The 72,089-nt window shown below is 32.1% G+C and overlaps 4 protein-coding genes across 7 annotated transcripts; all 4 read left to right on the forward strand.

Annotated features, from left to right (window-relative positions):
• The first annotated feature begins 433 nt into the window (after positions 1 to 433).
• Positions 434 to 23,841, forward strand: LOC134699018 (uncharacterized). The gene is made up of 16 exons (XM_063560710.1): positions 434 to 562; positions 5,794 to 6,064; positions 7,212 to 8,486; positions 8,888 to 9,061; positions 9,717 to 9,859; positions 10,755 to 10,859; positions 12,360 to 12,492; positions 13,488 to 13,681; positions 14,480 to 14,653; positions 15,368 to 15,448; positions 16,220 to 16,340; positions 18,083 to 18,198; positions 20,564 to 20,660; positions 21,388 to 21,563; positions 22,565 to 22,678; positions 23,803 to 23,841. The coding sequence occupies exons 2-16, from the start codon at positions 5,911 to 5,913 to the stop codon at positions 23,839 to 23,841; spliced, it is 3,096 nt and encodes a 1,031-aa protein (XP_063416780.1). The 5' UTR covers positions 434 to 562; positions 5,794 to 5,910.
• Positions 23,842 to 24,614: 773 nt separating this feature from the next.
• On the forward strand, positions 24,615 to 45,732 carry LOC134698870 (TPR repeat-containing protein DDB_G0287407-like). The gene is made up of 18 exons (XM_063560544.1): positions 24,615 to 24,781; positions 25,075 to 25,185; positions 26,591 to 26,719; positions 27,182 to 27,377; positions 27,765 to 27,894; positions 28,757 to 28,926; positions 30,203 to 30,285; positions 31,345 to 31,539; positions 31,922 to 32,055; positions 36,338 to 36,422; positions 36,670 to 36,867; positions 37,443 to 37,580; positions 38,028 to 38,131; positions 40,288 to 40,459; positions 41,195 to 41,314; positions 42,264 to 42,410; positions 42,824 to 43,065; positions 44,521 to 45,732. The coding sequence occupies exons 1-18, from the start codon at positions 24,644 to 24,646 to the stop codon at positions 44,684 to 44,686; spliced, it is 2,658 nt and encodes an 885-aa protein (XP_063416614.1). The 5' UTR covers positions 24,615 to 24,643; the 3' UTR covers positions 44,687 to 45,732.
• A 6,942-nt stretch (positions 45,733 to 52,674) lies between these two features.
• Positions 52,675 to 54,694, forward strand: LOC134698955 (uncharacterized). Its single transcript, XM_063560637.1, has one exon. The coding sequence runs from the start codon at positions 52,749 to 52,751 to the stop codon at positions 54,546 to 54,548; it is 1,800 nt and encodes a 599-aa protein (XP_063416707.1). The 5' UTR covers positions 52,675 to 52,748; the 3' UTR covers positions 54,549 to 54,694.
• A 2,393-nt stretch (positions 54,695 to 57,087) lies between these two features.
• LOC134698961 (cocaine esterase-like) lies at positions 57,088 to 68,270 on the forward strand. 4 transcript variants are annotated; one of them, XM_063560644.1, is made up of 5 exons: positions 57,088 to 57,130; positions 59,493 to 59,539; positions 63,013 to 64,553; positions 66,892 to 67,073; positions 67,887 to 68,270. In XM_063560644.1, exons 3-5 carry the CDS (start codon positions 63,034 to 63,036, stop codon positions 67,982 to 67,984), a joined length of 1,800 nt encoding a protein of 599 aa, XP_063416714.1. In that variant the 5' UTR covers positions 57,088 to 57,130; positions 59,493 to 59,539; positions 63,013 to 63,033; the 3' UTR covers positions 67,985 to 68,270. The 4 variants fall into 4 exon arrangements, with proteins under 4 accessions (XP_063416714.1, XP_063416713.1, XP_063416716.1 ...); XM_063560643.1 differs by lacking the exons at positions 57,088 to 57,130; positions 59,493 to 59,539 and adding an exon at positions 59,238 to 59,373; XM_063560646.1 differs by lacking the exons at positions 57,088 to 57,130; positions 59,493 to 59,539 and adding an exon at positions 59,238 to 59,373 and having other exon boundaries at positions 66,892 to 67,061.
• Positions 68,271 to 72,089: the final 3,819 nt, after the last annotated feature.

Genomic DNA, 72,089 nt, shown 5'->3' on the forward strand with positions numbered 1-72,089 from the left:
AAGTAGAAATTAAGAACGCATATTATAAAACAGGAACATAAATTAATAAAAAATGCAAAACAAATAATACAATCTAATTAAGTTTTACAAAAATTGTATTGTCTAAATGGCTTGTGTTGAAGTATATGGTAAAAAGAACATAGTTTGTCATTTTTCATAATTGGTTATTTTTCATACCAGACCGCTTATCAGCCCATGATCTCCGATGGAATAATATTTTAAATAAATCAATAAATAACTACCTATATACCACTGTAGGCTAGTACACTTTCTTAATAGTAAAACAATAGACGCTAGTTTGCAATTAAAAATAAATACATAAGTAAAGGTAATAAGGCAACATTTAAACCTAGAGCTATATTATAATACCTTCATTGTCAATACAGAAGTCATTAAAAAAATAATTGTTAACCAGTTCCTATAAATGTCCTAGGTCAAAATGTAAACACATCTATTTATAACGTGTGGATACAACGACATATCATCGAACACCATACAAGCATAAGGAATTACAGTTTCTACGGGGATTTAAGGGACTTATCTTTGAAAGAATAATGGACATGTATGTATACTTTATTAGTCATTGTCGTATTGATTATGTTATGGGCCCCATTTTTTTTGTAATTTTGGTATTTTTACCTCTGTCTGTACATTATCGTATAAATTTTGTAACGTATCGTATACACTCGCTTTTTTATGTTTTCCTTTTGTCAGGTTACCAATGTGTGTAATAGTCCATTCGTTGTCAAGGCATTTGAAACTATAGCTATAAGTACTAAAGTTGATACTCTTTTGATTCTGCATTATTTTGAGATTTCATGATTTGACTGATCTCAATCAAAACATCATATAGTTATATTTTCCTTACATGTTTATTTATGTTCAAAACTGTTTGATTAATAATCTTAATTTAGTTCTGATCTGTTCTTTAGACATTGAAAATCTTGGGAATTCACCTTTTTAATTTGGTTGTCGGTAAGCCAACAGTTTTATTTTATTTATTTTTTATATTTCAACTTAACGATTTAACTTTCGCTTGAATACATATATACCTACTGCAGATCAAGAATTATAATTAACAAAGTATCTATTAAGCGTGTACACTTATTGGTAAAAGTGTTTTGATAATACATTGAGGTTTAAATTGATTTTCTATAATCCGCTTACAGAAAATATTCATTTAAACCTATAAATAAATCTATTTTCATTGTGACTTCCCTTTTTCAACTTTTAAGATAGTCTATTCATATATGAAAACACAAATTCGACGTATAATGACAATGAAATCAGACACTGTGTAAAGGACATTTCAATGTCCGCGCTAGAAATAATTATTGATATTAGAATGAGGAGATGTGGTATGACTGCTAATGAGACAACAATCCAACAAAGTTCAAATGAAGTGGTGCAAATACCGCCTTATAAATTGCCTTGTTAAAAATTGACACCATTTGCAAGTATGGTCTTAAGGAAACGATGATAGTCCGTCGGAAGGGGACGATAAATGGCTGAAACGTGTTAATAAAAGCCATATATCTGGCACGTTAAAGACACCCTTGTAGATTTCGAAAAAGAGTAGGCTAATGCCACTACAAGGCAGCACTCGCACCCGCAAAGTGAAAAGGGATTATTATAAGTTGCAAAACTTGTTTCCCAATCCACTGTAAATACATTTGTTTAAACTAAACTCGATATGAAAAATTTGAAGCAACCCAATTGAGAAAACTAACGGCCTTATTTGTAACAAAATAATATACTAGAGAAAAAATGACAGACTTGAACCAACCACAACAATGCACTAATCCTTAACTACAGTCTCCCGTCTTTGGACAGGCTCATACAGGATGTGGTTGGGTTTAACGTATTTATGAGCGCCCAACCCTTCCCAAAGATGGGACAATAGTGTAACAGCAGAACACAAAACATATTTTGACATCAGTTGAAGAGCCTTAACTCATTAGATCGATACAAGGCAGACAAAACACACAAAGACCGGACGTAACAGTGTATATATTCATCCTCTATCCATAATCAAATTAAAAAAAGACACTAAGTATATATATAACATGTATAAAAGTACACGCTTTTACTTTTAGCTAGTAAAAAGCTAATAACAACTGAAAAAAAGGAATCTAACAGAAATATCTCGGAAAAGATTAACCTCGATGTATTTGAAAAAACTTTTAGGAATTCTGGGTCCTCAATGCTCTTCAACTTCGTAATTTATTTGGCCTTTTTAACATTTTTTATTCGAGCGTAACTGAAGAGTCGACGAAAATATGAAATTTAAATCCTAGTATCTATGATGAGGTTTTTTATGCAAGGACTCGTTTGACTATACGCCATCTAATACATATAACCATCAATATGACATCCGAAGACTGTCGATGGTCAGTGACTAGATGTACTAAAGATGAATACGACAAACACATGCAATCGTATAATGAGGAGTTTTCTATGTCTGTTTGATTTCTTGTTAAATCATTTCAACTATCGGGTTTACCTGAATGACAATAATCCTAGTCTGCTATGGTTAAAATTAGTCAACGAAATGATTTCTTCCGATAAGGCCAGTGTTTTACTTTATAACGTTCCAATACATTTCCGATAACAAAGAACAAAAGCTAATAATAGTAATAACTAAACATGCTAAGATGGTCCGGCACCCATCTCAAACTATGGGACCATTATATGGTCACATTAATAAGGATTCAAATGTCCAATATACATTGGTGATATTTTGCGCGAATTTGACAAAATTGATCTAAACTGACTGTTAATTACGTTACGGTATTTCAACATGCAGCTTTTCTAAATTGTTGTAATGCTCCCTTTTGAAATGACAAAACTCTTATATGATCTTAGCAAAGACCTCACTCACAACAGAATGCACACTACCACAAGAGATAGACTGCTAAAGCAGTCAGCATGTTAACGTGAAACGTAAAAATAATCATAGGGAAATGAGGAAATGTTCATGGCCAAAAGTTGACATTAAGATTTAATGAAACATAGGAACTCGATGATAGATTGGAGAAATAGTGTTATCAAGGAGCAGGATTGTCAATTTTTAAAATGTTGAAAATACGAAATGAACAAGATCAATTTAAAAAAAATAGCTTTCATGCCCAAACAAAACTTAAGATGTATCGCACGATAAAAACATGTGAAACAAACTTGTCATGCCAGCTTCCCAAGGAGATTTAGTTTTCAAATCAAGTGCCAATCTACGGAATTGCACGTTCCGATCGGTAAACTAAAATTATAAAGCAAAACATTCAGTCAAGGCATCACATGATCACATAATGGATCGACATGAAATACGGATACCAACATAAGATGGCATATATAATAGATCAACGTAAAATACTGATGTCAACATAAGAGGATACACAATGAATCGACATGAAATACTGATGCCAACATAAGAGGGCATTTAATGGATCGACATGAAATACTAATGCCAACATAAGAGGGCATTTAATGGATCGACATGAAATACTAATGCCAACAAAAGAGGGTATTTAATGGATCGATATGAAATACTGATGCCAACATAAGAGGGCATTTAATGGATAGCAAGAAACACTGATGCCAACATTAGAGGGCATTAAATGAATCGACATGAAATACTGATGCCAACAAAAGAGGGCATTTAATGGATCGACATAAAACACTGATGCCAACATAAGAGGGCATTTAATGGATCGACATGAAATACTGATGCCAACATAAGAGAGCTTATAATGGATCGACATAAAATATTGATGCCAACATAAGAGAGCTTATAATGGATCGACATGAAACACTGATGCCAACATAAGAGGGCATTTAATGGATCAACGTAAAATACTGATGCCAACATAAGAGAGCTTATAATGGATCGACATAAAATACTGATGCCAACATCAATTGGCATTTAATGGATCGATGTGAAATACTGATGCCAACATAAGAGGGCATGTAATGGATCGACATGAAATACTGATGCCAACATAAGAGGGCATTTAATGGATCGACATGAAATACTGATGAAAACATAAGAGGGCATTTAATGGATGGACACGAAATACTGATGCCAACATAAGAGGGCATTTAATGGATCGACATGAAATACTGATGCCAACATAAGAGGGCATTTAATGGATCGACATGAAACACTGATGCCAACATAAGAGGGCATTACAATGGATCGACGTGAAATACTTATGCCAACATAAGAGGGATTACAATGGATCGACATGAAATACTGATGCATCCGTAGGCTAGCAATCGAATAACTGATGCTTTTTTGTTTCATTTTCTCCACATGATTGCAACAAATTCTGATGCATGTTTCCAATATGTTTCCAATATCTTTATTCTCATAACCTTCTGACAAAATTAAAAGTAATTGTATAACCTGTCAATAGTGTGACTGAAATATGTTTTGAACAAACGGACTTACAGGGGACAAGATGAATCCAACCAAGCTGATTTGGTATAAGAAGAAACCATTCCATTAGTCAAACAAAAAAATATATGTTGACAAACACATATTTACCCAAAAAATGTGAACCTTACCGTTACTCTTGTGAAGTGTTCTTTCTTTATTCATGTTATATGTCTTTGCTTAGATCACCGACAGGTTCAAACCAACAATTCCTTTTCTGCTAAAAAAACAGTTCTAAATAAACAAGCAGGTATGGTGAAATTGCTTTTAAATGAGCATGCTAATCGGATTTTTCACCATGCTGGGTATATTTGTTCCACACCATGTAATAATTTGGACCATATGCAACATGGAACATCAAATTTCTTTCATTTACCTATTCTGTTCCTGCATTTTTTTTTTTTGCATTTTGCATCTTTTGCTGGCAAGAGACAATCTTGCTTGTTTTGCGACCACATACAATATAATTCCTTCTGTTTTCCAATGTGCAGTTTCAATTTTGCGTGTCAAAGGTTCTATATCAAACATAAATAACGAGAGATCAATATGCAAAATTCACATGATTGTTTGTACAAACTTGCATCTTTACCAATTATATCCTCAACCCTTCTTTACCGATACTTTTCTCACAGTAACACATCTACCCTTTTCAATCTTTGCATGACTTAAACGAGACATTTTTATTTAATTTTCTCATTGTATTTTAAACAGATTTTTTATAATTTATGTCCAGTATCTTCCGTATTCTGTCGTGATATACAAGTCAGAGATAAACTTTTAATTAGTTAAACTTTAAATTTTCATTCCAATTACAATTCAACTTTTTATATTAATTCGAGATTTCAGTTATGTTGATCTGTAATATACATTTGTATCTTATTAACTTGACAAAAATTATATAATCTGGTAGGCCGTTTGCGTACAGTCCGATCGACCGTATACGTATCTTAAAAAAGTACGCATACGGCCTAGACCGTAGGTATACGGTCCAAATACTCATATGATCTGGAGCATAATCATGTAACATTGACATATTTACAATGTATTAAATTCACTCCTTAATCATGAGTCGTAAAGAGACTGTTGTTGAATTCTGAAATAATTAATTTCTTTTTTATTTAGGTATAATCTTAAAAGCCTATAATTTGAAAAAAATATTTGTTGTAAAACTTCAATTAAATACATTATTTTTTTATACATTTATATATATATATATTCAAAAGTTTTGCGAAAAAGTTTTGTATTATGCTTTTTTCAACTGTTAAAATAATAATTTGTATTTTCTTCATTGAGAATGTTTCTTAAATTGATTTCAGCCTGTAATAAAACATCAAAAATATTTAATATTGTAAATTATTTAGGCTACACCAACAGTTTTAAAGGGATATAGACGAGAGATAAGCAATGCATCGTTGAGATTAACACAGAAAAGGGTTGTACGTATCGATGAGAGTGGAATAGGGACAACATCTAATATAATGGCAACCAACTCAGATGTAACCGTATCTTCCTGCAAGATGGAAAACAATCTCTCAAATAATTCAGAGGTTAAAACTGAAAATGTAAATATGGACGCTTTAGAAATCGTGGAGAAGATAAAAGAAGTGGAACCAATGACGGTAAATGACTCAGGTACAGTTATAGAAAAGTTAAATTTGATATCAGTTCATTTCCTGTTCTTTTCACTTGATCTCCATCGTCAGTCGTCCGTAGTCGTCGTTAACCTTTACAAAACTGTTCTCTTAAACTACTGGACCAAACTTTTTCGTAGATTTAAAACTGTGTCCGATGAGCGAGCCTGCCAACCAACATGTCTTACATTGTTGAAAAAAGGGTAAAATGTAAGTTTTTTTATTGACTTAAAAGCTTATAGATAAAGAAATCTGACATGGTTGAAACTATATTCTGAATGATGTGATCTACCCATTGTACATTAACTGTCAGAAAATTTTTCTTTGGCGCTGCTGGTATTAAATGATCAACAATCTTTTTTTTTAATTTTAATTTTGAAAACAGTAAAAGATGAGAGAAACTTCGAACAGCTACATGGTACTTTCCATGAAACTAAGGTAAAGTTCAAGTTTCATTGCAGCAGTTCCTTCGCTCCGATTGCTATTTTGACAAATGTCATTTGCGCTAAATTTTATTGTTGAAATGTACCAAATTACTATATGAGTCTTTGACAAAGAAACTTTTATTTAACCGTAACACACATAATTCATTAATAAATCATAATATCATAGTAAATTGAAACATGAAATTAACAAAATCTTTTATCATACAAAGATAATTGCATAAATAAAAGTGTGTACTTCTATCGATTATGAAGACTAATTTCATCACGGTTTTCCCTTTGCGCTTGTACGCGCTGTGCAATTGCCAAAGTAATAACAACGTGAGGGGTTATCGTGCTTTAGTTCACTGCAAACGAAAACTATTAGGAAATTATAGTACGGGAAGGCAATAGTTCAATTTCAGTAAATGTCTGAAGTATTGATCAGTCAAAGTCCATGTACACGTGTTTTTTAAGACAACATAGCCATTAATTTTATTTAACATACTCACTTTTAAAAAAAACTTGAAGTATCATATGACTAACTCTCCAATTTGAATATCTTAGACTGGCGCGATCGCCATTTGATTTTTTTTATTCTAAACGCTTTACCTGAAATCTATTTGTATTAAAATAGACGATCAAAGAAAATTCTGATAGTTCTAAAACAAGGACAATTTAGTAACTGCATATAGTTGTAGAACAATTATTTTTTTCGTTTTTCAGATTTCATAAAAACTATATTTTGTTCTACCACGTCAGAGCACCCGATACATAATTTTGGAAAACTTGATTACAATGTAAATGCATATCACGGAGGACGTACTTGTCTGTACTTCGTCTCGACTACGTCTATCTATTACAATACGGAATTGTTTTTGGTACGATCAGGATATGATGGTAATCATGTACAATTTAAATTGCTTTCAAAAATAATCCCACTTCCTGACGTATATTATAACGACCAAAGGAATAATTACAAAGTAGATGAAGAAGGCATGCTTGTTGCTGATTGCTACCATGACAAAAATCACATCATGATGTTAACAAACGACAGTAACTATGGCAATCTAAGGAATGGGGTGTTTGTAGAAATGCAGGGTAATAAGTCTTCTGTAGAGTTTCCTTTGAATGTAAATGGAGGGAGAAATGAACGAGGAGGTGGGATAACATTGATACTTTGTAGTGGCGGGAAAGGAGACGATTCTATAAATACTTTGTATTTGATTCTCTCTGAGACAGAAGGGAACAAATTCAGCGCTAAAGCCATTTCTGGGGAGGATAAATACGAGTTTTCAGTTAATGACGATGGCATTCTTTGTGTCAGTGGACCAGCCGGAAGTCGATTTGGATTATGGCATAATAGAGATAATATGATAGAAACATCAACGGTAACGTCACACGCTTTTGTCAGTCAGACACAGTGCTTGGATGGAAACGAAGCAATACAACTAATGGGAAACGTCAGAGAGCATGCTGCCATAATGATCCTATGCTCAAACAGTAGCGGAATGGAAGACTCTACGGTTTCCAGTGTTTATCATTTAGTGATAAAAGAGGGAAATCTTGTTACGACAAATGAGATATCTGGTTGTCATGGTACCAATTACAAAAAATCGGACTTATGGAATTTTGAAGTTGTTGGTGCTCGTTTGTTGGCTTCTGGACCTGCAGGACCTTGTAAATATGGGATTTTATCCAATATAATGGCATCTAAGGAAGAATTAAAGACATCATGCAAACAAGATTTCTGTCTCGCAACAGGCGAATCAACAAAAACACAAGGGGATATAGAAGTGACTTTAGGAGAAATAAAAGGGCATGTCAATAAACCTTCAGAGATTTGTATAATGTTAGACCACAAGATAATTCAACTTATTCCCATTGATGAACTTTCACAGCAAAACGGATCTTATGCATTTAAGTATATATGGAAAGAAGATGAGAGAGACGTAGGGCATTATCTTGTACGAGTATTTGCTATAAGGAAACATATCAGAAGTATGTATATTTACAGTTATGTCTATCTAAATTTACTTTTAATAATACTGAATGTATCGGTACGTAGTTCATCAACTCATTTTTGTTTCAATTCCGTTATAGATTTTTAATTCTATCCAAGTCTCTAAGGAATGGTAATTTTTTATAAATTATAAAAGATTAACTTTGACTCATTTTTCCCAATGTTTTTAGTTTTACATCAGAGGTTCTTTTATTATCCACCTGCTGGATAGTTTTCTTTTTTGGAAACGTATCAAACCTGTAGGATTACACATGTAAAAACGGTTCCCTAAATATCTAAGTGCTGCAAGTTTTCACATAACGACTTAAAAATATGGGCAAGAAAGGAGACACACATAATCTTTCGAGATTTCAACACATTTTGCGATATTTTGTTTCAGGTGACGAGGATGTTTACATAGAATTAACAAATTCTCCACGTTCGTTGATAAGACAGAAACCAGGAGTTATTTACGCAGTGAACGTCGGAAGCCCAGTTTACCAAGACATGAATGGCATTGTATATTCAAGTGAATTTTCATTGTTTGCCAATTTCGACCCGACTTTTGAAAATGGTGAGAAATCATATTCCACTTTTACTTTTCAGAACGTATCTTATTGATGACTAATGTGTGTCAATTTTACCTAATATGTATAGTAAGATGTGGTATGAGTGCCAATGAGACAACTCTCTATCCAAATAACAATTTATAAAAGTAAACCATTATAGGTCAAGGTACGGCCTTCAACACGGATCCTTGTACTAAAAAAAATTGCTGAACAAGATATATAAGTGTTCAATAGGATGCCGTTGCCTATGTATATTTTTTTGTAATCTGGGTAAATGCTTGATACTACACGTATTCATCAATGATAGGTAAGTCATTGGTTATGAACAAGTGATTATAAATTAAAAAATATCATCAAAATGCTGTCAAATGACTAGAGGATATACAATAGCATACACATCTTTACACACTGTACCTATGATATGTAAGAAGGTGTTATAATTTACAAACAAGAGTAAGTGTATAATTTCTTTGATCAGTCAGACACTTCGGAGAGAATTGCATCAATGCATGATACGAATCAAGACATTGATAAGAAAAATAAAAACAATTATCAAAAGTATAAGGTAATTATTCTAGCTATTAACATTGACAGACTAAATTACCATTAGTTGTTCGTATATCCTATATTGTCATAATCCGATCTACTTTATTTTGCAAGGTACCCAATGTAAAGCCGCAGGGATGTTAAAGCGTATGGCAAACCTGCCTGGTTCTCTATTAAAAACAAATGATGGTTTTCTTTACACTAAAGCAAGAAGGGCTGAAACATATAATGAGTTTGACAACAGGTTTACTTATAGGGTAAATATAATAAAACTTACAGGTTAACTTATAATATGTGTTTCATAAATCAAAGAGGAACCTGACCACAGGTTTATTTACAATATATGTATGATACAAAAGAGGAATTTTAACACATTTTAATTTCAATATATGTTTTACAAAGCGATGAGTGACTTGATGATACTGTTTTATAGTCAAACTGTGTATGATAATTACAAAAAAATAGATTTGAAAATAGATTGTCTTACAAGGTTTGTGTAATAAGTTATCAAAGATACCTGGATTATAATTGAATACGCCAGACGCGCGTTTCGTCTACATAAGACTCATTAGTGACGCTCTTATCAAAATATTTATAAAGCCAAACAAGTACAAAATTCAAGAGGATTAAGGATCCAAAATTCTAAAATGTTGTGCCAAATACGATTAAGGTAATCTGTGCCTGGGATAGGAAAAACCTTTGTTTTTCGAAAAATTTCAAAGTTGTATCATGTATTGACACAAATCAAATGATTTCAGAAGCAATTGAAGAGAAATTGCGAAATATCTGATATATGGTTGCTAAGTAAATATTCTTAATATAATTTTAAAAGTCTTTTTTTCTTATGAAAACCCCTGCAATATATTACATAAGATGAATTTGATAGAAAAAGAATAGATTTTTTGGTCATAAATGATCCAATTTGGCATAAATTACAATGTTTTATTCGACCCTCTTCAAGTAGTCTTCTGTATACGTGTGTCATACACAATGTTAAATCTAGTTTCTAAGACTGCTGAGGTTTTTTTTTATATGACTGTTATACAGTCAGATCAGATCATACTACCTACCAAAAGTCTCTGTTTTATTGAGATCTGTATAGAACTTTATATTATAAAATCGATTCTGTAATTTTTTTAATGAAAACTTCAGATAAATGACTTACCAAATGGGAAATTCAGACTTAGATTACACCTGACACAACCAACGATTCATTTACTAATAAATGGGAAAGATGTTAATGATGAAGTCAACCAGGTGAGTAACCAGGTTGTGTTAATCAGTTCGTTCAATAAGACATCTTAATTAATAGCCTTTATTCTCTCCAGATGCTCATGTGTACCAAGTCAGAAATATGACAGTTGATATCCATTCGTTTGATGTTTTTGAACTTTTGAGTTTGCTATTTGCTTAGTGACTTTTCGTTTTGATTTTTTTACGGAGTTCGATATTTTTTGTTTTGATTTTTGTACGGAGTTCGGTATTTTTGTGATTTTACGTTTTTGTACCTTATAACGGCATGAATTTTTCTTCGTAGGCTACTTGTCCTTCTGTAGAAACATAACTATGCCTGAAATAAATACTAGTTTTGCTTGGGGTGACCTTTACTTCGATTTGTGATGAATACAGAAATTTGGAGACATAAATCAAATTTCAGTTTGGATCCATTCTTAAGAATTCATATCTTGGTTGCATGTTTAGAAAAGCAATTAGTTATTGTTAATCTATCAGCTGAATACACACATTACATTGTGATTAAAGACATTCAAAAATGACTCTATACAGACATGTTTGTCCTCTACCATTAATTTGTCTTATGATGTACTGTTACAGTTAACTATCATGTAATGGAAGAGAATTAAGATCATTTTTTTCTCTTGAATCCCATTTCGTTTTACCTTAGCTTTTTTTGCAGATTACTGTTCCTTATAGGTTCATTGTTCAATCTGTAGGATTACACATAGCTATTCTATGTTATTGTTCTTTGGATTTTGGTTGACAGTTGTCTCCTTGGCAAACATATCTCGTCTCCTAAGTTTTAAAACGATGGGAAATACTGATCATACAATTATTATTTATAACTAAAATGTTGATCACTAATGATATTCTTCTGTTTTCGATCTATAAGCAGTTGAGGGAGAAAACATTGGATTTTAACCTATATCAAATCAAAGTAATGCATAAAACATAGTAAAGCAGTGTCGACAGTTCTTACGATATATGTATTATGTTTTGTTTAGCCCTAATTTATCTAAATAACCCTCCCTCTCTCAAACTAAACAAAATAATATAGTATATAGCTAACACATCTTTAGGAGTAATTAGATTATTGTATCAAATTAAAGACACAAATTTCTAGATTCATTTAAACATAGCTAGACATAGTATACAGTAGAGATATTGTATATTTGAATTTGTTGTACTGTTTTCTTGTCACGTAATGTTTTAATTTTATCGGTATTATCAAAATTGTAATATTAAAGGGACGTTAAGCTAGTCATAAAATTATGTTTAACCCTGCATTTTTTTCTTTAAAATGTGCTGTACTATATCAGGATTAAGGCAGTTATCAAGTAGTCCGTTTCTCGGTACTTATGCGTTGTTTTTATTACAGTTCAAAGTTTCTTTTGTTCCGTTATTTTCATCTTATAGTTTATGTGTTTCTCTCCGTGTGTATTTGTGACCAAAATTTATTTTCGCTTTATCTACCAATGACTATTAAACAGGGGTATACTACAGTTGCCTTTATATTAACAGAAAATTCAAGACAAGATGGAAGTAGGAGACTTGAAAAGTACTACAGCTTATTATGTCGACATTAACGTGGAAATAACAGACAACAGTCTACTAATGCATAGTCAGAGTGGATCAGATGTCTATACAAATGCCGGTAGGTGTCTCCTTAACCATGTTTACTTTAAAAGTAAAATAAAAAGAAAAGAGAAAAATACGAGTAGAAATTCAAATCATGGAAGAGAAAATGATAACCTCATCGCTAATATATACTAAAGACTACGAACAGACAAATAAATCCACAATCAGTTTATTGTAACTAAAGACTGACGATTAAGATACTAAAAGGAAGACCTTAAAAGTCTTGATTACCATAAAAGGGGGAGGTTTGGCATGCAACAAAACCAGGTTCAACAAACCATTGTTTTTTTCTTAAAATGTCATGTACCAAGTAAGAAAAATAGCCATTGTTATATTATATTTGGTTTCTGTGTGTGTGTGACATTTTAATGTTGTGTTTCTGTTGTGCCGTAGTTCTCTTATATATGATGCGTATCCGTCAGGTTTAGTTTGTTACCCGGATCTGTTTTTTTATCAATCGATTTTTGCGGTAAACTACTGTTGCCTTTATGTTTGGCTATATCACATGATCATGAAGTGTTAACAAATACTGGTCCACTTAAAACAACGATTCGAATATTTCACGTTTTTATTATTCGGTTCTGTTTGAACTCTATTCCATCCATTAAAAAGGATTAAATCAATTAAAATATACCGTGCAAGAGGAAGATATAAGTTTAAAAATTCTCAATTGCAGAATTATGATCGCAATCAGTTCAATAATTCATAACACGTTTGACCTTTCCAGATAATGGAAAGATGTATTATAATTTGAGGTTTTAAATGTTGATTGTTGCAGTAAACCGTTAACAATGTATAGTGCTCTTATGTATTCCACAATGTTAATCATGTCTTCATTGCATCTTAATATAAATGACATGCATTTATAAACTATAACGATACACAAAACAAACATTTTGCATGCTTTTTAAATCTTCTCTTGGAATATTTATAATTGCAATGTCTTGCAAAACATCTTAAACCGTAAACGAATAATACAAAATAAAACGGCCATATGCTTATTTGTTGCAGATTACTTATGTGCTTTTGCATTACTTGACAATTCCTATAAAGATAAAGCAATTCCTGAGAGTCAGCTTCAAGAAGAAGAGCAAGAAAAACATAAATTGGCAAATAAAGCACTTCCAATGAATATTGCCGTTACCAGAAAAGAGATGACAGTTGTTGGATGGTCTCCAAATCTTCTCAAGAATGCAAGTGGCGAGGTATAGTATAATTGATGAGTTTTCACAACCATTTGGTCAAATCCACTGCTCGTGAATTATTGTGGTGACCAGAAATATAATTCATACATTCATTTTCTGTAAATTTGCTGTGCATGAAATCTTGTATCATTTCGAAATACTAAGTTATACAAAGCCGTAGTTGCGGATCGTCTACGGTTCAGGTTTTTAGAATAATTGATCTTCAATATGACAGTTGTTATTAATTCGTTTGATGTCTTTGATCTTTTGATTTTACCTTCAACTTCATAATCAACTGTTTAGATTCGAGCACCAGTATTAATTTTAGGTTTTAGTTTGTTACACCGATTTATTTTTTTGTCCATGGATTTATGAGTTTTGAACAGCGGTATACTACTGTTGCCTTTATTTAGTATTTTGCACAGATTTAAATGCGGGTAAAAATATTTTGCTGGGCAAGGATATATAACTAATGTTGCCTAAATACTATGTATTTACGGAACCATATCCATCTTAAAACAATAATATAAACACACTTTTATAAAATGTTATGCATCAGGAACACACAAAGCCTAATATTTTTAAGCCAATGATGTTAAAGGCATGGACCAAATAAAAAGCTTTGTGACCAAAAACAAACTCATTACATGAAATCAAACCACTCACTTCTAATGGAAGTCTGGGTTACAGGAGGACTACTTCCATGCTTTTCCGTTCCTTTCGAAATGTGCCTTGCTACTGAAATAAATCTACAGAATTCACAGAGAGATGTTTGAATGTATATAAAGCTACCGAATCACTTATAATTGTTTTGTATAGAACAAAGATATGAAACACTGGAACACATCTGGAGACATAAGAGTATGCGATGCATCGGGATATGGGACTGAGGCTTGCTTTAAAACGTCGCACATGTGGTCTTGCAAATATCAAGAAGTAAATCTACTTGATCACTTCACAGCAGAATACTTAGATACTGCTCCTGAAATACAGGTAGGGTGTTTACATTTGGTAGATATGTTTTGATTGCTGTTTCATTATTATTCCTTCTCCGATAGAAATGTCAATGGTATACCCCCTTTCTATTTGAAATTGAACTTTTGATTTGTGATTTTCTTTGACCAGTTTTATGCACAAAATGAAAAATGTAAAGTCTGTTGGAACTGCTTAACAGTTATGATGAAAGAATGTAGGGTAAAAACACTTGATTTTTTTTTACTTTGGATTTTTTTTCCCGTGTATACTAATTTTCGTGCATTGGTTATAATTTTTATTTTAGTTGATATTTGATTTCGTGGTTTCTGTAAATATAACGAAATTTGATGAGACTGTCATTAAAGTGAGAGGGTTAGCGCTATAGAACCAGGTTTAATCTACCATTTTCTCTACATGGGAAAATACCTGTACCAAGTCAGGAATATGACAGTTCTTGTCCATAAGTTTTTGATACGTTTTGTTATTTGATTTTGCCATGTGATTATTGACATTCCGAATTGAAGTTCAGTATTTTTGTGATTTTACTATCAAAGTCTGCATACATTTCTGTATAACATTTGTAATTCATAAGTCATTGGAATTCGCTGTTCCCAGGGCATAAAAAAATCCAAGAAAATTGATATCCAACGAATAATAATGAATTCACAATATTGTTGGTTATCAAAAAATAATTATAACTTTAATTTGTTTTAACATAATGTCTGTGTACAGGTGTCTGAGTGGTATAAACAAGGGCATTGCTTTGGAGGATTCTACTGCTTTACAGCCCAGCTCATGTCAGACGATGGCCAGGTGAGAGAATAGGTTTAACAAATACACTATTTTAAAATTTGACAGAAAACGGTCAGTTTAGATGAATAATGCAATGTTTCATCGTTCAATTCATGCACAGGAAATGTTAACTATTAAAGTTAGAAACATAAGTCTAGCAAACTGTTACATAGCGAATCAGGTTAAACATTTATACTGAATAACTTTATTTAATTTTTTTTAGATAACTAAAATGTTGTCAATCCAGATTTTACATAACATGCGCGCGCAGATCGGGAAATAGGATGTAATTGATGAAATATTCCTTATATATGCAATCAATTCTTACATTATTACGTTACGTCTAGCCAACAGCGAATTTACCCAAGCAAGAGATACCGGTTAATTTTCTGTGATGGCGTCTTCAAACACACATTAATTTTGATTGTCTAATAGTTGGTACTCGGTTATAACCGCATAAATGCATCTCAGTGACCTGCAGCATAAATTGCAACGCATCCTTGCTTATTAACGGTGTCTTTAAAACTTTATCTTTATTAGATGGAGAAAATGGTTTACATTATATAGATATTCTTAAAGTGTCATTTACCTCGTGAGAAAAAAGAAATTAATAATTAGAGGTTAAAATTAAAATATAAAATATACCGAACTGCAAGGAAAATTCAATCAGAAATGACGGATTTTGTTTTCGAAACATTCGTCGACAAAATGTTACAATAGGGAATACAAATCTATCAGTACCTGTAATTTTAAGGGGTATGATATTTAACATTGTCAATTCAAATATTATAGGTAATAAAAGAATATACAACAGGAGAATTAGGTACATTAACAAATAAAGATTGGTTACAAGCTTCTGTGACTTTCTCTGATTATGGATCTGGAGCTAGGATAGTCACCTTTTCGTCTAAAGGTATATTATCTTAAAATTGTGATATGACGCTTTGTTGATAATTCCTCAAACAATATCAGAAGTCCTTTAGGTCCGTGTATAGTTTATCTTTTACCGTGGCTTAATCGTGTCGGGTACAGCTTTCGAAACTTTCGGTTTTCTCAGGACTACATTTTCATATTCTACTTTGTCATTCAAATGTTTTGATATAAATGACACTGATGAGTCTAATGAAAACAATCAATAACTGTCAGATTCCTTCAATATTCTTGGTTAATATGATTAATAACATATATATATTAACCGTCAAAAAATCATTCAGAATCAGAGATTCCTAATGCCTAGGTGGAGTTGACCTTCCAAGACCGTTGCAATTATTTTATGTTCCTTTTTGATCATACAGCTCCTAATGTGTTTTCATGTTTTCAAAACCCTTGGCCTTCATTTGTTTGGATAAGCTACTTCCTGATAAAGACAGATCCATAAAAACGTCTGTCCTTTCAACTCCCTTCGTGCATAATTTCCTTATCTTCAAACTTAAGGTAGCCAAAGCTGGTATCATTTGTTTGGGTATGTCACGTGTCAAAGTCCGGTCAGTCTCTTTGAGCTTTTGGCCTCTATAAGAGTTTAATCTTGTCTGTTGTTTTTTTCATTCGCGTATAAAACAAATGTTGACCAAACTGACTAAACTGACCAAACTGACTAAACTGACCAAACTGACAAAACTTTGTTATCTTGATACATCATGGGATAAGATGTGTCATTTATCAGTCAGGTCAATCTCACCTTGATTTTGACCTTTGACCCCATTGATAGTAAAACTCTGTTGTTGCCATCACATTTGAACTTGAGCACTGCAATATACAAAACGTTATCATTTTGACCCGGATTATTTACTTTCTATATCTAAATTTATAGTTAACCTCAGGCATTTGTATTGTGATTTTAACGTTTTTGATCAAGGCAAAAGTGAGAAAAGCGTTTCGGACACTCATAATGTATATGTATACAATTATTTTTTTTTTAATGTATCGGTAAACCAATAGTTTTCTTTATATTGATAAACATATGTTTGTGATACCCGTGTATTTATTTGTGTTTGAAAATTTGCGTTTACAACATACATTTTACTACTGTTGGTTAGAAGAAAAAAAAATCTGCCAAAAACATCTATCAAAATATTGTTGCTACTATACTTATCATTATCACTATTTTGATCGTTTCCAATAACTATGTTTTTGTGATAATTCATTATATCGTGCTACTCGCTTGCGATAGAAAATTATAGTCAGAAACTTAGGGCGCATGTGCCATTGTCAATGTAAATATAAACGTCTTCATAATCTTTATAGAGATAAAAAAATAATCTATGGTTTTTCAAATACTATGATAATTTTCTGCCATTTCTCATCTCGGGGCTGTCGACATTCGATGAGATTGTAGCTGATAAACACCCTCTCGTTAAAAAAAATCGATAATCTACAATTATGTATTTTTGTATAAAATAATGACGTCAAAAACTGGACAAGGTATTTCATTCCCTGCATTGCTAAAAATAAGAACACACGTGCCATTGTCTAGGTAAACATCAACGACGTCATAATCAAAATAGCGATAAACAAATTATCAATGGCCTTTCAAACTATAGGATGCGTCTCGGCCATATCACATCCCAGGACCGTCGGCATTCAATTACATTGTAGCTGCTAAACACCTTTTCGTATAAAAGTAAACTCTATAAACCATTATGGTTTTTTTATTAGGTAAAGACGACAAATACTGGACAGGGTATTTTGGTCCTTATATATCAGCTGCTGAAGTTCGTGTGAAGAAAGAAAGTAAACCAGCCAAAGATGACAGCTTTTCAGATATTGATCAGGTATATCAGAGTTTGAATATATAAAAAAAAATCATCATTAGTTGTAAACGATAATGAAGTAAAGACAAACAAATTAAAAACAATTACAAACAGACAAAATATAAGATAAAATCCCATACAAATACAACGATTGAAAAAATAGCATTTCTCTAAGGACAAAAAAATAAGAAGTAATCACGATCAGTACCTATCTTATAAGTGTTATGATGTTGAATCAATCAAATTTGTCGACTTTAGAGATATGACCCATGGCAGTTGGTAAAACCACAATGCAAACTTGTAATGCATTTAATGGAAAACAGCAATAATCATGCGATCAGATATTTAACTGGTTCCATAATACATTTTAGATGAATGCGACGTTATAATTTCAGATATAAAATATCAACAATAAATGTAACAGGTAAAAAACAACAATACAAAACTACAGGCTGTTGTAAGTCATGCATAATTAGTTTGGGACAACATATGCATAAGTATGCAATGATCTTTTTACCTAAGAACAATGTGACGTTTGCTAGTGAACAAATCTCCTGTTCAACAGGTCAATGAGCTTTAAACAGAAATTTGAAGGAAGTTTTACCAATAAATGATACTTAGGGCAAGATCATGTGTCGAAGTAACAAGTAACGTGAATAACTCACATATAACCTTTTCGAAACGTTTATCTCTATCTTAATGTAAAATAAATTAATTAGTACATTCAAGTTATTATTCCAAAACTTCATAACACGAAATGTTGCTAAACGATTATTTCTTTTATTGCAACTTAATATTATGACGTCGTCGGTAATATTAAGCTGTTAACCATCATTATCTATGTACACTTGAAAAAAATATGTTTTAAATTCTAATATATGGGGTACATCTATCTGCATTTAGCGGAAATGCTATAATTACAAGTCTTATTTTTATATATTTTTCATTATAAATTTACTCGAAAAGCTTTTTCCTATAAAATGTACCAAAGATAAAAAAAAAAAAAAAAAAAAAAAAAAAAAAAAAGAATAACTCACATGTTGCTCAATGCTTTAACATAAGCCTATTATGTCTGTTTGTGTTGCTCATCCAATTTTGTCAATACAATGTTAACGGAACTACAAACAACTGTCATTCAAGCGGGGGTTAAGTTAGCTTAAAATTGAGGTTTAACTCATAATTTTCTTCGAAATGCATATACTAAGTCAGGAATATGACATTAATTTTTCACCTGTTCAGTTGATTGATTGAGTTCCATTTTGATAGATTTTATGAACTGTTTTTGAATTTGTTCTAGAGTTTGATATTTTTTCCTACTCTTTTCTAGTAACAATTTATTTAAGAATTACGTTTTCCTAGGCCATGATATAAATCTGCTTACTTTCGACCAGATTGGTTTTTTTACGCATGAAAACCATAGATTTATGTAAGGCCGAATATTGAGTATTTATCAGATGCAGCAGGACAACAAACTAGACAGCATACTATGTTTTAAAAAAGAAATCAACCTGAAAAAGTATCCTTGTGACACATTATGTAAATATTCAGACGTCATTTAAAGTCGTTTTGAATTTCAAGAATTCAATTTCTTATATACTCAATTTGAATTCCTTTTCCCATAATGGAAATAAAGAAGTAATGATAGTTTAAGTAGATCTACGGAATTGAATTCATGAAAGGTAAATATCATTCATAATTTCTGCAAATCTTTTTGAGGGTTTCACAAGCCCTGTAGTCAGCACTTCTTTGACTTGAGTTATCATTGATATGTTCATAATTATGAATAAACTGTAAACAAAATTTAGATTTTTTGAAATACTAAGGCATTTCTACCTGAGGAAAAGATTGTCTATCCCAAATTCATGTATTTGGTTTTCATGTTATATTTGTTATTCTCGTGGTGTTTTGTCTGATGCTTGGGTCGTTTCTGTGTGTGTTACGTTTCGGTGTTATGTCGTTGTTCTCCTCTTATATTTAATGCGTTTCCCTCGGTTTTAGTTTGATACCCCGATTTTGTGTTTTGTCCATGGATTTGTGAGTTTTGAACAGCGGTATACTACTGTTGCTTTTATTTACCTTCGCTTTTTTGTCAAAACTTTTAGGAAATTTTTGTCCTCAATGCTCTTCAACTTCTTACTTTATTATGGCCTTTTAAACCATTTTTGAATCGAGCGTCACTAATGAGACTTTTGTAAACGAAACCCGTGTCTGGCGGTAATATGAAATTTTAATCCTGGTATCTATGATGTGTTTATTTGATAATAACGTAAATCTACAATGGCAAGTAAATAATAAACTAACTATGTTGCTATAATTTGATGAACATTCCTAAATCCAAAAAAAAACTTATATAAATATCAATTCTTTGAATATTGAACATTTACAGACTGACGACAGTGCTAAAAGATCAAGTTTAGAAAAAATGGTGACGAATATTCTAACCAGCAATCAAAGTATGTTTGAAGATCTCGTTGACGACAAACGTAAGTCTTCAGGATAAAATGACCAATCAAATCAGAGAGAAAAATTACAAAAAGCCAATCCAATACCCTTTATCTTAGAATGATGTAAAGTAATATACATGTATATATATTATAGTTTGCTGTTCGGTGTGAGCCAAGGCTCCGTGTTGACGACCGTACCTTGACCTATAATGATTTACTTTTATAAATTAATTGGATGAAGAGTTGGCTCATTGACATTCCTACCACATCTTCCTATATCAAAGTAAATGTTATTGGCATGTTATCTTCGATGAGTGAACACATTGCCATTCTTATACATTTTATCGGATGAGATAGGACTATCTACTGATTTTAGGAACTATACAGAAAAATATATGTATTTTGTAGTATGTTTGAGAAAAGTGTCGGTGATGTTATGCCTCATTTAATTCATGTTCTTATTTATACCTTCGAAAAAAGCAGTAATAAACTTCGTTCTAAATAAATTAGTGAAGTTCATTCTAGAAGCATACGTTACACATTAAAACAACCTGCATGTATTTTTTAGTTTTCAGTACATAACGACATTTAAACGATATCTAATTTCGTGGATGTGCCATCGTCTGCATACAAGATCATTGAAAAAGTGTACTGCTTTGAATATTTAAGTTCTAAATCCACTTCTTTCGGCAAAATTCACTAGCATTGGTATCCATAGGAATGATAGTGAATCTATAGTATGAAATTTTAAATGGGCATTTTGTAGATTTACCAGTTGATCAGGATTTCGAAAAGCAAACAGATATGTCTAATGAGTTGCATGGCTGGAAGGGAGGCAAAAAACAAACTCACAAAAAGAGGGAAATCAGAGTATTTGTTTCAAGCACATTTCGAGATTTTACTATGGAGAGGGAAACAATTATCAAAAAGGCTTTTAGAGACGTAAGTAAAAAAATGTGCAAAGATACCAACAAAACAACGAAAATATCAAGATTGAACAAATAAAAAAGAATGGTAAAAACTTACCAGCAGAGTAGTAAATACAGTTAATTTGCTGGGGCATGTCTGATATTTTTAATTATACTAAATTATGAAAATTGGGAAATATTTCATTTTATATATTCTTACGAGGAGTATACTTGGACATTGTCTTATTCATCTGTATTTTTTTTATTTTCCTTTTTGTTCTTAATATCAACAGAATATTTGAGTAACAATAAAAAAGTAAATATTATGATAGAAATATAATCTTCTAGGTATTAGTCTATTAAGATGAATGATATGTCATTCAAGAACAGGCAGACTCATTAAATAGTTTATGACATTATAACATTGACTGTACATCCATACCAAGGCAAAAGAAGTTATATATATGTCAATATAATAAGAGAGAAAACTCATCAAGGAAAAGAAACAAAAAGCAGTGAACAATAAAAAAGTATTACACAGAAAAACTTGAGATTGGTGGTAATATCAGGTGCTTCATATAAAATACCTGGTCCTCATATAATTACACGTATGGTTCTGATTTATGGCTGCACGATATGTGTTTCTTGGTAAATTTTTCAGATGTCGTTTAAACTTAAATATTAAAAAAGAACAATCCCTCAAATGTATTTCAAAATTTACCCACAACTTGCCTGGATTGCGACTTATGTTGAGGTCAGGTTATGTTTACATGTTTCCACAAAGTTTTGCATCAAAAGCAACATAGAATTCTTCTAATTCATAAAATTCGTGTTGTTGATTCTCCAATGCTCACCAAAGATTAGATTGAGTTGTTACTGCTATTCAACGTTTGTTATAAAAGGATATTGAGTTATGAAATATTATTAGGCGCGCTTGAAATGTTAATGCACTACTTATTACTTATTAACTAAAGCGTAGTGGTATACTGGGAGATATTAATATGAAATACGAATTGTTGCATACATTTATTTCAGATAAATCGTCTTTGTGTAGACAGAGGTGTATTCTTTACTTATGTCGACCTAAGATGGGGGATAACAACAGAACAAACAAATGATGGCAAAACTATTGCTATATGTTTACAAGAGGCAAGTATAAACTATTGCTATATGTTTACAAGAGGCAAGTATAAACTATTGCTATATGTTTACAAGAGGCAAGTATAAACTATTGCTATATGTTTACAAGAGGCAAGTACAAACTATTGCTATATGTTTACAAAAGGCAAGTATAAACTATTGCTTTATGTTTACAAGAGGCAAGTATAAACTATTGCTATATGTTTACAAGAGGCAAGTATAAACTATTGCTATATGTTTACAAGAGAAAGTATAAACTATTGCTATATGTTTACAAGAGAAAGTATAAACTATTGCTATATGTTTACAAGAGGCAAGTTAAAACTATTGCTATATGTTTACAAGAGAAAGTATAAACTATTGCTATATGTTTACAAGAGAAAGTATAAACTATTGCTATATGTTTACAAGAGGCAAGTTAAAACTTTTGCTATATGTTTACAAGAGGCAAGTATAAACTATTGCTATATGTTTACAAGAGGCAAGTATAAACTATTGATATATGTTAACAAGAGGCAAGTATAAACTATTGCTATATGTTTACAAGAGAAAGTATAAACTATTGCTATATGTTTACAAGAGGCAAGTACAAACTATTGCTATATGTTTACAAGAGGCAAGTATAAACTATTGCTATATGTTTACAAGAGGCAAGTATAAACTATTGCTATATGTTTACAAGAGGCAAGTATAAACTATTGCTATATGTTTACAAGAGGCAAGTATAAACTATTGCTATATGTTTACAAGAGGCAAGTATAAACTATTGCTATATGTTTACAAGAGGCAAGTATAAACTATTGCTATATGTTTACAAGAGGCAAGTATAAACTATTGCTATATGTTTACAAGAGGCAAGTATAAACTTTTGATATATGTTTACAAGAGGCAAGTATAAACTATTGCTTTATGTTTACAAGAGGCAAGTATAAACTGTTGTTATATGTTTACAAGAGGCAAGTTTAAACTATTGCTATATGTTTACAAGAGGCAAGTATAAACTATTGCTATATGTTAACAAGAGACAAGTTTAAACTATTGCTATATGTTTACAAGAGGCAAGTATAAACTTTTGATATATGTTTACAAGAAGTAAGTATAAACTATTACTGTATGGTTACTATAATTTGCAGATACAACCAATGGCTATACTTTTACAAGAGGTATTTTGAAACTATTACTATAAGATTATAAAGAAATCAGAAGAAATATTTTCATAGTTCATTTAAAGTATTGACAAGTCAACTATTTAGAAATATAAACAAGAGGCAAGTATAAACTTTTGCTGCATAGTAACAAACAGCTGCAAGTAACCCAATTGTTAAACTTTTACAAGACGTTGGTAAAACTCTAACAATGTGTAAAAGACTATACCAGTATAAATATTTCCACGGCGTCTGTAGACTATTGATAAATGTAAGAAAAGGCAATACTGTTATTTGCAAGTAAAGAAAATGTCAACAAGAGGTATGAAAACAGTAACTGTCAACAAGAGGCATAAAACAGAAACTGTCGATATGAGTGTTTTATATTCAAACGGATGCCTTTTTTGTTATTTTGAAAGGCAAGTAAAATTAAGAGTCAAAGTAAATTCTTATCCTTGAATTTTAAATATTTGGCTCTGAACGTTCACGGTGGAAGCAAATTCTGAAACGCGCTTTGGGCGCATTAATCTATAAACGTGATGTCTTCATTCTATTTTCTTCAAATTATCAGATTATCAAATAGCTATAAGTTTTTCAAGAGACAAGTAAAAGAATTGAAACATGAAAAAGTCAAGTACTAGTAGTCACTATTGGTGTATATTCAGAAGAAGCATGTAAATTTAAAATTAAAATATGTCGTTTATAAACGTGTATTTTTTTATAACACAGTTACATATATATTCATCTGTGTCTTATGATTAAATCTTAGAAAAGTATAAAGTTAATGTTATTTCAGATAGAAAGATGCCGGCCATACTTCATCTGCTTGATGGGGGGTAGATTTGGCTGGAGCCAAACAGAAGTAAAAAAGGACGAAATTCTCAATATGACTTATGACTATGCAATAGAAAATAATCCAAATCTGAAGTGGATTGATAATTATAGATACAATACAAGTGTAACACAGGTCAGTTACTAGATAATAATTTGGCCTTTTACCATTTATTTATTGGAGCGACACTGATGAGTCTTTTGTAGCCGTTATGTCCGTCTGGAAGATAAAATTCTGATCCTTATATTTATAATGGTTTTTTTTAATATTTCTGCTGGATACTTTCTTAATCTTAATTATAATTCAAATTTAATTAATTAAAATGACCTATCAAAATAATCAATAACAAAATCATTCAGAAAGTATATGCAAACTAAAAATATGCATTCATCATTTACGTGTTATAAGCCTGTCATGTTTTATTTTAGCTTGAAATTTTCCATGGTGTTCTCAATAATCCAGATGATGTAAGAGACAAATGTTTCTTTTATCTCCGTGATCCACCATCCCAAGATGATGTGTCACCAGAACTATACAAGGTACATTTATATGATCTCGTCCTGAATATTCATACTTGTTTGCCAATTGGCGGTAATTAGCCATCCATCATCTTCCTTTTCATATCTACAACTAATTTCAATAAGATTTATTTCGTCAAAAATTTAATTGATTAAAAAAAACATAAATAAAGATTTATTAAATTGTTTTTTTCTCGTCCATGTTGATGCTGGAAGTTGAAATAATTTCTTTATTTTGACGTTACAGACATTAATGTAGATTGGTTAAGTTAGTATTGTATGTATGGTTGCAATGTTTGCTGATTCAGGCCATTTCAATGTTTTTGTCTTTTTAGACTCTTTGTTTATTCGGATTCAATCAGGTTTTTTTTCATATGATCTGAAAATTATATTTCATGGATTTAAACGTATCAAGATGTGTGTGTAATTTTCTATAAAAAATATATTGTACCATCAACAATAGAATTTGGACTGTATGACTATCGCATAACAACTAAGTACTAATAGACTGTACCAAAGGTGGCAACATTTTCCTCTTCTTTTTACTTGTTCCTTTATTATTATTAGGCAGACTTCACACAGGAACTTTTAAGGAAAAAAGATACGCAGTAAGCAATATCCATTAACTTTACATTCCGCTAAATGTTCTCTCACTAAATATTTGAAAATTTTGTGACTATGTTGAACGCATCTATCCCATCGAACTAGAGATAAAGATTACAACAGATACAGTTACGTCTGTCTCATTCTTTGACTTACATCTAGAAATTGACATGAGGGTCGGTTAAAATCAAAAGTTTACGCCAAATGAGATGATTTAAGCTCCCCTATTGTGACCTTTCCGTTTCTATGTAGCATCATACCAGCATCCCCTGCACATGGAGTATATATCTCCCAACTGATACGATATTTCACAAGGAGACTAATAAAGCAAGCGTTCCAAATGGTAAAATTGAAATTATCCCATCGTAAACTTCGCCATCACGACTTGGTTAACTGGTTTGGAATATTTGCTTCACAGATGATATCGGATATGTTCCGTGTCTCGTAACTACAATCACGTTCACTTTTCAAGAGTGTGAAATACCAAATGAATTGGACTATTTACCGGGTTTGTAATAACACGAGCAAAACGATGGTTCCCACATGTGGAGTAGGATCTGCTTACTCTTCCGGAGCACCTGATATCCCCCTAGTTTGTTTGTTTGTTTGTTTGTTTGTTTGTTTTTTTTTGGGGGGGGGGGTTCGTGTTACTTAGTCTTTAGTTTTCTATGTTGTGTCTTGTGTACTATTGTTTGTCTGTTTGTCTTTTTCTTTTTTAGCCATGACGTTGTCAGTTTATTTTCAATCTATGAGTTTGATTGTCCCTCTAGCATCTTTCGCTTCTCTTTCAATATTGTAACATCTTTTTTCTGTTTACGTATAGCGTCTTGTGAGTGAATCTGAATGGCACAAGAAACAACAGGACTATCTGAAGTCATTGGTACAACAGCACCCAAAAATCAGTGTAAAGAAATTCAAGCAAGCTGATGAAGTTTCTGAACTGATCAAGCAGGTGATGAATTATCTTAATATGTTTTATTAAGCAATGATGAAATAATTATCTTTTTGTTCCATTAGCCATTTAGTTTGGATGGCGAAAATACTAGCTGTGAATGAAAAAAAAAATTAGATTTATTGCCTTATTTGTTGTTTATTATCGATATTCTCCGAAAGTTTCCTACGATCTTGGTGACTGATAATTGTCTTTCTCAGCGAAATCGAATAATTTGAAAATTATCGTTATTAATTAAGGACACACGTGCCCGTTATCATGAAATTAACAACGTCGTCATAGGTAAACAGCAATAAACAGATCAGCATTGATCATCTCCACTCGAATTGTTTTCTTGCAAGCGAGCAAATCAACGATGATCTATAAATATAGTACATATATAGTCCAGACAAGGGACAGTTAAATTAATTAGCTTATTTAGCCTGAAGTGGCTATATTGACCAAATGTATATATTTTGATAGGATTTAAAAGGTTGTGTTGATCAAGAATTTCCAATTGGAAGTGAATTAACAAAACTAGAACAACAAGGTGAAGCACATGCAGCTTTTGCTTCACAGAGATGTCGAGTTTACATTGGAAATCAGAATTATTTTACAGAAATCAACAAACATAGAAGTCAGAATATATCACAACCTTTCATTATACTTGGAGAATCAGGTAACTAATGTAACAATTGTTTGAAGGGTGTATACATTTATCAGTATTCATGACAGAATGCATTAGGTGCATATTTTCTTATTTAATTGTAAACTATGAAAACATTACACAATTTAAGTTAAGAGTCCCTTATATTTTATTTTATAAATTTCATATATTATTTTTTTCTTCGGCCATCAATGACTTAATAAAAATATGTGTTAACCACTATCAATATGATTCAACATCTTTCACATTGCGAGCAAAAATGATACATATAATACTATTCTGGCAAAACTTAGTAATAAAGGACGCTAATACTGTTGAATGCATTTTTTTAAATAACAAGCACATTGAACAGACTCTTGTGTGCTATATTATGTTGATATTTTTTCAATATTTTGATAGGTTGTGGTAAGTCAGCGTTGGTTGCTAACTGGGCGAAACAGGTTGAGGATGCTGAGAAAGACACATTTATTTTTCTTCACTTTATTGGAAGTTCAGCTGATAGTGCCCACTATATTAAAATGATCAGAAGGTATACAGATATATATGATTATGAATAAAATTAATAAAAAAATCTTATCTGTTGATTTGTGGATATCATACGAATGGAGGCGTGTTTGCAGACCCAAAGATAAGCCTGTCCTTTGTAAAAAAAAAAAAAAACGTCGCCATTCTTTCAATTTCAATGTATTTTAATACATTGAAAATAGAATTCTAAGTTTTATAGTAAGCTCAAATAATTTTGTCTTTTCTCAGTCCATTTACAAACGAACACAAACTTCAGACTACATACTATATTTGTAGTTAGAGCAAACTCGTCTTTCATATGTACAAACTAGAAGATAACCAAATTTAATTTCTATAGCTTAAATATGTAAATGGAAATCTTCTTGATTTCTACAAAGTATCTTTCATATATGATAATCGAACTGAACAATCTTAGTTTGTTTTCTACGTTGTGTTTTGTAGACTTTTGTTTGTGGTCTGGTCGGGGTTTTTTTGGTTAGTTTTTTTTAGGCTAATTTTCTCTTCGACTTAGAATATTCTTTTGATATTTCCTGTCTATCTTATAATGTTCAAACTTGTGACTTAAACTTTGACGAAATGATTATGCTAAATAGAATTATTGAATATAATAAAGGTCGAAGAGAATATTGGCAAAAAATGAGAAACTTTTGATAACAATTTTCGTGGATTTCGTGGGTATTGATTAACCACGAAATTAATATTCGAAAAAAAACCATGAAATAATATATCCACAAAAAAAAAAAAAAAAATCCTTAATACACGAATATTGGTACCCATGTAAATGACTCCACAGTACATACACTATGAAGAAAAAAACTTATATTTATAATTAATATAATTAAAATATATTTTGTTTTGTATTACAGATTATTTGAAGAGATGAAAGTGTTCTTTAGTTTTGATATGCAGATTCCGTCATCAGATACCATACTAATTCATGAAATAGGGAAGTGGTTGCGAATGGCAGGATCTCTAACAAAATGTGTCATAGTTTTTGATGCTGTAAATCAACTGGATGATGGATCAGGAGCTGGCGGTTTGTTTTATTGAATTGAATCCATAAAGCGATTTTCTTACCTGAAAATTTTTCTTTGGTGTAACCAATTAAATTCGTCTCCCATGTTTTAAAAGCATTAAAAGATATCATTTGAGTTATTTGCATTAAGGATTTTCGCTTGTCTTGTTTTGGACCTTTTGTCAGATTTTCGGAATCCTCTGGTTTTATTCATTTGAATGCATGAAAAACATTTGCCCTATTTTTCTTTTAATAAATCTTTTACATTTATAAATATGAGCCATTTATAAAAGTTTTATTAAATCTTTGTTATTTTTAAATAGTTTTTGAAAACTTAAACTTGCCAATGATAAAGCTATACAAATTAAAGAGAGAATAATTATCCGCCAAAATTCCAATGGCTAAAATCTAGAAAACAAGCACATTGAACTATATTTTTGTCTCGCTCTTTTGGTTCCTTTAATAATCTCAAATCAAAATATATATTAGTGTTATGAAAAACTGATTATTTTGAAATTGAGTAGCGAACCTCCTTAAGTACTGAGTGTCTATAGTTATGTTTAAATTTCTTTGTCAGATGAATTAAGACAAATGAAAAACCCTTCTCTACAAGTTGATCATTATTCACCGTATTATTTATAGTATTAGTAATTATTCAATTAGATAACAATAGCTAATTCTTGTCCATATTTTTTTTGGTTATAACATATAAATGAAATTATAAATATTTACTGTCCACAGCCAGATGGAATGACGACTAAGTAAATATGAGAATAAAGATATGTTGTATGATTTCGAATGAGACAATTTTCCCGCGAAGATCGAGGAATAAACAACTACAAGTCACCATTTGGCCTTGCATAATGAATTAAAACCCATACATCTACCCACAGAAAGTATATGTGTATTGTCTCATTCTGTTTTAATATAACTACATTACAATGGACTGATATATTTATGTCTCAATCAAAGTATTGGCTGATAAAGTGTGTAAGGCTATAATCATAAACTTTTCTCAACCAAATTCAACGTGGAGCGGTTTATAAAAATACTTTGAAACCGTGTGCAAGAACATCAATCGTTCATGAATTTCAGTCTTCAGAGAGGTAGAATATAAGCTGAGTATATTCAAACCTCATCAGAAGAAGAAGATGTGATATAACTGACAAGCGACAACAATTGTTTAAATACTAAATGACACAGACGGAATACTAGTGGGCTTGAATATGTAAGATTATTACATATCCGATACCTTTTAAAAACGCTGAAATAATATCATCTAAAACTTTTTTTACAGAAAGTACTGAACATGATTTGTTGTGGATACCGTCAGAAATTCCTCCCAATGTTTTTCTATTGATATCAACGCTTCCTGGCAGGGTTAGTTAAATATCTATATGAGAAGTCCATAGAACTGGAGCTTAACTTTATTTGTTCATTGTACAGTTCTGTGGTAAACCATACCAGTGCTATGTAATGCTTTTAATGTTTTATTCAAAATATATTCATCATGGATATTAAAGCAAGAATACAGTCACGTATTTTTCTGAAATTAATTGAGACAGTTTTAGTTAACCGATATTTAATTCGTATTTATCGTTTAAGTAAAAAAATCAAGCTAATAAAAAATGCTTGTATCGCATGAACAAGACAATGTAGGCGTCTTCTACTATGAATGCACACATCATTTAAGCCTAAATAATATACAAAGTCAGATAAAAACACGAAATCAAGATGATAAATAACGAGCACATATAATATATACTTCAAGATCATCCTGTTTTGTTTGAAACGTTTAAACAGAATATTTATAAACAACCTGGTCGTTATGTTAACAAATGTATTCAAGTTAAGCAAAAAGTTGTTTTCTTTTCTTTAAGAATGATTAAATTGTTTTGATCGTTGATGTGAGCAGGCACAATTAAAGACGCTTACCTTGTCGCGTTTATGCAATTCACTTAATTTTTGTTTGTTATCTTCATCTATCGTGTTGCTGCTGTGCTTTTTGTATTAAAAGAATGTATTTATGCAATTTTGATTTTCCTTGTGTACAGCGTTCTTAATTTTTCAAGTGATTAAGATAATGACACAGTGTTGACTACTGAACCCTTATTTTTTACGTTTTTGCCTTTTATATCTGTTTGTTATGATCCCACATTGTTGTCAATATGAAGGAATTCTATGCAACTGTCATTTAAGTATGAAGTTAAGCATGATATATAAACAGATTCAATTATATGATTTTGTGTCCCGAATCAAGAATATGACAGTTTTATTCCGTTCGTTTAATGTGTTTGAGCTTTTGTTTTTGACATTTGATAAGGGACTTTCAGTTTTTAATTTATTTTATTTGGAATTCGTAATTTTTGGATATTTTATTTTTTTGAGTCAAAAAAAGGATGGAGGTAAGAATCATATGTAAAACTTATTATATTATAGGCAATGAACGCCTGTATTGAAGCTGGATTTCCAAGTATGAAAGTAAGTCCTCTACAAGAATCACAGAAAATGCAGATTATAACGGATTATTTGGAAGGCATTTACGGCAAATCATTGACCATGGAACAAAAAGAAATGATCATCAATGTAAAACAGACATCCAATCCACTTTACCTGAAATCACTTCTGGATGAGGTAGTATTCTGATATTTTAAAAACAAAATAACCATATGTTCCTACATGTAGCTTGTAGGTTTTTACTAATTTCAAATGTTTATAAAAAAAAAAGTATTACCGAAAATACCTAACACTGAGGTAAATTAAAAAATAAACCAACTAAGTTTTTATTCTAATTTACAAAATCATTTAGTCTTTACAAATATTTTCATTTAACAAACTTTACACAGAAATATGACTAATGATATCAAATTAGAATACTGTCATTTAAACAAAGTAAATTTCAAAATAGAATTGAAAAGTTAAAACTCTGCTTTTTTATTTAAAAACAAACGCTATTTGATACATTAAGAAATAATAAAATAAGTGCTGATATATCGAGCTTATTTTCGTTTTATAGGTCCGTATGTTTGGATCATTCAGAACCCTAACAAACAAAATCTCCGAGTATTTATCAGCTGAAAGTCCACAGGATCTATTTGCCAAAATCCTTGAAAGATTGGAAGAGGAATTCGAGAAAGGACAAACACCAAGGTATTGAACCTTTACATATAAACATGCATAATTTTTTCAGTAAGACAACATTAATGTTTTCAATTGATCCTTGATTTATCTTAATTTGTGATTTTATGAATACGTTTTGTAATTGTGAATATAACTTAGCTAGTATTGGCTTTCAACATGCATTCAGTAATTTCAAGTGCTGTACGCATTGTAAGTCTAGCCATTTCAAACTGATGCTGTCATTCTGTTTTGCTGATTTATTGTTTCACCACTGTCCCGAAACTCGTTAACGTTGGTTGCTGTTATTTTTTTTTGATGTTATTTGTTTTTTTTTTAAATTAGGCTGATATATTTTTCGTTTGATGCACTTTGTTAAAAATATTCCTTTTTTTATACATTATAATAAAATGTAAAGATGTGTGAATGTAGTATATTGACAAAATCTAGACTTTTTGTACATTCTCTGGACATTGTCCCGTATTATGTGTCTTTGATATTAACGTAAGCTTATATAGTATTACATTTCCTTCATTTACAGAAAAGATATTGTACGATCTTAAGCTCATTATTTGACACAGTAAATCTTTTCAAGTAATCGAGGAAAGGGTTACTTTAAAATGAATAATAGTATTTTAGCTGACTTTCAATATCAAGAAATAATAAATAAATTGATTGATAAGTATGAGAATAAATTTAATAATGAAAATCTTCTTACTCAGTGGGACTTGTTCAAAATTGATACCAGAGACACTACAATTAAATACTGTAAATCGAAAGCCAAAGAAAGAAAAAATAAAATCAATGTTTTGGAAAGCCAAATTAAAACTTTAAACGATAGGTTAGATACATTACCCACAGACACAAATAAAAATCTTTTTAATGAAATTAAACAATTAGAAAATGAACTAGACCATATATATTCATTAAAAGCAAAAGGGGCTCAAATTAGGTCAAGAATCAAATGGGTTGAAGAAGGTGAAAAAAATACAAAATTCTTTTTATCTTTAGAAAAAAACAGGCAATCCAAAAAATATATTAATAAGTTATTGTCCCAAAATGGGGAGGTAACTGTAGATCAAAGTGAAATTCTTAATATGAGTAAAGAGTACTACAAAGTCCTATACAAAAGCTCCAACCCAGATACTGAAATCTTAAAATCATATATTGAAGGAACAAAGATTAATCATTCTTTGACATCTTCTGAAAGTAAACAGGTAGATGGTAAGTTAACACTAGAAGAGTTAACATCCTCCATTTTTAAAATGAAACTAAATAAAACACCTGGGAAAGACGGTTTAACTGTGGAGTTTTACAGACAATTTTGGCCAAAACTGAAAAACATAGTTTTGAACGTTTCTAATACTTGTTATGATAAAGAATCTTTATCTAATACCCAAAAGATTGGGATAATATCATTAATTTATAAGAAAAATGACCATTTGTCCCTGGATAACTACCGTCCAATAACTTTATTAAATATAGATGTGAAATTAATAACATATACTTTAGCACAAAGACTTAAGAAAATCTTACCATTAATAATCCATAGGGATCAAAATGGATACATAAAAAATCGCTATATAGGATTCAATGTGCGTCAAATTCAAGACATCATAGATTATTCTGAAAATTTTAATATTGAAGGAGCTATATTATTTATTGACTTTTCTAAAGCATTTGATTCACTGGAATGGGATTTTATGCTGGAATCATTAAAGAAATTTGGGTTTAATGAATCATTTCAGAAGTGGGTTAAAACCCTATATTATGACATAAAAGGATGTATCTTAAATAACGGATGGATTTCAGAAACCTTTAATATTGAGCGCGGAATTCGACAAGGGTGTCCTTTAAGCGCTTTATTGTTTGTTTTATCAGTTGAATTACTTGCTTGCAGAATAAGAGACTCTAATGATATAAAAGGAATACAAATCAAAATTGATAAAAAAACTCATGGTCTAAAAATTTCACAATTAGCAGATGACACAACTCTTTTTTTAAAATCTAAAAATGAAATAAAGCATGCACGTAATATAATTGAAACCTTTGGATCGCTCTCAGGACTCAAACTCAATACAAACAAAACAGAAGGTATATGGCTAGGTAAACTTAAACATTGCAAAGACAAATTTGAAAATATTTATTGGAAACATAACGTAAAAAGTCTTGGTATTTATTTTGGCTCTGACAAGAAAGAATGTCAAAAACTGAATACAGAAAAACAATTGGAAAAATCAGAAAAAATAATTAATGATTGGAAAAAAAGGAAAATAAGCATGATTGGTAAAATCACTATCATCAAAACACTTGTCATACCTAATATAACATATATTGCATCACTAATAAATCTGTGCAAAGAAACTATATCTAAGTTTAAGAAGATTATATATATTTTTTTATGGGAGAGTGGTAGTGAGAAAGTTAAACGCTCAGTGCTAAGAAAAAACTATTTAGAAGGGGGGTTAAAAATGACAGATATAGATTCTTACATTGAAGCAATGAAAATAAATTGGGTAAAAAGGCTAACAGATGAAACTTGGGCAAACTGGAAAATTATTCCAACCTATTATTTCAGTGAGTTTGGGGGTAAAAATCTCATATTTAAAATGAATCTGGGTTCTCATAAATCATTAAAAAACATAAAAAATCTGCCTACTTTTTACTTAGAAATCTTAAAATGCTGGATAAAAAATGGTGGCGGGAAGACAAAAAAACCTGAGAATTATTTAGATATCAGGAAACAAGTTATATGGGGAAATCAATATATTAAGAATCAAGGCAAAAGTTTGTTTTTTAAACATTGGATAGAAGAAGATATAATTTTTATAAACGATATAATCGACGATAAAGGAGAAATTTCAAAAAAAATCTTAGACAAACTTAAAAGGAAACAAAATTGGATAGCAGAAACATGTATTTTACGAAAAGCTATACCCAAATCTTGGAAGGAAAAATTAAAGAGTAAAACATCTATAAATACTAAAATTCATTTTCAACATGATATAAAGATGAATAGCCATGGATTGTATTACAAACTGGACAAAATTTCATTCAAAGAAATATATAATATTTTAATTATATCTAATAAAGAGCTCCCAGTAGGATTCTATGTATGGAAAAATCATTTTACTTTTGATAACGTTTCTTATTTCATAAAGAAGAACCTTACTTTTACGTTCCATTTTTTAAAAGATAATAGAATGAAAATGTTTAGATGGAAATTACTGCATAATATTACAGCAATTAATCTTAATTTGCACCGTTGGAAAATATCTGATAATCCAAATTGTGTGATTTGTTCCAAATGTGATAACTATAATCATTTTTTCTTTGAATGTAAATGGGTAAAAAATTATTGGTCAACAATTTATGACATATTTATGTATTTTAATATAGACAAACATGTCTTCTATCTAAAACATCTTGTGCTTGGATATAAAATTGAAGATATTGAATATAATCCACTTAATCATGTCATAACAATGATTTGTTTTGTGATTTATAAATGTTTTTATTTATCAGAAAAGAGAACTAAATTTGTGAACATGTTGTCAGTTCTAAAAAATGAAATTGAAACACAAATGTTATATCATCCAGATAGTCTATTTTTGAGAAAATTTCAGAGGAAAATATTGAAACCTTGATTATATTTATTCTTTATGAAAATTAGACCTGATATAAATACTTCAGTCAGTATTTAAATAACAAAGAATCAATCAATCAATAATTTACATATCAATCAAGATCAGGGGTCAATAGCTCCTTCTTTGATCTCTTCAAAATATTTCATTATTACTTACCGGAAATATTTGATTATTACAAGTTTAAAAGTTTACACATTTGATAAGTGACTTAATGACTGCAATAAATTACTCACCACTTCATGAAATTATTTGTCAAGCCATGAGGGCCATGAGGTCAACCATGCTTGATCATTCTACTTTCGGTTAAACTAGTTTTTATATAATCAAAACAAATAACGGACAAAAAATCCGTCTTTTTGGGTTTCTTTTTTATAATTTCTTTCTTATATGATTGTTTATATATAGGATCACTGAATAATATGTATGTATTGTGTGCTCGTATGAATACTTTGTAAAATGCAACTAACACACGATATAAATATAAGATATATTTTGCTAATCAAATCCCCTGGTTTCATTAGCAATTAATAACACAGGGATGAACCTTAGCGTCATTGTTGTAGCGCTAAGGGACATTGTTCACAACCAGGAATGAAATAAAATATTTAAAGTTGGAAAAAAAAAAAAAAAAGTAAATCTTTTGCAATATACTTTTACTTCTTTTACAGAAAAGATCTTGTACGTGATGCTACCACTGCCTTGTGGTGCTCCAACAGAGGAATGTCCGAGTCAGAGCTGGTTGAATTGTTAGATGTAAGTCATATTGTATGGTTTAACAATGGCAAAAACACAAATAATTGCAGCTTTTTCATATTATATGATAATTTTACCATTGACTTAAATTGAAGATACCTTTTCGAAATTAATCAAATTTTGAACATCCTTACCCACAAAATCTTTCCGTAAAGCATTTAATGGTTTAAACCTTCTGGAACCAATGTAATGGCTTTAAGTCATGACAAATCAAACATAAATAGTCTGGTATATTTTTGAATTGTAGATACCAAGTGCTGTTTGGTCTCCATTCTACATATCGCTGTATGAGAACTTGGTGAATAGGAATGGCATCTTGAATTTTTTCCACGATCATCTACGACAGGCTGTAGAAAGGAAGTACCTCCCTACACATGAAGCAAAAGTCAAAGGTTATATGTGTCTCGCTGATTTCCATGCAGCTAAGGACACAAGTGACAGAACTGTAAGTGTTTACTTTTACAGTCATTGGTTAAAACAAAATACGAGGGGACCCCATATATTTGATAATGAGAAAGTAGGCGCAAGTTATGTTGATATACGGTAAGTAGTGATGTTATGCCTGTTTGAAAAAAAACATGGCATTGAGGTAAAAGGTAAAACGAACAGTTGAAGAAATTGATGATGAACGATTGATCATAAATGCAGGAAACATGCATATTAAAGCTAACAAGTTGTAATTGTTGACATTCGCATTTGGATAAACCTATGGAAATGGGTTTGGTCACTTTGGAGAAGATAGAGGCAACTTTGATATACCGCTGTTTAGATATTCATCAACCGATTATTAATATGCGAAAACAAAACCAGGTCATGAATCAAAACCGAGGGAAACATATCAACTATAAGTTCTGCCACAAGTCTTAATGCATAATGTGAAGATAGTCAGTTAGATAAATTTGTTACAGTATGCTATTGACCTAATACGATACATATTAGCTCAATAAATACATTATTAGCCGAGAGTTTTTAATTGACGTAGCATTAAAAATATTTCACTAATCGTAAAATATCATTCAGGTAGAAGAATTGCCTTTCTTGCTGACCAAAGCAGGCCAGTTGGACAGACTTAAAGAAACAATTACAGATCTGGAAGTCTTCTATAGATTGTCGGATAATGAGGATGGAATTTTTGAGTTGATCAAAGCTTGGAAAACGGTAATTGACATATTAGGACTGAAATGCACGTTTCTGCTATAATGTACTCAGCTCCCTCAACTTTTGAACTGTTATCACATGATTTTCAATGAGAATAGGGCTACAAATGTTAAGAATGACGGTGAAAACCGCTAAAAAAAATATGTGTATTAGGTTTTTTTTCAAACACCTCTCATAAATAAAATTCTCACAGATGATCACCAATGAAATTAATAAATAGATGTCCTGAGAGTAAGATACACACAACACAACAAAATACGATTGGTATTTAATATCATTAAATATATGTGGAGTTAAGTTATTGAATGCTACCGAACTTGAATGTAATTCCATGTACAAAATGTAATACCTTAAATCGATATATATGACAAAACACAAGTTTAACAATGCATATTTTAAACAAGGCTAACACTCTGACATGTGTATTCAATATGATTTGATTTCCAGCTTGGTGGGTTCGATTTGTCAGAAGAGGCATACATGTCAAAGGTACAAAAGATACCCAAAGAGGATATAATGCAAAATTCTACATACTACTGCAAACTGTACAGGTAAAGAAAATACAATTGCTATAGTAGGAAGTACAATTAGGAAAATATATTCGATCATATAGTTCTATTGTGTCTAAGCAAATACATAATTAAATACCTTACTGGATGTCAAGTGTCGGTTATTGTATAGAAAGGGATATACTATGAAAATAAGAGCGCGGGGCTCTGCCCCCAGCTCTTATTTTCATAGTATATACCTTTCTATACAATATCCAATTTAGCACATATTTACAACTTGAGTAATCCTGTAATTAGTCTATTGATATGTCTTGGCTGACTAGCTGTAGCTCATTTACATAGTTTTGTAAATCTACTCACTATTATCATTGCAAGATATTGACTTCAGAATGAAAAGATTGTAGTTGCTGGTGTAAGTATGTTTATGTATCATATGGTGTAGATATATTTGTATAAAGCTGTGTTTTACTATACATGATAAATTTCAAAACATATAGATAGTTTACAGTGGCAGATCCCAAAAGAGGGGGGGGGTGGAAAACGCTTATTTTGGGGGATGATCAATGCTTTGAATAAGAACATTCAGTTCATCTGTATTTTTGGTTGAAACCCCTTTAAAAATGGAAGGATTTGCCCCTGGTATGTACCCATAGGTAGTTTAGTGAATAGTTTACATGCATGAAATATCTGTCACTGGACATTAAGCAACCAATAACTAATTCATTCATGACGAAATATATCGAAGGTTTCATGGTTTACTCTATTTTGTGTACAAAGTAATTACATGGAAGATAACATAAATGATTACAATTTTAGTTGGCATTGTACTCTAATCAAGTTATAATGAACTACAATGTATATGTGTTACCCTTTATTTAATTGAAAGAAACTTTTAATTGTCAAAAACAATTTTTGATACAAAGATTAAATAGTGGGATGTTTAAAAATTAATTTTGAAAACTAATTACAAACTATTTAGCTTAATTTGGAACACAACATTTTTTTTTCAAAATAGCCAGTAGCAATTTGTATTTCAATATCTTGATTACGATACAATGAAATCTTACCCTTGTGGTCATTCATGCGTAGTTACTTAGTACACGAAAAAGTATGTACTATGAAAGTTAGAAGACAAATTCAAACAATTTGATTGGACGAAAAGTTGTAAGTATGTGCTAAAGGTAAATATCATTCGCCTTTAAATTCATTTGTCTTTCAATTAAATACGTGAACAATCTATGTACGTGTCCAAACTATCACAGAATTTAAGGACAGTATCATTATGCGTAAGAAAGACTGAAATCAACACTGCATAAGTGTTACAGTCACCATAGTGCATTACTTGTGTAAATTTACCGATTGTCGATGCAAGAGATTCTGACCCTGTTGCGCTTTGGTGCAACTGGTCCTGCTCCATTTAAATTTATTGTATTACTTGCTGAGTTTTTTCTCTTCTGTCTGTATTTTCAAGTTAAATCTACAGATTATACACATCGACAAACCACTGTTGTCTCATATGACTAAACATTTCTAGATGGGCAAATTCAACTGATGCAAATGAAACAGATCAGGAAAGATACACATGCAGAATACAAATATCAAATCAGTGTATATACATTTATAGGTGTGTATACAACGATCAACATGGGAAAAGCATTAGAAAAAAATACCTCCCACGAAAGTATTAGGAATATTAAAAGCTGCAGAATTTGTTGTCAGGCAGTATTTCAGTACTCAAACTTTCATTTAAAATAAAAAGGCAAAAAATCCGGAATCATTGGGGAAATGATTATAAAAGAGGGACAAAAGATACCAGAGGGACATTCAAACTCATAAATCGAAATTAAGTTGACAACGGTATGGCTAAAGATGAATTACAGACAAATAGTAGTACACAAAAAAACAAATACAACATAAAAAATGTAGCCTAAACAACACTTTCCAAATTAAAACAGGAGGTGATGTCAACTTCACAATTTGGAACTCTTGGTTTAATAGTTTCCTTGTGAGCTGCAACTCTCTATCAAGGAAATCATAATGGAAAACACTGGAATATCGTATCAATTGATGTGAGATATAAAATCACATACATCTTCATAATTAGTTGATGGTTTATACTAATGTTACAGAGGCCATTTTGATCAAATCATAACTGAGTTTATTTAAATACCTGATCGAATTAATCATTATTTTAACAGTCGATTGGGAAATTTCTTTTTGATCATTGGAATAATGGAGGCAGCAAAAAAGATTTTTAAAACTCTGATTAAACAGTTGGAGCTGAACTATGGTGAATCTCATGGGACTGTGGTATACAATGTACATGATCATACATGGAAATATCGATGTAAACACCCGGATGTTATTAAGGTATTTATATTAAAAAATTGAAAATTCACCATTTTCTACATAACAAAATGTTTGTACCAATTCAGGAATATGACAGTAGTTATCAATTCGATTGATGTGATTGACCTTTTTATTTTGCCATTTGATTACAGACTTTCCGTTTCAAATGTCTTTAGAGTTTGGAATTTTGGTTACTTTACATTTTCAGCAGCGTAATTCTAAATCGATGTTTTGCTGTGTCAAGTCTTATAGCATTCAATTAGAACGATTTTACTGTATATGCACTAGTTTGCATTTGAAATACGATGTATCTTTAAAGATGCTCGATGCCAAATTATTTGTATTTGCAAATTGAAGAACAGAATGTGAAGAGCTTAAACATATAGTCAACCTGGCTAAGTTGTATTCCAAGAAGACGACTTAACGCATGCAATTATTCTTGCATAACATCAGAAATTGAAAAAAAAACCAGCAACATTGTTGATCAGCAACTGATAGATGAAAGTCATCCACAGGAATATAATTTCATTATGAAGAAAGTTTAATCACCTTTCCTCTTCCTATTGTCTTGAAGACTTATTTAGTAATATATTGTGAAGTTTGTCAAAACCTGGAAACTGTAAATAAAGAAATGCAAACGTCAATGATGACATGTTTATAAGAGATTAATCAGATCTAAAACTTTGTAGTTGTTTCTATATATTTGTTTAATGTTTATTTTCTTTTTGAAACAAAAGTTAATGTCCATTTCTATAGGGATTGCATGAACTAGGTACTGTGTACAGCAAACTTGGCGAGTATGATAAGGCGGTTAGGGTGTACATTGATGCTATAAATCGTCAGAACAGGGTTATAACACCAACACAAAAACTACAGGTATGTTAATAAAAGCAACGGCTACTAAATGTGTTGCGTCCTAAATATTTAGAGAGTATTAAGAAACTAAGGTTTCAACTTCCTCAGGAAAAGTTGGCTTTAGATGAATTTTGCTATTTATTTTTAGGTATATTTGACATATAGTTCTTGAACTGTTGCGGTATTTATACATCTTCGGATTTCAAATGTTTGGCTTTGGTAAGGGGGAATGTTGGGATCCCACTAACATGTTTAACTCTGCCACATTATTTATGTACATGCCTGTCCCAAGTCAGGAGCTTGTAATTCAGTGTTTGTCGTTTGTTTATGTGTATCATATTTGTTTTTCGTTTATTTATTTTTTTATATGAATAAGCCGTTAGTTTTCTCGAATAAATTGTTTTACATTGTCATATCGGGATCTTTTATAGCTGACTATGCGATATATGTTTTGCTCATTGTTGAAGGCCGTACGGTGAGCTATAGTTGTTATTGTCTGTATCATTTTGGTCTCTTGTGGACAGTTGTCTCATATGCAATCATACCACATCTTCTTTGTATATTTGAGCTTTCCTGATGAAGGTTAATCTAGAAAAGCCCTTCGGACGCAAATGATTAATAACGCTTTGTTTTCAATATTAGAATTTAACTTCATTAGGACCGGTCAAACTTGGAATATTGATAAGGAATAAGCTTATTGTCAAACTGAACCTTAAAGAAGACAAATCATTTTTTGTTCTTTATATACTGCACCTGATAAGATCCTTATCATTTGTATTTATTTATAATATATGTTCACTGAATATTTCTTGATAATTTGTTAAAACATAATTATGTTTAATATATATATATTTATGATTTGAAAAATGATAACTTCATAATGATATTAAGAATTGCTATATATACTTAGGTAACTTCCCAATTTATTTGATGATATTTCTATATAGCTTACTTTGTATTTTTTTTATAGTTGTGTGAGGGATTGCTTGGTTTATCGACAGTATACATCCAGAAAGAAGACATGTTGTCAGCTAAGAAACTAATGTTGAGAGCATTGGAATTAGCGACATTTGTACTCGGAAAGAAACATAATTTTGTAGCGGCCATTTTCACTAGGGTACGTATAGGGTGTCTTATAACTATTTCTTTTGTTATTTTTGTTTTATTTTTATTCATTTCATCCTGAAATCAGGTAGGCTCCTCATTCCTGTTAGGGGTATTGCAATATCATGGTTACTGAAAGACAATAATTTAGTGTAAATTTTCACCAAGAACATTTCCTTCATTTCTTTTTTTTTCTGGCATATTTATTATGTGGCTATCTGCACTTCGCAACAGCTCTAATGATCAAAATCTGTCTTTTAAAAAAGCAACTTCTCTAATAACCTGATAGAGTAGCTTCCTTTTCTTACATTTAACATTTATGAATATCTAACCGTTTGTGTAACTCACTAAAACCCATTAGTAATATTCGCTCCTTTTTTCACTATCCATTTATTGTAATAATTTTATTATATTATGATATATCAGCTTGGTCAACTTTCCTACAAACAAGGCCGTGTAGATGAAGCATTGGCCTATTGTCTACATGATCTGAAGGTGACGAGAAGTGAGGTCGGTACCAATCATCCACGTACTGCCATTGTCCTGAATGAAATTGGACTTATTTACGATGATAAGAATGACAGAATGGCCACACAGCTTTATGAAGCCGCATTATCAATTTTTCTGGAAACGTACGGCAAGAATTTCCTCGGGACTGGGACAATACGGTATGCATTTTGAATAAGTTTTTCAAAATTATTCTTTTGCACTGTCAAAATATGTAGATATTATGCCATCTGTCATTTCATCTATTGTCTTATGTAGTCTGGCGTATTAAATCATAATCCTGGTACCTTTGATAACTATTTACATCACTGGATCGATGGCACTGGTGGAGAACGTTTCGTCCCCGAAGGTATCACCAGCCCAGTAGTCAGCACTTCGGTGTTGACGTGATTATTAATTATATAGTTGTCATTTTATAAATTTCCTGTTACAAAACTTTCAATTTTTCGAAATAACTATGGAAAAGATTACCTTAGACGTATTTTGCACAACAAAATTTTGGGTCCTCAATGCTCTTCAACTTTGGCTATATAACTATTTTTATCTGATGGTCACTGATGAAACGCGCGTCTGGCGTATTACATTATAATCCTGGTACATTTGATAAATATTTGTTGTTCAAAAACAGCATGATTTGTTAAAGTTGTGATTCTTATCAATTTATTTTTTTGGGGCGAAAAGTTGCACAGTAAATCAAGCCATTGAAAAGGTGCTTCATTTATTTACAGTATACCATTTATACAATCATGAAACAACAGAAACATATGAATAAATAAAACAATACTAAAAAGTTATCAAAGGTACCAGGATTATAATTTAATACGCCAGACGCGCGTTTCGTCTACACAAGACTCATCAGTGACGCTCATATCAAAACAGTTGAAAAGCCAAACAAATACAAAGTTGAAGAGCATATAGGACCTAAATACTTACTGTAAAAAAGACTAATGACAGTCATGAAAGCAAATTCAAAGTACTAGAACATCGTTCAAATAAAGGAAAAGAAGATGTTGTATGGTTGCCAATGAAACAACTCTTCACAACAGACAAAATCACTGAAATTAACAAATATAGGTCACAGTACGTCCTTCGTTAATTAACAAATATAGGTCACAGTACGTCCTTCGTTAATTAACAAATATAGGTCACAGTACGTCCTTCATCAATGAACAAATCCTATAACGCAAAAAATCAGCTAAAAAGGCCCCGAAATGACTAATGTAAAACACTAACGGCATCCTCAATGAACAAAAAACAAATGTGTAACACAGCAACAAACGACAACGACTGAATGAAAGGCTGCTGACTTGGGAAAGCACATACATCGATTGGAGCGCTCATATTCGCCGGTGACACAATTTCGCCTTTTTTATGTTTTGGAGGTGTAAAAACATCAAAGGATGGTGAAATGTATTATAACACCTTTTCGACAATACAATTTTTCACACTCTACAGTTGTTTAAAATTGAGAAAAATCAAAATTAAACTCAAAGCAAGGAATTCACTACTATATTATTTGGATGTACCATCCCCAAATACATCACCCTAACAGACATTAGATAAAATTTGATAATATGAAATATCTTATTGATTAAGTTTCCAACTTTTTGTTTTAGGTACAATTTAGGAGCGTTATATTTAGGCACAAATCACTTTGCTAAATCCAAATACCAGTTTACCGAGTCCTACAGAGTATATGTTTTATTTCTGGGAGAGGATCATCCGGAAACTAAAGCCGTAAAGCAGGCGCTTGATGTCGTTTCCAGTATGGCGTCAGACTAATAGAGTGGACCTCAAATGCGTGATTTATCGATTATAACACTATATATTATATACTATTTATTAGCGGTATCTGTACTTTATATTCTACGGGAAAATCCAGTACAACATTCTTAAAAATCATATTTTACTAATAAAAGGACTTGGTATTTGGCAGTCAACAATACACATTAATTTGATTAAACTGACAGTAGAAATCGTAGATTTCAAGAGACCCTTAACACATTTTTGTTATAGATTTTTATCTATTTTACAATACAAGTTTTATAGTTTATATTAATTTTGTCTTTCATTCTAGATCTAGTCTAAAACACTATTTCTATACTACTGTATCATTGAGGTGAGGTCTGGTGATGCACATGACGGTCATCTAATTCGACACATTGTTGGCTTCCTGTGATAATTTAAAAAGTACCATGCACTTATTTCTCTTGTAATTTGTTTGTATAATTTATGATTATAATTAAACTGTAACACTCGCCATAATCTGTTTAAAATTTCAGCATATTGATGTTGAATTTCGTTAAAGGGACAGTTGTTATGAGATAAGAAAATAAATAAATATTTTTTGTTCGTTTCAATCATTAATAAGTCAATTTAGTGCAATTTTGTCAAAATAAGCAAGCAAGGAAACGTAGAAGATAATGTATTCACTTGTAAGTAAAAAATCTCGACATCATTTAATATCATTCATGTGAACTTTAATTTAACCCATTAGGAAAGAGATATACTTCTTTAATTATTGAAATATCTAATATTTTCAAATTTTGTAAAATACAAATAATGTTTAGGCCTTTAATTGATTTTGAAATGATACATGAAACAGTAACATATCGTTGTATTTTCTGCAAACAAGCACTTTGTGATATGGATATTACAACAAACTCAAATAGTAAATGTATATTTCTACACTTTATATCTTTTTTATTATTACTTATTATTTATATATTTAGATCTATAGTTTTGTGTCATTTTTATTTATTGTGAGCCGATTTTGATGAAACTATACTTTTTGATAATATTCGTATAATAAAAATCCTTCCATGCATCAAGACGTCATTATTTCAGATATTGTTTAAGTTATAAACTAGTATACAGTATGTTGTTTTATAAAACTTGGTTTGAAAAGCTTTTGAGGTGACTATGCTAAGGTTATACAAATAGCAAGTACATTTGATTTGGTCCAAAACTTTTATTTCCGTATGATGTCTTTTACGTCCGACCAAAAAGCCTCGGCATTCTATTGATATCAAAGTCAAAAATTCAAAATTACAGCAGCACCCGGTAAACTAATAATGAACAAAATCTAAGTATCCTTTGCACCATATTTCAACCTTCAAATATGTCTTTTAGATAGAACAAGACCACATTTGATTTTGGTGTACGTCTGTCATACATCAAGGTCACAGTGCCTATTGATAAACTGATAATAGTCATGGTAAACATATCATTTTAAGGTCTATGGTGTCCTTGAAGTCACTGTCGCCAGAAAGAGAAAAAAAATTTGGTGACCTTTTGGTTTTAGGATATCAACCGTATATCCAAACAAATTTGTTTGGTGCAGTCCCTTTAGAAAAATATTAATAATTAATTTTGGGTCACGTCCGTACAGTTACTTAAAAAGTTTTAAAAAAATATATTTATATCTACTTGTGATTGATTGCATCATTGTCGTTTTGAGTGTAGAAAGTAAAATCACAAAAATACTGAACTCAGAGGAAAATCAATTTGGGAAGTCCATAATTACATGGCAAAATAAAATAACAAAACACATGATTGATGTCTGCTGGTTTATCATACTACACTTTTGCATTTGTATCAAATAAACTTGCATGAAAATTAATTCTTCAGAGAAAAAAACGATTGAATTTGAAGTCAATCAGTCGCGGGTCAAGGTTACAACAGTAATGAATTGATATTTGGCTGATTTTTGTCGTCCCTTGGAAATACAGGTAAGAATTTCCATCTGAATATCGCATCATCGCATTATAGTAAATGACATGAAAGGCTATTCAGTTCTCAATGTCAGTCATAAAAATAACTTGATTTATTTTATAAGTTTGAAGTGTATGTCTTACTCTTTATGAATAAAAATAAAATATTCCTACATCTATATAGCTTTGAGCTATAAAAACCTCTTTTAACAAATAGATTCGACTTATGTATGTACGACATGTACGAGGTAGTGTGGGCTATATGTCAACGGCAAATCAACCAAACTCCAACAAAAAGAGAAAATACGATATCCTCCAAGATAAACAACTGGTTATACCATACACAAAGCACTAAATATTTAGCAATGTACAAACCATGTACAAACCCATAGCGATACAAATTGAATTCATTTTGATCAAAAGACATCGTGAAACGAGGCAGGGAACCCCATATAACCAGGCGTAACTTACTTTTCGACAACAAGGGATTCTCTTAATCCAGTCATGGATTACCTTAGCCGTATTTGGCACATTTTTTTGAATTTTGGGTCCCAATGCTCTTCAATTTTGTACTTGTTTGGGTTTATAACTATTTTGATCTGAGCGTCACTGGTGAGTCTTATGTAGACGAAACGCGCGTCTTGCGTACTAAATTATATTTCTGGAACCTTTGATAACTATTTACAATACTTGGTCGATGCCAATGCTGGTGGACGTTTCGTCACCAAGGGTATCACCAGCCCAGGCACTTCGTTGTTGACATGAATATCAGTTATGTGGTCATTTTTATAAATTTCCAGTTACCTGTTTCGAAAACTAAGGATTTTCTTAGACAATGCATAGATTACGTTATCCGTATTTGGCACTACTGTATTTGAACAATGCTTTTCCACTTTGTTTGACTTTTTATAAGCGTCACTGATGATTCTTGTGTAGACCAAACGCGCGTCTGGCGTACTAAATTATAATTCTGGTACTTTTGATAACTATTAGTTAGTCGTATCTCTTGATTTCAAAATGTTAAATAAAAAGTATTCTAAAAGCTTAGAAGGGAAAGAAGTTTGATGTACATGGTACTTACTTACTTGCTTACTGCCGTTGTACGCCATTTCAAAGAAGGCTGTTTCTCATTGGAAAACACAAAAGCAAAAAAATGGAAAATATTCTTTACCAATTACCTCTTATAATATCCCTAAATGATTGCTAAAAAGGTTCACCAATACTGTTTGGAATGTTTTAAGTCAATTCTTCCCACTTCTGGTTTTGCCCGTTTCTACCATTTCAGTTTGTCTTTTTGCAATACTGGGTTGTACACAGAAACCTTTAAAAACAATTCAACAGTAAACAATGTGGCACTTCAGAATACAAGAAACATTGCTGATGTTAATCTACCTGCCATAACATCCAACGACTTGGTAAAAAACTGACGTTGTAGCCGTTAGGCTGTGTAGCAAATGACGTCGCCTTATTTGATTGAAATAACTTATTCATCAACTATAACTCGACTGGGTCTATAGGTGGTCATTTACAAGATATGAATACCTGCTCTGAAGTTTCAGAGAACAAAAAGCAATTTTTTGGCGCAAAATAATTCATAAAAGAATGTGCAATAAATTTTGTCAGTAAATTTCTAATTACGTGATTTTAATTTTCATTTAATCGTCGTGACAAAAACGAAAATCAAGAACGTTTTACTTATTTGAACTAGATAATGGATTCAATGAAATATAAAACAAAGGAAATGTCTAAAAAAAACTTGCACGCGGTTCTAATTTTGCGTCAAGAAATTTTTGTAAGGTCAAATTCCGCCATGTTTAATTGTCTCAGGAAATTTAGGTATTGATTTTTCTTTACAAAAAGGAGTACTGAGAGAATGATAGGCAATGAAATGAATATAATAGTATGGTGACCAGAGTGAACATTTTAAAAATTTAATCGTCAAAAATGGTATACGGCTGTATCATATATCATTCGAATCAAAAATTTATGTATTTTAAAATTAATTTGGTCGTCAAAACTAAATATGGTGCAGTTTTTCAGAAATCGAGATCAAAGGTCAAACACCATTTTCCATACATAATTGCAATGGATATTAGATAGCAACTAAAATACCTTATCGCATATTTTTTTAGTAAAACAGCATGGGTTCTGTTTTTTTCATTCAATTTTTCACCCAAAAATTAAAAAATCATCCTAAAATAAACTGTTTCGATAAAGTGAAACACTTTTAAAAAAAGGGGGATGATTTTTAACTAAAAAAGAAGTATGTTTTCGAAACAATCATTATTACTAGCATCAAAACTATAATAAATGAATATAAAATACGAAAAAACATGTCTGCTTTAATATAAATATCTTTTATTACCCAATATAAGCTAAACAAATAAGTTTTGTACACTTAGATTAGGGTTGGTAGACGCCAAGTTGACAACAAACTCTATAAACACAGACTGATATGTGGCTTTCAAAAAACTTTTTATATGTTCTACTATGCATTACAAGGAACACAAGCCAGCGCAGAACATACACACAATTGTAAAACGTATTTTGGATTACTAGAACTGCATTTAACTGTGTGAAAACTTTAGATTTTTAATAAAGGTATCAGAAATGCACATTCAATTTGCAAATCGCACCAAATGCGCTAGCCTTACTGTCTGTTAGGGCATGTGTATGAAAGTTCTTGCATGATTCTGATCCTTGGCAGGATCATAAGTCGGTACATGCAAGGTTTTGGTCGACACAAACACACGACTATTTACATTATGACTTTCCCTTACACGAACACACGAGGTCATGAAGAAAATCTGCTGACATGTTTCCTTCAAAGTAGACAGGATGCAATGAATCTTTGAATGATTTCCATCCCTATTCCAATAATGAAGGCAGGGGTGGTTTTGAAAGACAAGATGCATGCCAAATTTTGGTCTGAAATGAGGCACTAAGGATATGCTGTCGAAGCGCCGTTTCAGAGGGTGGCAATCTGACCAGACTTGAATCCTTGCTTGTAGCAAACTAAACTCGAAGTTTGTTAATGTCCTGATGGCAGGATGCATATTTCTGCTTTTGGTCGTAAAGTCTTGCCACAAACCGTCTAGAGCGTGATATAGCAGTCTCTGTGTCGGAATCTCCTAAAGTGTACAGTTCACTGAAATGTCCAGGGAGCACTAATAGAGGATTTTAATGAACTTGACCAGGAAGTCACCAAAAAAATTAATGAGAGCCTGCTTATTTTCTTTAACAGAAAGAAATTTCTTCCAGTCGGGGACATTTCTACCTTCAATTACTTGAAACACATTTGCATGAGCAGTGCCTTTGGTACGACGCTCTCTTTCAGCTGACTTAATGGAGTGTTTTACATCATACCGATCAAAAACTTCAGCTACGTATACTTTTTGTGCTTTTGTAAAACAACTTGCTAAATAATTGCAATAGGCAAGAGCAAGATCTCCAAAGGTTTTATGTTTCTTTGCATCCATGCACTGAACTATAGCCATACCGTCTCTAATGTAAATTGTCAACGAAGGATCAAAATCTGGCAAAGAAAGAACCGGCGAGACTTCATTTTCAAACTGGTTTACTAGATCTGATTTACACGATTTTCTCATGGAACAAAGAAACCGGGATAGGCCCAAGTGGAAGTGAGAGAATAATTTCAATAGTAACATCATCACTGATGTTAGCTAAAACCAGAGCACGTCCAAAATCAATTTCTGGATTTATATGGCCAGTTATAATTTTGCCAGATTAACACTTAAGGGTTGTCTTAGCGTTTATATTTTCAAATGTTTTCAATTTGAACTTGGTAATAGGACTATAGAAGCTTCCGGATAGGTCTAAAGAAAGCGCGCTCTTAACAAATTTTCTGCACATATTTTCTCCTTCATCTACTACAGAAAGCAAAGAATCCTGAACTTCTCTAGTAGCATGCATGCCTGTAGAGATATTAATGAGACAAGGAGGGTCTGCATCTTTATCAAAGGGGTCAGTAATGGTTTGGTTCAAATGAGTTATTTTTGCTTGTTCAGTTCCCATATCACTCCAAATGTGCAATTGAATGTGCCTTGCTTTTGTCTGATAGAAAACTCCCCTAGTTTAAAAGCTGGTTCGATCTCTGTTGGTAGTTCGAGCATATCAAGAATATATACAGGCATCCATCTAGAGTAATTTGTACGGTTGGTAATGTAAAAAGCATTTTGGACGAAGACATCAAATCTGCCGACCAATTACCTTGTCGTTCTGCTCGTACATTTGACAACATAATTTGAACGGCAACGAGGAACATGTCATGTCCCAATATTTGAAAGTAGGTGATGCATCGTGACCCCATTCTTTGAACAGATCAATAAGAGGCTGTACATGATCTTCAAATAACTTTTCCAGTCTAGTTTTAATGTCTGAGTCTTGGTCCGTTTGATCACATATACCTGTATGGAACTCTAACAACACATTCCAGAACGCAGAAAGTATCTGATCGAAGTAATAGAGACTAAGAAACACGACAAACTGTGGAAACCACCAAGCCTGAGAATATGGCGATTAAAAATGTCAGGCTTCGACCATTTGACCTGTTGTGCGATTGCATAGAGTTGCTGGTCAAATGTTTGAATAGCGTAATCCTGTCCAGCATCATTAGACATGTCAAGACATTTCTTCATGGCAGTATACACTGTGGTCATATCATTCGGTTTAGTCTATAATTGGAGGATATGCTACAACTGTAACATCGGCGCCCTTTTTAGACAAAAGACTATTGTACATTTGTCAAAAAGGAATCCTTTAAGTAAATATCATCTTTACGCTAACCAGCTGCAGCAATAAACCGCGATTTTCTGATATGTGTAAATAAAACTACTGTTGCATTACTGCTTTTCTGGCAAATTACACATTTTTCTAATATTAAACTTGGTTTCAGCCGCTTTGCAGTACTTGGGCCAAGTTTCAACGGTTTTCACTGTTGTGCCATCTTTTAGGGGTTAGGCCAGACCTCAATTTCTAAAAATAACTTTCAACTAAATAATTCATATTCCTTTTAAATAAATCAAACCTAACAAACACAACCTCAAAATTGAACAAACAACAAACAAAAATATCTAATACCCAAAACTTTGACCCAATACAAGTAATATCAAGTGATAATTGCTATATAGTAATCGAACATATGGTGCGCTCGAAGTTCAAAATCAATAAGGTTTATAATATCAGATCACCCGTACCTGACACGACTTTCCGGAAATTAAGTAAGATTGTATTTCAATAGTGAATATTTTGAATGCTATTTTACATCTTTTTGTGAAATTTATTATGATAAAAAATTATGTCACTGAAAAGAGTATTTGCTGAATTTTCACGTTGCATGAATTAGTTCATATTTTAAAAATGCGTGCGTTCTTGCAAAGTATTGAAATCCGGTGAAGCGACAAAATGTCCAAAGTTTTAGAACTTTGTATCTTCATATTTATTTAACAAAAAACTTATAATGTTACTTTTATTGCTTAATGAATAACATATTATACGTGCTATTCAAATCCTATACGGAATACATATATTTGGTAACGATTTAAAAAAAAATTGCCGAAATTACATGCCTTGTAGAGTCCACATTTCATGTCAGTTTTGCTAACAAAACGGCAAATTAAAAAAAAAATGCACCGTACGACTTTTTGACGACCAGTAAAGTAAACTCATTTCTCTAGATGTATATCAATTTTTAGCCGTATACCCTAAAGTGAAATTAAACTCTGTTAATAATCGCCTTTTCACTATTCCGTCACCGTACTATAAGTCATGGTTAGTTTAAAAATAAATAAACAAAATATGTGTTGTGTTTTTAAAGCCTGTCAGTGTATATTGCAAACATGCGATTTTATTAACAATTATTTCAATGAACTTTAAGTCTTTTTTGATACATTTTATTACAAAAATAGCTCTGTTCGAATGAGTTGACATGATTTTTATCTAATCAGTAACAAAATGAATATGATATTGTAACATGTACAGTTAATTCTACGTAAAATCAGGAAGTTTACATTTGATAATAAGGATTTTATCAGGATGAAAGATCATACATCACATGATTTTGAGATAAATCTATATTTGTCCAGTAAGTTATCACCTGACTTGTAGGTACAATGGCTACACGTCTTAAGCGTAGCATTGAAGAGGATTATTTAACATGTTCTATTTGCTTCAATATATTCACCGATCCTAGACAGCTATCGTGTGGACATTCTTACTGTTTTCAATGTCTAGGGGAATATTTAAAATCGACGACTTCTTCACAAACTTGTCCAACATGTCGACAGGCAATGAACTGTTCGAAATCTACAGAGATTCAAACGTGGATTCAAACTTTACCACAGGATCTTCTCCTCATAGGGATAATCAATGCTGTGAAAAAACATGATCCTGATCAAGATCACGATGACGATGAGACTATCAATGGTAGTAAAACATTACAAGAAAAAACAGTGTGTGATAAGCACATGAAATGTTTTGAATACTTTTGTACTGATCACCAAGACATCCTTTGTAGTGAATGTGTTTCTGAACTTCATAAAGAGTGTGTGTCATCCCCGATATCTGAGTTACAACTGAGAGCTTTATCCGAGCTAAATGAAATTGATTCAAATGTTGTAAGACATTTAAAAGATATGTCGGAAATTGAACAGAAAGGGATTTTCAATTTAGTTTCGTATCAGAATAAAAAAGAGGAAACATTGTTTATTCTTTCCTCTCTTCGTAAACAATTTGAGACGTTTTCTTCGTTGATTTTGACTGATATTAAAGCAAAGGAAACCAGTCTTAATTGGCCTGAAGTAAACATGAAATCAGTATTGAAAGCTATCAGAATACATCGCTCACATTTAGAACAGTTTAGAGATGATATTGTCACTACAACTCGGGAAATAAACGTTGTTAAAAAGCAGAAAGATGTTTTGGAGATACATAAAGCCGCTGATACGTTACTCAACAAAGCTGAAATAAACTACTCTTGTTTTAGAGATTACAAGATATCATTTGAATCGAATGATATACTGATATCGTCCATATCAAAAGTAAAAGAAGCTGCAAACATAGAAATATCTTCCGATTTGAATATTGATTACCATGCAGACGAGACACTTTCTCTGATAGAACCGGAAAGGGATTTTATGATGTACAGAATACGTGAATTCTCAGTAAATCAAGAAACAAATCTTTATAGATCGCTTTCAGGCATATGTCTTTTAGACAATTCTCTAATTATAATTGACCAATACAATAATAACGCCATGAAAATGACTCTAGATGGCGAATGCGTTGGAAATTGTTCGCTTACAGAACCCTACCAAGTCTGCAGGTCAGGAAATACTGGGATCGCTATTACATGTTGGGACAAAAATATAATATTCATTTTAGATACAGAACCAATTCTCTCAATTAAACAAGTAGTAAAAACGGAAAAACATTATCTAGGCATCTCCGGTGCTGGAAAAGATCGTTTTCTAGTGACATCACCTGATTCATCAATTGACGTCATTTACACTTCCGGGGAAATTTTGTTTTCAATCGACTCGCGAAAGCAACGTAATATTTTTTCTTCGTTGTTTAGAAGAAGTGCATCTGTACCAGTCAGAGCAATGTTAAAAGATGAAACAGTGATAATGTGTGATTCAATACAAAAAACTCTTGTATGCATGGACTTTGCTGGACGTATTTTGTGGCAGAGGAAAATACCGGGAATTTCGAACTTTACATGTGGTCAGGAAGAAATATATTGTACACTTCCATGTTCCAATAGAGTCTTAAGGCTAACATTTGATGGAAACATTACAGACAATACGTTCTTAAACATACGCCATCCATGGGCTATTGATACTCAGGGTCAAACTATTGTAATAACGGAAGATTCACCGTCCGAGAAATATCACATTATCAAACTGGAATGAGTTTAGTTTACTTGAACTAATTATTAGGGGTAACTATGGTACTATGTACAAACATTAACCTAGTTCAAATATAAAAATACTTCGCGAGATTAACCGACAAACATGTGTACTTTTTTTAAACGATTAAAGTGCATTTTACCTTCTAATATTCATAGTTTCTACTTTTCTGACTCGTTCTCTCGTGACTCAGATTTTGAATAACGCTGTCTGATAAGGGTAGCATTTCTTCCTTCGTACTGTTTTTTTTGTGAACTAGTATGTTTAAAGATCCAGCTCAGGATGTCGGTCTAGTACAAAGCAGAGTTAATATTCATATATTACGACATTTCCTTATTTTGAAAATGCATTTGATTTGCCACTGGACAATATCATTAGTTACCTATTCTTATTTATATTGTTCATCTCGAGTTTTCTGTTCCTTAACAGAGATTGCCGTTAAATGTTATTCTTTTAAAATATCAACAATAAATGTTCGGACAATGGTTAAAAAAACGTTTATTAAAACTCGTTGGTATATATTTAGACGACCGTGTGTTATCTAACGGACAAATAATTACCAAATATTCGTTATAAAATATAATTGATAAAATCTTCCTCTTGACCATAGAAAGAAAGGGTGCCTGTTGTTCTGATTTTAGCATGCAAATACAATATATGGGTTTTATTAAAATTTTAAAAATGTTTGGTCCTCAATGCTTTTCAATTTCGTACTTTATTTGGCCTTTACTATTCTTGATTTGAGATATTCACCGATGATTTTTTTGTGGACCAATTGCTCGTCTGGCATAAACAAAAATATCCCGGTATTTATAATGGGGTGTTTCTTGCCTCTCTATGTCATGGAAAGTAGCCAATCAAAACACTTTATCATACAATTAAAAAAAAAAATTGTACTTAATTTTATTGTAAAGACAAGATGAAAACTCCCATTTCCTTATTTTCTTGCTTACTAGTATTGCTTATTTATGAAAAATGTACGTTACAAATGTCTAGAAATAACACAAAAAGGGGTACATAATATACGTCAGTTGTACATCAACCTAACGACACACGCAAAAATTGAATCTGGAGGACGAAGTTAGTGAATCAAATTAGCTAGAACCATCAAAATTCTGACATCAACACCATGTTCACTAAAAAAAATCAAATAAATAAAGGCAACAGTAGTATACCGCTGTTGAAACTCATATATCGATAGAAAAAAAAATAACCCTTATGATGTCATACTGACGAATCAGAATTTGACAGGCGGCGTTGAATTAGCGAGTACTCATTGAACCCTCCGTTTTTAAATTAGTCAGCAAGAGGAATACCAAATGTATGAACGAAGGAATAGTTCAGAAAAAAAACACCACTATTTTAAACATCTTAATACACATACATTTGTACTAGCAAAACAACAAGATGTGATGAGGAAAACGGACTTTTTTCTTTCAGAATACCATTGGAATACTCACCTTTTTTCGAATTGCAGTATGAATCCAAGTTATTTACACTCTACATGCTCTACTGTTGAAACAATTCGTTTTATTGTAACTAAAGTTTGTTGTTTACACAAAAGGGTGATTGGAGTGCTTTGTTGTACTTTCTGGAATTGTTCGTGATTATTGATTTTTTTTATGTATAATTTAGTGTTATAAATGACTCATACTATTCAACTTTGTAGGATTACTCTCGGTTTTAAATGAAGATCGTTGTATACGATTATTTGTTTTTTTGTTAGTTTAGAAACCAGAAACCAGAAAAAGTTTTAAGAATGAATTAATGAATGGTGTGCTACCGATAGGCTCATATTCTTCCTTCAATGTTTTGATAAGTAATTTAAAAAGGCACATTGTGAATTTAATAGAGAGCTGAAGAACAAATATTAAAAAATCAAGACAAAGGCTCAACGCATCTGTGATAGAAATACCAGGACCGCATTTTTTCATTTTGTCCGATGTATTGAAAATTAGTAACTCAATTCAATTCAAATCTTTATTGCCATAAAACTACATGTTTATAGTATGTGACACAACATAACAAAATGAAAAATAAAAAATAACGACCACATTTATTATTTCATTTTTTTCTAATGTCTTAAAGGTTTATCTAAATATAGAATTCCCAACCTATAAAATGTATTCTGTTATCATATTCTTTTTATAGCCTTCATTTAAATTTCGTTCCATTTACTGACTGTATATTATGATCATTCCTTATATGGACTGCAAAATTTTGGTGACGGAGATACTTTTTTTTCTCCTATTCCTAGACAAACTATAATCCCCCTTGTAGTTAAATGTTTTGATCTATTATTATTATTATGAGTCTCAGAACCTGCAAGTAAGATACATCAATATTTCTTTAGGTATCTTACCTGTCTAGTTGTGTATAGAGTATTTTGTTTATGTATGGAGAGTCTACTAGTGTTTAATCTTTACTTAAAAGTCTGTTTTACTTTTTTGTTTGTTTGTTTGTTTGTTTGGTTTTTTTTGGGGGGGTCTACTAAAGAGTACTTTTTACTTTAAAATCCCATGCGACTTTTTTTCTCACTTTTAGTGCTAATAGCAGTACAACCTGTTGAATAACCAAATATATAAGTAAGTATTATAACGTTACATCATTTGAAACATTATCTATCCATTGGTGTACCAGAATATTGTATAAAAGGTGTGTGTATATATATATTATATATATAAAAGAAGACGTGCTATGTTTGCCAACGAGACAACTCTCCACAAGATACCAAAATGCCAAAGAAATTAACAACTATGTGTCAACGTACGGACTTCAACAATGAGCAAAGCCCATAACGCATAGTCAGCTATAAAAGACCCCGAAATGACAAATGAAAACAACTAAAACCAAAAAAAAAATGACTGTCTAATTTATGTACAAAATGATGAACGAAAAATAAATATGTAACACAGCAACAAACGACAACATCTTTTAAAATAACAGGTTCCTGACAATGGAAAGGCACATTAATACAGCATGTAGCGGGGTTAAACATGTTAGCGTTATCTGCCACCCCCTAAACTGGGACAGTGGGGTAACAGTACAACACAAGAAGAAACTATTACAAAAGAGTTGAAAAAGGCTTTACTCATCAGATGGATACAAATAGAAATACATATAACAAAACAACAGCGTGGACGTGACCGGGTACTTGTACATAACAACAACAACAAAAACACTAAGTACAGATATGAGAGCGAGTTCAAAGCCAATGACAAATAATAAATAATCAGGTATCTAAGACTAAATTATCAATCAGTGCACATTCAGCATCCAATGTATTTAGTGTAAAGCCGTCATAAACAGTCAGAGAAAAACATGACCTTGTACAATGCCAAGATACAGAATTCGGCAGATTATAGATCCACGAGAGTCCATTTATATAAAACAATAATATTAAGATTGGTTTTAAATAACTGATAACAAAATCAATATTAATACCAATAAAAACAGTATTCAATGATCTAATGACAGTGTTGGACTTTTAATAATAAGTTTATTTAAAGGATCGATATGTTTACCAGGATCTGGTTGTGTCAGTCTAAATATTGATCTCTGATTACGTTATACTACATATGTAGTGGTTGTGTTTACAGTTAAATTTTTATTACACAAAATTGAATTCTCCATGAATTATCTATACAAATGCCGACAATTTTGCACAACCGGTAGAGTGAAAAGGTCCGATGATTTGTACTTTTATTGAAAAAAGTATGATAAAGTCAAATTGTCAAAAAAAATCTATAGATTGTAATTAAGGACCCCCTCCCCCCTCAAATCAACATCTAATTTATATTTCTGTTTAAAGAACGTGCGATATATATATCGATCGACCTACAGTTAAATGTTTATAAAAACGACGTGATAACTAGGGCCATTCCAGTTAATATCTAATAAAGGGGGTTGGGTGGTCCTTTCTGAGGGGTGTAAAATTTATACATCTTAGGGTTGATTTTTTTTTTCATCTGACACGTACACTTATACGCAAAAAACTTCTGAGGGTCTTGCAGCAGTAAATAATTTAAAATAATTACATTTTAGGGGTTACAAAAATGCCTATGTCAGATCTTAGGGTGCTTTTGAATGAAGACAGTTACGTATCATGCATTATCTCAGGCGGTATTGTATTGAAAATTCTGATGGGTACAATCCTTGCAGTAAAAAAATCTGATAGGTAATGTTTTCCCAAGTAAGACCATCCACCCAATATGAACAGAAACATCTGATAGGTCTTAATTTTCAGATCTGATAGGTAGTTTTTCATGATGTTTTTTTCTGATACGTATAAACAAAATTCTCCCAATCCATCACCACCTGTCAGAAATTAACTGGAACGGCCCAAGGTAACAAACAACTGTTTATCTTATCTAAACCGTCAACGGGAGCATAGTTACTTGAAGACAGGAAAACAATTACCCTCCACCTTTTCTTCCCAAAATCCGTTATTTTTTAGTTTTCTATTAATTTCAATTATTTTCGCGTTTTTCTGTATCATAAGAATATCAATATACTATAAATTACCTGTATTTGCTATTTACTATCAATTCTATTTTTACTATCCACAGCGGTCACTGGCCCATATACATTTGTATGCTGTCTAAATAAGGCATTTTAAATTATCAAGTGTAAATGGGATACCTCTGAGCGCGCCAAGAAATGGTCTCGTCCACACTGTGAACAACTATATTATAAAATGACGTCTAAATAAGGCATTTTAAATTATCTAGGGTTTAATATTCAGGACTGTCCGTTTTATATATAAATAAGATAGGTAAAGAATATTTTCTGTTATGTTTGCACAGCTTTAAAGAATAACACACCCGAGGTAAGTGTGTCTGTTATGTTTGCACAGCTTTAAAGAATTACTCGTCCCGAGGTAAGTGTGCTTTTTTTTTCTCCAAGAATAATAAATATCTGTGTATGCATATCATGCAAATATTTCAGATCTCAACACAACAGAAATGTAAAAGAAAAGATCTTAAAACATTGAGGTAAGTCAGCACATAGTGATATTGTAAGTTGCCGGGATAAGAATGACCAAACACGTTGAACTGTGTAGTGGTTAGTGCATCGTACTGCTAGCACAAAGATTCCTGGTTCGATTCCCGATCCGGGATGAAAATTTCAGGTACTGAATTTACGGTTCTCCCTTGACATCATTTGCGAGAATGGTCTATAGGAAACGATGATAGTCCGTCTGAAAGGGGCGATACATGACTGACCCGTGTTAAGAGAGAGGCATATCTCTTGCACGTATAATACACCCTTGTAGATTTCGAAAAAGAGCAGGCTAATGTCGCTACAAGGCAGCACTCGCACCCGCAAAATAGAAAGTAAAATTGAGAAAGGAAATGGTGAATGTGTCAAAGCGACAACCACCCGACCATAGAGCAGGAATTAATATCAGCTGCAAAAACTTGTTTCCCAATCCACTATAAATAAATAAATATGTTTAAACTAAACATATACTCAACAAAACGATTCAAAAAATCAACTTACAAATGTAAACAGACCTTTGCCATAGGTATTTCAGAACAAGACAATTTGTTTTGCCCTCCCCCTTTTTTCAAAATCCTATATTTATTTGTTTCTATCAATTTCAATTATTATCCTGTTTTTTTTCTGTAAAATGAGACATACATAGACTACATAACTTGTATTTACTATTTACTGTCAATGTCAAGTTTACTATCCACAGCGGTCACTGATATATAATATAGAAATGATTAATTTAAGTGCAGGTGCTTTACACTTCATGGTTCTTATTGAAGACATCCCTTGATTACCAAATACGGTATTTTAATTATGTAAAGTTTCTTTTCTGGGACTATCTGTATTACAAAAAAAATTGATGTTACCGGTAAATACGTCTTACTGTGTTCTGTTATGTTTACAAAGGTATGTGTGTGCAATCTTTTTCTTTAACTTAGGATTTCGCTATATATTTTTTTTTAAATTAAATTTGTCATATTATACTGAATTGAAAAATGAAATAAAATAATGGTGTAACCGTTCATTTCAGGAAGTTCGCTGCTCAGTTTCAAAATAAATAACTTTTCATAAAACAAGTATATTGATAGGGGATTAATTGAGGAATCAAAAAAGCAAAAAAAAATATAGGGGTCAATTTGTTTGTTTTCGAAATATTAGTCATTGGAATTTTGGCGGGAAAATGTTCACTCTTGACTTTTCATAGCTTTCCCTTTGAACAGTTAAAGTTCTCAAAAACTATTAGAAAATTAATAAGATTTTATAAGACTCTTACAAATTGTTTATAGAATCATATTCAAAACAGTGTGGTCCTGGCCATTGATTGACGACCTAAAGTATCCCATTGACTGGGACAGATTAGGTGAACGCTTGTCTGTAACGACCATTGCTCACTTCTTACTTATTATAGGATTTAAACTGTGGGGTCACCAAAGGTTCTTATATAAATTAACGCCTTTAATAATAAAATAATTCGAAAAATTATTCAGGAATAACCTTTATATTTTGATTTATATTATTGATATAAATCAACACATCGTATTATTCCGGATTCGTTTTTCGAATTGCTTTTTTTAGGTGTTGAGAACCTTTGGTGACCCCACAGATTCAGTGTCTTTAACAAGTACATAGTGAGCAGTGATTGTTACCGACAAATATTCACCTAATCTGTCCCAGTCAATTAATGGCCAGGACCACACTGTTTCGAATATGATTCTAATTATACACGTAAAAGATTTTTTTTAAAGTGGGGGTCCATGGGCAAAATTTTTGAAGGCATTCAAATGGATAAAACCAGATAATTTCGAAAATCTGACAAAAATTCAAAAACATGACAAACAAACATCCTTCTCACCATCTGCCTACCAAAGAATAAATTTTAACGCCTGATTTTAACCCGTTTTAGCGAAAATTATGATTGTCAATGCCCATTTTAGAGAAATATTTTCAACTTGATTTATAATAAATGATATATTTATAGATTATCGTTGATCATCTCAACGAGATTGATTTTCTCGCTTGAGCTGGTACAGCGAAAGTGAGAAAAGCAATCGAGTTGAGATGAACAATGATAATCTGTTTATCGCTATTTTACAATGTTCAATTTCAATGTCAATTTCATTAGCAACGCCACGTGACCTCCTTAGTTTCTAGCGATATTTTTTCCATCTCAAGCAAGAAACATGATATGAAAATTATCACAAAAAAAGATCAAAGGAAAAATGTACAAAATAGCGATAAAATATAAGGAACGTTAAAAGACTCAAGACAATATAAACATATCATATCCTAGATAAAATACAGCACTTGGAGTCTAAAAGATTAAATCAAATGTTAGAAGTCCGTTAATTCTGGTCTGGAATGCATATCCTAGATAAAATACATCTCTTAAAGTCTGAAAGGTTGATTCGAATGTTAAAAGTTCGCTATAGTCTGGAATGTAAATATTCAAGAGAGGCAACAAATGGAAAGTTTTTCACGACCTTGACTGGCTATAAAGCCCTTGCACGGTCGGTCAAGAGAGGATCTGGCTATACCCTCTATACAATACTGTTCATAGAATTGCATTAGGTACCGTTCTTTCTCTTTATCTTGTCTAGATTGTGGTGCACATTCGTCTATACTTCATTTTTTTTTCTCGAATATTTTGTTTGCAATTTGATAAAAGTATTCAGAAAAACGTAAATAGCTGGATGACAACTATAAAATTGCTCATAATAATGGGCATGAAACGACTCTGGACCATTATTTGTTCATGGTTATAGTAAGGTGATTATTATTTCCATATCTCCGAAAGAAGTCATCACACCATAAAATCTAAAAATCATAAATGTGAAAGGTGTCTGTTCCCCGCATGCATATTTAGTAAAGTAATTAACGTTTTTGGAGGGAAAATGGAAACAACTCGATATAGCAGCGATTCCTCCCTGTTTTCTGCATAAGTAACAGATTGTAAAAAACGTAAAATTGTCTACAATCTTAAACGCATCAGACACCGGACATTTTAAACGAAGACTTAAAAACAATTTTTGTATGGTATTATTGCCATTAAAATGTATCTAACATAGATCAAAGAGCAGTCTTCACAGTTGGGCAAAACCCAAAGTGTATAATGCAATTCTAAAAGGCTCCGGCCTTGGAAAAAATGAAACAATTCAAATGAGAAAACCAAAGACTTAAAGTATGCTAAAATAATATACGAATAACACATATGAAAGACATGTAGTAACCGAAGACGACCACTGAATTACAGTCTCCTGATTTTGGACAGGCACATACATATTGCGTGTTTAGTTAAACAATTAAGAAGTAGCAAAAAGTTATGCCAAATTTGAACAAATAAAAAAAAAAAAACGGTGACCTATAGTTTTTAGTTTCTGTGTCATTTGGTTACTTGTAAAGAAGAGTTGTCTCATTGACAATCATACCACATCATCATTTTAATACATAAATTGTTATTTCATCTTTCTTTTAGGTAAATCATAGTGATACCACAATGAAATCATCGTTCAAATGTTTCAGTTTTATTTTTCTATTTGTTCTTATTTGTGCTGACGACACAACAGTTATAAATTCACCGTCTGGACTAATCAAGGGACTGAAACTGAATTATACCAAAACCTTAGAACCTTTATATGAATTCAGGGGAATACCTTTCGCCAAACCACCAATTGGTCCATTGAGATTCAAAAAAACAGAACCACTTAAAAAACGGACAGGAGTTCATGATGGAACGAAATTCGGAGCAATCTGTATGCAGCCGGGTATCAATTTCATACCTGAACCAAGTAGACCAGCCATGTCGGAAGATTGTTTGGTATTGAATATCTACGTTCCAAGAAATTTAAACGAATCTTTATCAGTAATGGTATGGATACATGGTGGCGGTTTTTTGACCGGTTATGGGCACCAATACGATGGAGGAAAACTTGCAATGGAAGGAAATGTTATTATTGTAACAATAAACTATAGACTTGGTGGATTTGGATCTTTTGCTGTAGGTCATCCTGCAGCAAGAGGGAACTATGGTTTATGGGATCAAAAGATGGCACTACAATGGGTACATGATAATATTGCATCATTCGGAGGTAATCCTGAGTCTGTTACAATATTTGGCCAATCTGCGGGGGCAGGTTGTGCATCATTCCAGTCACTTATACCTTCAAATAAAGGACTTTTTCAGCGAGTTATTGCACAGAGTAGTACTGTAAATAGATTTAATATGCTAAAAGATAGTACTGTTGAAAAGTTTGCTGCAGAAGTAGCTAACAAATCGTCCTGTCCATTCGGTAACAAGAAAGTATTTGCTGACTGCTTAAGACAGAAAACTGCTGATGAAATACTTGAATGGACCAACCCTGCTGCCTCAATGCAAGCGGACAAGATGATGTTTGAAGCCATTGTAATGCCGGTTGTAGATCGTGAATTGTTTCTTGAACACCCAATAAACAGTCTTGAAGACAACTCGTCAGATGTGTCCCAGTTTTTCCGTTCTATAGATTTCATTGCGGGTGCTGTTTCGAACGAAGGATCCTTACTATATATGTCAATTTCACCGAGCTTTCAAGAATACTATAAATTTAATTTATCTATAGGTATTCCTTCGAAAGCCGTTTGTGACGGAATATTGTCACCCTTTGTGGAAACGTGGTATGCTAACAACTCAAACGTCATGGACAAACTGTGTAATTATTATTCCACAGAGTCTGTCGTAAATCAATCTTTAAAAGCAACCGATGCCTGGGCTGACATTTCATTTAACTTTGGTATCAACAAAATGTTAGAATATCACTCTGGAGGTAACACATACCAATATGTGGTATCAAAATTAAGTCCAAAACCTTTCGGCCCGCCTCCTCCGTCATGGTTCAAAGGTGTCGGCCATGGTGATGAATTGATTTACTTTTTCAATATCACAAAATTGCTGTCACTGAATGAAGACGTGATACTGAATGAAAACGATGAGGATTTTGGGAAGAAAATGATAAGCTATTGGACATCTTTTGCTAAAACAGGGTAAGAGTAATGTTGGATACCAATATTAGTGGTTTTCGTGGGTACAGGTGAACCACGAATTTAAATGTTCAATGAATTTCAAATTTCTATCAGGTTGTAATTAGACTTTTGCAAAACCACGAAATTTCATATCCACGAAAAAATGCAGGTTTTGGGCAATTCACGAAAATTGGTACACACGAAAATAAATGAATCCACAACAGTTAAGGTTTTATTTTACAAACTCAAAGTCGTGTTAATCTACTTACAATGAGTACTTCTGAAAATTAATCCTTAGTTTTCACATGCAACACCTTTGAACCTACTTTTTGGTAAATACAGAACAGTGACGGATTCATTTTGACGAAATACTTGATTGTAATCTTCATAAGAGTATCAACATGCCCATCTTTGATAGATACACTTAGTAAGTATATCTAAAAAATCGAGAAATATGATAGAGCATATGTCCCTGCTAGAACAAAAACACAAGAGTAAAGTTCGAGTAGCACTTAGTCTTTAAATGTTGTGCCTTTTATAAAAGCTATGTCAATGTGAACTATTATATATAAAAATGATGTTTCGATGGGAAAAAATAGTCTCAGTACGAGTATAGTGCCCAGTATAAACAGTGTATAACTTGCAAATTTTTTTTCATACACTTTCCCAATTTATTTCTTGACATTTCATGCATGAAATATTAAGTAAGAGAATGAAATTAAATGTTAAGAGAATATGGGTGCTGAATCTTTATGTTTAGTAGTGGTTAGATCTATTTAAACATTTAGGACAAAAATTGAGGCTCCCACAGGGTACCCCCCTCAAGTCGCAAGGTCGCTTTTAAATTCGTCGCAAGGTCGCAAGTTGTTTTTAGAAGGCCCTCAGGTGGGAAGTCGCCTCTAAAAAGCCCGGAGGTGGCAGGTCGTTTTTGAACCTGCGGGAGCCTCAAAATTAGTATGTCCGAAACTGTTGAACTGTATTTCAAACCCGTCAATATTTTGAGTTAGAGCTGCATGGTAGATATTTCTATAATTTTGATATCATTTATCCCGATAGTAGTACACAAGACTGTGAAAATATTTTTGAGATAAAACGGGTGCGATTTATTTGATTTGAATTTATTTGTCTAATAAAAATGCACTTCGAAATATCTGTGTTCTTGTGCCTCCTATTCGTTAATAACAACATAAAAGCAGCGCCTGTATATTGAATATCATACCTTCCCAGTTGATACGATATTCCAAAGCTTACATTTCCTATTATGATTTCCTCAGCAGAAATATGCTGCTTAAAGGGAATTTGAGGGTATCAAACCAAAGGTGCAAAGTGGTGAAGTTGCAATCATCCCTTCGAAAAAAGAAAGCGTCATGCATTTTGATGATCGTTAGGGATTATCTGATTCAAATATAACGAATAATATGTTCCAACAGTTGAAACCGCAATTCCATTTTCTCTTTTTGGGATTTAACATCACAAAAATTGTAATGATATGAGGAACATTACGATTTCTTCGGGTAAAACTGGATCTGTTCATCTTTCCATAGCCCTCATTAACCGGTATTTGCCTGATGACGGTTTGGTTTTTTTCATTCTTCGGTTTTCTGTTTTGTTTTTTGATTGTTTTTTTTTGCATGGTGCTGTCAGTTTGTCTTGGGGACGGTAGGTGATCAGTAGACTTTTACTCTAAGAGCCTTGCGAGACGATGAGTTGTCATTGGAACTTTATTGAAGTGTCAATGGGTCGTCAATATAATTTTACTTTTAGATTCTTGCAAAGACGGTATTTGGTCATTAAAATTTTAACTCTTAGAATCTTGCGAGACGGTGGGTGATCTTTGGAATTTCACTTTAAGAGTCTTACAAGACGATGGTTAGTCAATAAGACTAAAGCTAGCGAACAATAAGCCAACAAACAATAAGGCGATATATCTTAAAACCCGAACAACTTAATAAGACAGCAACGACCGTTAAATGAAAATATTTAAAAAGGAAGAAAGTTCCATCCAAATGGTCATTAGATTTTTAAATATAAGGGTCTTTCTAGACGGTTGGTGGTCATTAGAATTTAGATACATTTAATGCATTACATAATTTATGAAATGGAATCAGCTGTGTTATTTTCAAAGTAATTACCCTGCTAGCATGAATTATGGTACAAATATTTTATCTTTTATAGTCAAGAACACATTATGCCATAGAGTAAAAACAAGAGGATCTTAAACAAGGGTTCGAAATGAAAATAAAATGCAATTATAGTTTTTTTTTAAAGAAATCTATAGTTACTGATTTAAGACATTAATTTAAACTTTTTACCCGTACCCTTAAATTATAGTAACTTGCATTTTAATACGTTATTTCAGCGTGCCAGATGCTGGTAATGGGTCGATACCATGGAAACGTTTCAATATAAATGACAAAAATTATCTGGATTTTGACGTTGAGATCACACAAAAAATTAACTACAAACCAGAAATATTGGACCTCTGGTCAAACCAACTACCAGCGTCGGGTCTTGGATTTTGGACTACAGGTAACACCAAAGGTAATGAATTATGATTATTTTAGTTTCAAAAATTGTTTAGCTGTTGTTCTCATTATATATTTTTTAATACAAAGATGGCTTTTGATACTATAACATATCTTTTAAAAGACATAAAGAACAACTTGCATGGTGTATTAGATCTAGTGTTCAATTAAAGATGTTTTCAATTAGAAGACGGAAACAGTATAATTGTTAGACTCTAAAATAAAATGTCGTAAAATCTAACTTATGCCTTGTTATCCAGAATTTGGCATTTTGTAAAGTGCATAGGTTTCGAAATTCCCTTCTTCCCTTTTCTAATAAACACTTGCATCCTGCACTAAAAGTATGAGCCAAATACACAGTTCTTCGTCCTGCAGTAAAAGTATGAGCCAAATAGACAGTTCTTCGTCCTTCACTAAAAATATGAGCGAAATAGACAGTTCTTCATCTTGACCTAAAAGTATTAGCCAAAAGTTTTACACTCTTGATACATTCTAGGATTTAATATTTGGACTTTCAAATATTAAAACACAAAATGTTCCAACTTTTTTATGGATGGTATTTTTTTTAACTTTTGATACTATGAACTGAAAATGTTACATACATATGCAGACTGGTTTTACGATTTTTATATAACTACTGCTTGGGACTGTCAGATTTCATTTATTCTGTTAGGGTTTTCAGATAATAAAGCCGTTTTTGAGAATTATCTAGGGAAAAAACATATTACGAATCTTATGAAACTCAACTCCACTTGGAAAGGATACTGAAACCTTCTGTTAAATGATAAATGATATCTTGTTGATGTTTTTTTATTATTATTATTTGCAGACACTGGAGAAATCAGCAGTGCATCACTCATCTTTGTCAGCTTAACAACGGTACTGATGTCTGTCACAGTCGGACTTCTCCATACATGTAATTTCTAGCTTCAAATGCCGGTCTTCATACATGTATTTTATGACCGAAAGAAGTCATCAATGACTATCATTTGTACAATATTTCATCCTGCAATAAACAAAACCCCTATATCTTCATACATATATATAATCTTCAGCTGTCCGATTTATAATGCATTTTAATCTAAATGTTTCAGTCATGAACCATTTTATAAAAGTTATTCATTGGAGTGATAGTTTTATTATATCATGTATGTAGTGATATTTAAAATACACATTGCTAGCTTTTTTTCAAAATGAAACGCGTTTTTAGTTAATTGAAAAATGAAGGTTTGCAAAATTGAAAGATTCGAATAAATAAATTCTTCTTGCAATATGAACTGTTCTTTTTAATGACTAAAGTAGAAACATATGAATATAAAAAAAAGAAGATGTGGTATGATTGCCAATGAGACAACTATTCACAAGAAACCAAATGACACAGACATTAACAACTATAGGTCACCGTACATCCTTTAACAATGAGTAAAGTCATGGTGCATAGTTAGCTTTAAATGGCCAAGAAATGACAAATGTTAAACAATTTGTTTATGTACAAAATGACGAACGAAAAACAAATATATAACACAGCAAGAAACGACAATTACTGATTTCAGGCTCCTGTCTTGGGATCAGAACATACATAATGTGACGGGGTTAAACATGTTAGTGGGCGCCAAACCATCCCCCTAATCCTGGGACAGTGGTGTAGCATAACAATACAAGAACTGTACAAATCATTATACATGTTATAAAAACAACGCATATGATCGACAGCAACAAATAACAACCACTCAACCACAGGCTCTTGACTTGGGACAGACACATATAGAATGTGGCAGGGTTGAACATGTTAGCAGGCGCACAACCATACCCTTACCTGAAACAATGGTGTTACAGACTGTACAACATAAGAACAAATTTAAAAACAAGTGGAAAAGGGTTGAGCTCATCAGATTGCTATAAATAGATTGAAATACATCTAACAAAAACACTGAATTTACGTGGCCATGTGCGTGTACATTCCGACAATAAAACAAATATGTACTCGCAGTTGTAGTTCAAAGCCAATGACAACAAATAAAAAAATCGTGCATCCAAGATTAGATTATCAATCCGTAAACATCCAATGGATTTAGTGAAAAGATGTTATAAACAGAGAGAAACACGACCATGTGCAATACCAAGATATGGGTATAGATAGATTGTAACGTCATGAATATGTATAAGAAAAGATAAGATAAGATTAAGCCTCGGTCACACCTTACCGGATAGCTCGAACGGACGCCTAACGTATAACTTTTTTTCAATCCGTTCATGTCCGTTAGACGTCCGTTCTTATCCAATAGGCGTCCGTCCATATCCGTTGCATGTACGTTTGAGCGGTACCGATTGTCAGGTTATCTGCATGTTGATATCGTAAAATATCAGCTGCGAGACATAATATGAAGCTTTTTGTCGAGTGAGCGTAGCGAACGAGATCAAAAAGCCTTCATATAATGCCAAGCAGCTGATATTTTACAATATCATTATGCAGATAATCTGATAATCGATTTATCGGGCTATATTTGCTTGTTTCAGAAGTGTTTTCTTTGTTTCACCAGCACACAAATGATGACTTGATAAGTTCGGGTCAAAGTTATTAACGTCGGGTCAAACATTATGACGTCGCTGATATGTCCGGGTCAAAGTTATTAAGGCCGGGTCAACGTATTTGACGTCACAAAGACATGATATGGAATAATATTAAGAGCTGAACAGAGTGATATAGACCGTGGGACGACCGATAATACGTTTTATCCGTCGACGTCCGTTCTGTCCGGTGGAAAATTTTAAGCATGATCAAAATTTTGAAGGGACGTCAAACGGAGAAAATGTCCGTTAGGCGTCCGTTTTGTACGGTACTCGTCCGTTTCGTTTTCGTTTCTTATCCGTTACGTGTCCGTTATAAATACATTCGTTGGATGACTGGCAGATAAATGCATCAACGGACTTCTAACGGACGTCTAACGGATAAAACGGACGATGAACGGATCTGAAACGGATAAATGCCAATTGAAAATTTCTCTTCTCGTCAGAAATGCCAATTAGATTTCATAAGGTTCATGAATTCTTATTATTCATATTAGGTCCGAGACCACAATTGTCGTCTCTTGATTTTCGAATATAGTCCCTAGTGTTGCCAGTGGGTTACTTGCAAAAAAGATTTGGGTCTAGAATTTTAAAGGTAAGGAGTGATTTGGTCCAGCTGAAAAAGGTTGAAAATTAGCACTTCGGAAGCTGACAAAAGATATCAAGACGCCCTAAACATAAAATTGTCCATATTTTGAGTTAGAGCCGCTGAGGTTTTCTATAATTTTGATATAACTTGTCCCAAAATTAGTACAACACTGTAAAAGTTTCTTTGAGAAAGCGCAGGTGGGATTTGTTTTTATTTTCATTTATGTTCTAAAAGAAATGCATTACGAAATAACTGTGGTCTCGGACCATAATCGATCATAAAGGAGGGGAACATCTTCACCATCAAGCAGCTGTAATTCATATCAGACACTGCCCTTTAGCGGCATTTTGAAGAACAAACCAAAACCAGTTACACGGAACATTTTCAATATTGATGCGATTTACTTGTATTATAAGTGTCGCCTTTAACTTTTTCGTATATATTGTTTATCCGTATTAGGTGTAATACCACCATTGATTTTCATCTATTAGTCTTTGTTAAATTTGCACTTTTCAAAAAATTGTGCAGAATTTATCTTTGTTTCAAATAAAGAAATACTTGGCATGAGTAAAGTTTTATCCTGTCCAGTTCTATAGAAAAAGTTTCACTTAACATTTCATTGCATATAAGAAAATAACCATCATTGGAAGTTAACCAATCAAATTTCTCCCCTTATTCTATCTGTGTACAAGGTTTAGTCACCATGTAACCTCAAGATTACAAATTTTCTATAGAAATCACAAATAAAAAATTATGGTGTTTTGAAATACCCAAGACATATGTTTATGACACAGAAATAGTTTTACTGCGATAAAATGTAGGATTAATTACCTACAACGGTCAAATTCAAGGGAATATTTTTTTAGACCTACTTTCGTATGCAACCGGATGAGACATACCATGATTTGGTGGTATAACACCTTTTATCTGGTACGCTTCCGTTAGGTGTCCGTTTTATGAGGTACTCGTCCGTTGGATGTACGGTCGACATCTGTTCTGTCCGTCACATCTCCGTTTCCAGTCCGTTGCATATCCGTTACATGTCCGTTATGCATTCGTTAGGCGTCCGTTTAAGTTTGTCAGTATATCAACGGACGCCCAACGGATAACAATTTTGTCAACGGACAACTTTTATTTTCATCCGTTAGGCGTCCGTTCGTTTTATCCGGTAAGGTGTGACCGAGGCTTAATGTATATATAAAGATAACACTTATATTTAGTTAAATTTACTGATAACAAAATCAAGATTAATACAAATCAAAAATACTGAAGTACTGAACATCGGATGACTGCAAGTTCTTGTGGATGTTCAAAAGCGCTTGTCACAGAAAAAAAATCACATCTCTATACCTTAAACTGAGGTTTGTGTACAGAGATATATTTTATTTTCTGAGAAAAGTTTGTGCATGGATGATGAATAAACGACGGGAACTTCAACCTCACCGTAATAACTATTATATGGTAGTGATACAAATCAGTATTCATCGGTTTGTTGCTAAATATTATATCAATACTAAAACAGTTACATGTATATATAATGTTCATCCATTTGTATTTCATTCTATGCTACTATTCTTATAACAGTGCATTGCAGGTGCATGGTGGACACTCTTTGGTAAAAAAATCGAAATTTCTAAAAGATTTGATATGCAAAGAGGGATGACCAAGCAGTGCCCGTATAACCATACCTTTATATCATCTATTTAATTTCCTTAAAGTAAGCAAGAAGCCATAGGAAAAAAAACAGGGGATGAAGGTGAGGTTAAGAGGGACCTTTATTTTATGATGGTAAGTATTTCTTTTAATAAAATCTCATTTTACTTTAAAAATGTACAATTGTATGTCAATAAATACGTTACCATCATAAATTCTGAG

Source organism: Mytilus trossulus, unplaced genomic scaffold (genome assembly GCF_036588685.1).
Source record: "Mytilus trossulus isolate FHL-02 unplaced genomic scaffold, PNRI_Mtr1.1.1.hap1 h1tg000024l__unscaffolded, whole genome shotgun sequence".
In the NCBI taxonomy this organism is placed as follows: Eukaryota; Metazoa; Mollusca; class Bivalvia; order Mytilida; family Mytilidae; genus Mytilus; species Mytilus trossulus.

Bases quoted from the DNA above. Each gene is read 5' to 3' on its own strand.
- LOC134699018 (XM_063560710.1), top strand. From the start codon at position 5,911: ATGGCAACCAACTCAGATGTAACCGTATCTTCCTGCAAGATGGAAAAC. The intron at 15,449-16,219 runs GTGAGAGAATAG...CAAATATTATAG, and splicing joins TCATGTCAGACGATGGCCAG to GTAATAAAAGAATATACAAC. The intron at 18,199-20,563 runs GTATATCAGAGT...GAACATTTACAG, and splicing joins GCTTTTCAGATATTGATCAG to ACTGACGACAGTGCTAAAAG.
- LOC134698961 (XM_063560644.1), top strand. From the start codon at position 63,034: ATGAAATCATCGTTCAAATGTTTCAGTTTTATTTTTCTATTTGTTCTT. The intron at 64,554-66,891 runs GTAAGAGTAATG...ACGTTATTTCAG, and splicing joins ACATCTTTTGCTAAAACAGG to CGTGCCAGATGCTGGTAATG. The intron at 67,074-67,886 runs GTAATGAATTAT...TATTATTTGCAG, and splicing joins GACTACAGGTAACACCAAAG to ACACTGGAGAAATCAGCAGT.
- LOC134698870 (XM_063560544.1), top strand. From the start codon at position 24,644: ATGGGGGGTAGATTTGGCTGGAGCCAAACAGAAGTAAAAAAGGACGAA. The intron at 28,927-30,202 runs GTTTGTTTTATT...CTTTTTTTACAG, and splicing joins TGATGGATCAGGAGCTGGCG to AAAGTACTGAACATGATTTG. The intron at 41,315-42,263 runs GTATGTTAATAA...TTTTTTTTATAG, and splicing joins CACCAACACAAAAACTACAG to TTGTGTGAGGGATTGCTTGG.
- LOC134698955 (XM_063560637.1), top strand. From the start codon at position 52,749: ATGGCTACACGTCTTAAGCGTAGCATTGAAGAGGATTATTTAACATGT.